Source organism: Vicia villosa, linkage group LG1 (assembly GCF_029867415.1).
Source record: "Vicia villosa cultivar HV-30 ecotype Madison, WI linkage group LG1, Vvil1.0, whole genome shotgun sequence".
NCBI classification, from domain to species: Eukaryota; Viridiplantae; Streptophyta; class Magnoliopsida; order Fabales; family Fabaceae; genus Vicia; species Vicia villosa.
The window spans coordinates 56095458-56167223 of NC_081180.1; the positions used below are offsets into that span (position 1 = coordinate 56095458).

Consider the following 71766-nt stretch of genomic DNA (forward strand, 5'->3'; position numbering starts at 1 on the left):
TTTCTTTCGAATGCCTTGCTAAAGATCATTATTTATGAATTTTGCAACCCTTTAGCCACATTAAAAACGTAACTCCCAAGGCTAGCATATTTTTCCCTTTGAGATACTATAATGTCTCTCATTACCTTATCACGAGTAAAATGATAATCAGAGGTCTTTGTGACCGTGCCCTCACTACTACTAGTATTCATAGTAGAAAACTCTATCTCAAATTGAATTTTCTCCGCCATAGTTTCTAAAAGTTTCATCCCTTGGTTTTTACTCTTCTTCCCTTATAGGAACTCTTTGCCAACCAAGTAGCTTCTTTGATACTACCCTACCCTAGAAACTCAATGGAAACTCAGTGGTCTCATGAATTTTTATCCCTCTTCTTCTACAAAACTCATTATAGTGTTCTGAAACAACCTCCAGCCAATCATCATGCCTTGACCTTAAATCCAATAACTTATTCTTGTCATGAAAGTCTTCACAAGGTGATAATGAATGAACAATAACATTTAAAGCTTCTAAAATATATAGGCCACATATTTTATACCTTTTACCTATGATCACTTTATTATGTACGATCGTCAACACCCTGCATTTAACTCTAGTGCAATAGCCTAGATCATCAAATATGCTTATGGATAACAAATGTGGCTTGAGTTATGGAACATACCTCACGTTGTTAATAATAAACTCACAGTCATCAAACATCTTTAGTCTAACCATATTAATACCATGAACCTTGCAAGCCTTAATGTCACCAAGAAGAACTATTCCACCTTGCTTCAATTTCAAGTTCTCAAAGTATTATTTTCTTAAACATGTGCGATAAGAGCAACCTGAGTCCGTGACCCAACTCTCTTTAGTCTCCAAACTCGGTACCAGTAGTGCACTAGCAGTCTCATAACTATCCTCATGTAAAACAACTGCAACCTGAGCAGAATCACCATTGTCCTTCCTCTCGGGATAATCCCTCTTGAAGTGATCGTTTTTTTGTCAATTATAGCAATTTACCTATGACTTGTCAAACCTCTTTAATTTGGACATTCCTCTACGCTCACTTACTTTTCTTGAGACACTCAAGCCTTCACCACTATCATCAATCTTTAGATATTTCACCTTTGAAAATTGTTTGGATCTCACAGTCGTCCGAAATTCATCTAAAGTAACAGTACCTTCCTTATCATAAAGAAGGGCATCCTTAAAGTGCTCAAAGGATCTGAGTAGGGGTGTGCACGGTTGGTTATTTTCAGAAACCAAACCATAACCATTTTCAAACCATTTAAATGGTTTGGATTTATAACCATAACCATATTTCAATCAAAACTGGTTATAAAACCGGTTATAAATTTTGTTATGATTATATAACCAGTTTTTTTAAAAAAAATCCAGTTAAAATTTTTTTTAATTAAAAAATTTATAATTGAATTAAAATATTTGGATTAGTTTTAGATTTTGGGTAATAATCAAATTATAACCGAATCCAAAAATAATTTAACCGGTAAATAATCATTTAAGTATATTCGGATTATATGGATGCATAACCAACCATTAAGAACTAAACCAATTAATAACCATTTAATTATATCCAGATATTTAAAATGAATTTGGATTTGGTTATGGATTTGAACCTCACTACCGGATATTTAGCACCCCTAAATCTAGGTAATAAGCTCAACAAGAGTAGAACATTGTCCTTATTATCAATCTTGACCTTAATATTCTCAAGATCATCAATATTCTTATGAAATTCTATCAACTGTTCAACTATGGATTTGTTCTCCATCATTGGGAATGATAGAGTTGTTGTTTTAGACACAACCTGTGAGACAAAGACTTGATCATATACAATTATTCAAGTTTTTCTCACAACGAAGTCGAAGTGTGCTCCCTGGAAAATTCCCTTAGAATTTTATCCCCGAGGGACAAGATAATGGCATTATTGGTCTTATCCATCATCTCAGTCTTCTCTACTTTTTTTAGGCGTTTAGGCATCAATGTGTCACCCTTCAGAGCTTCAATACACTTCTCTTGAGTTAAAATTGATTGCATATTCACTTTCCATAACCCAACATTATTGTCTTTGTAAAATTTCTCAATCTCTCATTTAGCCATGGTGCTCGATTGTAAACGATGCCCCTTTGCATCACGGTGGACACCACTTGTTGTGAAATTGATAAAATAATTAAAACCACTTCCAAAGAATTTTTCAAAGTTCAATCATACCAAGAATTTTGATGTGTGGGACAAAGAACAATGACAACCAAAATAAATGGTCTTCATCAAAAATAACTTTCAAAGTAATAAGACAGTGAATTAACTTGGCAAAAGAAGATAAAAAAAGGCAAGAAATTCAAAAGGTTCATTTACCCAATTTGATCAAATGATTTGTGTTTGAGGGAGAGAAAACCTCTCCAATTTACTACACTCCAACATTTGTTATAAGAGATTACAAATGAATTACAAGAAAATAGTCTTCCAAGTTTCCAAGAACAAACCCTATTTTCTACCCAAGTGTTTACCAATCTCTCCACCTCTTAGGGTCTGTTTGGTAAAAATAGCGGTTGACTGATAAGCTAGCTGATAGCTTATAGCTTATGACTGATGGCTGATGACTGATGACTTATAGCTTATAGCGGATGGTTGAGACTGATAGCTTATAAGCTCATTGAAGTGTTTGGTAAAATTAGCGGTTCAATTAACTTATAAATGTAAAATGACATAAAAGATATTTAATATATAATTATTTTAAATAAAATAAATTATAAGGGTTAAAAATGGATTTTAATTGAAATAATAAGGATAAAAAAGGAAGAAAAATTAATAAGCTATAAGACATAAGCTAAAACGCTATTTGAAATAGCGTCTGGAAAATAAGCTATAAATTAGTAAAATAAGCTATAAGCTCGTGATGAAAAGACCGTTACCAAACGGGTCTAAATTATCATATGAGCTTATAAGACATAAGACATAAGCTATAAGCTCGAAAACATGTCTTACCAAACAGAGCCTTAATATAGTAATCACTCAAACCCAAGATGTTTAAAATTATTTTTCAATCCTCTTAAATAACTCTAAAGATTTCCCAAAAACTATAAATCCTTATTTGTCTCTTCAGTCACGAAGTTCTCAAGATTGTCACAATACAATAACAGAAGATATCCATATTTATAATTGCTAGAAACTAACATATCCATAACTTAAACCCAAAAAAATATCTCATTAATTGTTAGAATAAAAGATATTATTAATATCTAATAATATCTCTTAGAATATTATAAATATATATTATAATATCTCTTAGAATATTATAAATATATATCTTATAATATCTTTTAGAATATTATAAACGTCTAATGATATCTATTTATATTAAGTTAGGGTATCTTATATTATTTTTTTAATTAATATAAAACATATATTTAATATTCTGATATTAATGAACATATCTTCGAATCAAATCGATCAAACTCGATATTTGCAAACCACTCAAATCAGACATTCTTGCTGCTTTACGGCTTCATGCTTTTTGGAAATCTCAAAACATGTTGGGTCATCAATTTGGATGGGTCAACATGAGGGAAATTTTTTACATTGGGGCTTTCTTTTATGAGAAACACACCTTGTGAGAGACACATCACATATTCATCTAAAATCTTAAGGTGATAGGTGTGTGAGTTCTCTCACCTATAAATGCTCAAGTTTCCACTTTTCTAATCAATGTGGGACTTTCCCACACTTTTTTCTCAAAATTTCTTAACTCATGCTTACTTTTTTTCTCAACAACCCCATCAAGTATGAGTCTATCGATAATGCTCCCCTTCAAGCGAAAGCTCTTTCATCCACATACACTTGTATTATCGTTGAAAAATTTTCAACGAGACATGCCTCCTATCCACCATCATGCGGGGAGGGATTTTGATACAAGTGAGTCGGCCCTTCACTCGAACCAACAAATTATGATACCATTCTAGCGGCATAAGGAATCGAAGATGTAACAATCGAGAGAAGGGATGATAGACATTCATTGATAAATGATGAGTTGTATATTCCTAGGATCAAATGTAACCTTCTAAGTTTTGGCTGATTGCTTGAGAAGAGTTACAAGATTCATATGGAGAATAAGATGTTACTTGTTATGGATGAAAACAGGGTTTTGGTCCTAAAGGCTCCTATGGCTCCCAATATAATTTTCAAGGTTGAGTTGAAGGTTATAGAGCATAGATGTCTTCCTACAGCCACTAGTATAGAACAGTAGATATGGAATTATAGGCTTGGGCATCTCAATTTTAGAGATCTTAATGCTTTGAAAAACAACGAAATGGTGATGGAGCTGCCATTGATCAACATACCAGTTGAAATTTGTGAAGAATGTTTGCAAGTGAAGCTACATAAAGGAAAATTCAGCAAGGATGTGGGTTGTAAAATCAAGCATCACCTTGAGGTGGTGTACTCAAATGTGTGTGGATCGATGCAAGTTGATTCGATTGGTGGCAATAGATATTTTTTCACATTCACCAATGATCATAATAGAAAGTTATGGACATGCCTAATCAAGATAAAGGATAAGGTATTTGAAGTGTTTAAGAATTTTGAGTCCATGGTTAAAAGGAAAAACGGTCACAAGTTTAAAGTTTTCAAAATGGATGGTGGAGGAGAATATGTCTCAAATAACTTTGGGAGGTTTTGTGATCAAGAGGACATAATACATGAGGCAGTATCACCATATTCACCGCAGCAAAATGGTGTTGTCGAAAGGAAGAATTGATTGATTATGAACATGGGGAGAAGCATGTTGAAAGGGAAAAACTTCCTGAAAGAGTTATGGGGAGAAGCAGTGCACACAACTGCATATTTTTGAATATGTATCCAACAAAGAAACTTGGGAACATAACATCGGAGGAAGCATGGTCCGGGTTTAAACCAAATCTGAATCACTTGAGAGTTTTCGGTTCAGTAGGATATCAAAATGTGATCAATAAGACAAAAAGCTTTACCTTCAAGCCTCCAAGATTTTGAGTGGTTCCAACATAACGAGATCGATGATGATGGTGATTTTGTCCATTTTGCATTTATGGCTGAATCTGAACCCGTTAAAATGTAGGAGACCTTAAGTGATCCAAAGTGGATTTGTGATATGAAGGATGAGGTGGAATTGATTGAGAAGAACAAGAGCTGGGAGTTAGTTAATCTACCAGAAGGAAAGAAGCCAATTGGTGTAAGAGGGGTGTATAGTGTGAAGGCAATTATTAAGGGTGAAATAATCAAGCATAAGACTCGCTTAGTTGCAAAGGGATTTTGCAAAGACAAGGCATAAAATTTGAAGAGGTATTTGCACCGGTAGCTAGAATTGAAACCACTAGGATAGTTGTTGGTATTGAAAATAACAACAATTGATTCATCTACCAAATAGATGTCAAATATGTGTTTTTGAACGAACCGCTTGAAGAGGAAGTTTATGTAGAACAACCCTCTAGTTTTGTTGTGAAAAACTAAGAGTTATAGTTCTACAAATTGAAGAAAGTGTTATACAGTTTGAAATAAGCTCCAAGATCTTAGAACAAGAGGATATATGGCTTCTAATAGGAGATTGGCTTTAAGATGTGTGTATCCGAACATGGTGTGTATGTGAAGAAGGATACAAATGAAGGGGTGATAATCATTTATCTATACATAGACGATTTATTGATTGCAAGCAACGATGAAGAATGCATTTATAAGTTCAAGAGTAATCTTATGAAGGAGTTTGAGATGACCGACCTTGGCCTCATGACATACTTATTTGGTATTGAGTTCCACAAGTCCAAGAAGGGACTGCTTATGCACCCAAAAAAGGTATGCGCTTGATATTTTGAAGAAGTTTGAAATAGAACATTGCAATGCTTCCATTATCGTGGACGAATCGAGGTTGTAGTTGTCGAAGAATGAGGATGTGCAATTTGCTAATCTAAATTAATATAGGAGGATGATTGGATCCTTGTATTACTTGTGCAATATGTGACTGGATTTGGCGTTTAGTGTCGGTATTGTGAGTAGATTGATGGAGATAAAAGGTGTCTCACTTGGCAGCAGTCAAGAGGATTTTAAGATACGTCAAAGGATCTATTGGCTGCGGAATTATTTTTCCTACAATGGAAGCAGGCAGAAAATGCAATTTGTTCGATTTTACGAATTTCAATTGGTACGAAGATAAAGATGATAGAAATTCTACAGCTGGATACATCTTTATGTTGGGTGAAACACCAATATTATGGTCTTTGAATAAGGAATTGGTAGTAGTACTCTCTTCTTGTGAAGCCGAGTATATTTTCGCTTCATTGTATGTGTGTCAAGTCGTGTGGCTAATGAGTCCATTGAAGGAGCTGAGCAGCGAAAAGGGTGACGCTGTAATGCTCATGGTTGAAAATGTTTTTGCTATAAACCTTGATAAGAACCCAATTACACATGGGAGAAGCAAGCATATTGAGATGATGTTTTACTACTTGAGAGAACTTATTAGTGAAGGAAGGTTGAGATTGGGATATTGTTGAAGTGAAAATCAAGTGGCTGATTTGCTGACCAAAGGATTCACAATTGAAGTGTTCAAGAGATTGAAGAAGAACATGTGCATGGGAGACTTGGGGCACTAGAATTAAGGTGGTGTGTTGTAAAAATCATATAATCAAGTGTTGTACCCGGGTACAACTTTTTGGTAATCGTGTTACCACTATATTGATTTGTCTTGTTTAGAACATTTGTACAGGAGTATTGAGTTTTGGTAACCGGATACCACTGTGTTGAAAATTTAATTTTAGAATACCTGTAATCGGGTACTGCACTCAGGTTACAGACAAACATTTCAATTTTCTGTTTTTTCAGTTAGTTGCTTGTATTCCAATTAAATGTATATATATATATATATATATATATATATATATATATATATATATATATATATATATATATATATAATACCTTTGAGGTATCAATGTAATGAGTATGCTAGATGCAAACATTTTCACCCTCAATTATACTCGCTCTCTCTAGTTCTCTCTCTCTCTCTCTCTCTCTCTCTCTCTCTCTCTCTCTCTCTCTCTCTCTCTCTCTCTCTCCCTCTCCATTCTCAATTACTCAATTTTCACCAACCTTATGATTCTAAGTTCTAATACATATTTTCTTTCCCTTCATCACTCAAAGGTTTTTAGGCATACTTCAATAAATTCAGACAAAAATTGTTGATATTGATATGGATAAGGTGATATATGATATGAATAATTTTCAAAGTTGGATATTTTGTGAATTTGAGAGAAAAATATAATTTTTAAAATTAGGATTATGGTGTGGATTTGGAACAAGAAGTCTATTTCAAAAATATGAATTGTTTTGTTGATTTGAGATAGAATGAGGACTATCATCATTTCCAAAAATTAGATATAATCAGTTGAAACTTAAGAGTTTTAGGATCAAATTTATCATCATCATTGTCAAAGTGATACTCCTCATCCATCTGTTCAAGTATATTAGCCGAAAAATCCTTAAGGAAATCAACACATCTCCTTTGATATTTTTGAATGTCTAGTTCATTATTTTGTGGGGCATCTACAAATTATGACTCACAAAATAACACAGAGATACAAGCAACAAAACGAACTCTCTGTGTTGTTGAAGGAACAAAGTTCATTTTCCATGGAAATAACTTCAACACTCCTGGGTCCAAAATCCAAGCATTGATTGAACGAACTCTTCAAACGTCTTCTAGACTTGAGAATACCAATGGAGTTCCATAGAACTGTAAGCTTGGCAGGCAGACTAGAAACCGTGAGAGAGTTTTGTTCCTTTGGACTAGATGATTCTCCCATGAAGGTTATGTCTGCATGCCTCCAAACCTAATTGGTATTCATCTTGTAGAGTAGTGATTGGCAACCTATCTTCTTTAATACAGGGTGTTGGGAGTTGGCTCAGGGAGATTTTACAGACATTAGTGATTATCTCGACAAATGATTTGTTGGAGTTTTGTGGTTTTAAGGTTGTGTTTGAGATGTTTGGTAATTGTTGTTTATCTTTGGTCGATTTTCTAAAAAAAAGAAAGTCATCCATGGTGAATGATGTGTGAGGAAAAAAAAAGGAAAACAAGAACAATCTATTAATATAGGTTTTTTCTTTACCCACCTCACTATGGGGGTCACCCCAGCGAAAACCCCACTTTACCCTGGTTCGGAAATGCATTTCCGAAATATTTTTTTTTCTAAATTATTCCAGACTTCGGAAGTGCATTTCCGAAAAAATCCCAAAAATTGAGATTTGATTAATTCGGAGATGCATCTCCGAAAAAACAAAAAAAAAATCTAAAAATCCCAAAAATTAATTTTAGGATATTAATTAATTCATATATCATAAATTTGATATAATTTATGAGTAATGAATAATAATAATAATTATATATTTTGATATAATTTATGAGTTATGAATAATAAGATTAAAATTTAAAATAATTAAAATAATTTCACTTACAAAATTAGTTATAATTTTTTATTTATATATTTATATATTTATAATAATTATTATATATTTACAAAAAAAATTTAAAAAATTAGTGTTTTAATTTATATATTTATATATTTATATAATAATTATAATAATTATTATATATTTATAAAAATTATTATATATTTATATATTTATATATTTATATATTTATATAATAATTATTATATATTAATTATAAATATATTTATATATTTATATAATAATTAAAAAAATTAAAAAAATGAGTGTTTTAGTTTATAATAATTATTATATATTTATATAATAATTATTATATATTTATATATTATATATTTATATATTTCCCTTACAAAATTAATAATTATTATTATATATTTATATATTTCTATTCTGATTCATAATTAAAAAGAAGTTATAATTTTTTTATTTAGTTTACAAAAATTAAAAAAATATTTTGTCTTCATTTTATTTAATGAATAAATTTTATATTTAATTCTATATAATTCAAAATTTACTTATGAAATTAAAATGTTTTTGATTTATATAAGTTAGTAAAACAATTTTTAACTTTAAAATTGTTTAGGAAATTTTGATTCACCTTGATTTTATTGATTCACCTTCATTTTATTGATTCACCTTGATTTTATACCTATTAATTGTACTGATTCAGCTTGATTTTAATCTTTTAATAATTATTGAATTCTTTCGGAAGTGTATATCCGAAACATTCCAAGACCAATTTGGTCTTGAAATATTTCGGATATGCATCTCCGAAGACACCCCTCTCCCAAAAAAAGTGTTTTCGGAAATTTATCTCCGAAAATCCAAAAAAGGGTGTTTTCGGAAATGCATCTCCGAAAACACCATTTTTTTCGTGTTTTCGGAAGTGCATTTCCGAAATAAGATAAATTTTGAAAAAAAAAACATTTCGGAAATGCATTTCCGAAATAAAGGTTATTTTGGATTTTTCACCAGAGATGACCAAGAAAGTAGGGAGGTGGGTAAAGAAATTTGTTTAATATATTAATTTGCTTTTTCAAAAAATTAAAATGTGACACTTCAAATCAAGTTTGCATAAAAAGGTCATGCATTGGTGACCATAGACTAAAAGTATAGTTGTTGGTGGAGTAATGAGTTTTTCTTTATTTGCTGACGGTCCCGATTGGCTTGTTCTATGAATATCAACGTGGCTCATTGTTTACCATCTAATGTAGAGAGTAAACTCCATTGAGAAAAATGGAGTGTGGCTAACTCACGTGCTTGCATTGCATTGCACTTTGTCCAACACTAATTAAGAGGTTGGGGTTGGGTCCACTTTGTTGGTCCATTTTATTCTTTTTTTTAATGGAATAGGTTATAGGTTGTGATTTCCAACCCATTTGTAGGTCAAAAGTGTTTATTAGAGAAGCATCACTTGAACTATTTCAATTCAATGAAAAGATTTGTAAACTAGGAGTATTTCAATTCAATGAAAAGATTCGAGAACTTGCACTTCTCCATTGTATTTGCAAGCAACAAAAATAGAATTTGTTTTATTTTTTAAAAAAGGAAACAAATTGAACTAGTATTTCACTTCAATGAAAATATATGTGAACTTGCACTACTAGTACATTGCAATTGAAAGGAATAAAAATAAAAATTGTTTTATTTTTTAAAAAGAAAACAAAGAAGGAAGTAGTATATCTACCCACGACTCTTATTAAATACTAACGGATATAAATTTTTATATAAATTAGATGCATTAACTATTCAATTATTTAAAAAAGTTATAATAATATTTATTTGATTAAAAATAGCAATATTTAAAATTCATAATAACAATTATTTGATTTAGAAAAATAGTATTTAAAAATAAAATATTTACTTGAGAGAGAGATATAAATGTCTTGCATGTCTTCTCTATCGTGAATTCTCATTTTAAGAAATAATTTATATTTAATATAAAAAAGAACATAAATTATATTGATTAAATAAAATAAATTTAAAGTTAAATGAATAAACAACTTTTTTTAATTAAAATAAAGAAACAAAATTAAGTTTTAAGATAAAACTTTATATCATATATCAACCGATCATTTTGTTTGAGTGTCGCTATTGTAGTTATTTAACAGAAATATTTAGCGTGTATTTGATTTTATGGTGAAACAATTGATTATGAATTAATTAATTCTATAAAATTGATTTTAACTAAAGTGATTTGAGATTAAGTGATTTATGTTTGTATAATTTTGTGTAAAAGTGAAATAGGATTGAAATAGGATTGGAATGTTATATTATAATTTCGAGAGTGTTATTAACTTGTATTATAAGTATCATTTATTAAAAAAAATACACATCTAAACTTGACTTAGAAAAAAACTAACGATAAAAAGTAAAAGATAAAATAGGAAAAGAAGAAAAAATTCAAATGACCGCTTCCTATCCAAAATTGAGATGAATGAGCAATATCATGACAAATTATTTGTTGAAGCAAGTACATTGGAAGGTATTCAATGACCCCTGTGACTCTAACTTAACTCGAATCTTATCAATCTTGAGCATTAATGGAGTAGATGATTCATGACACCCTTGGATGACCAACATTACTAATCAATTTATTTTGTTTCTTCTAAAACTAATCTAATCAATAGAATGTCATTTTACATTATCTTCTTCAAATCACTATTTTTTCGCCTCCTAAATTTTATACTAACAATCACCACTATATAAAGGGTTATTTTGAGTTACACTCAAATATTCTTCTCATTTAAGCTTTGGATAATTTCATCTCTCTTTGATCACTAATTTAACTGTTGTATATTACCAGAAACATTTTCAACTTTTAGTCATGTTTTCCCTCTCACACATTCTCCATAATAGAATTTAAAAAAAAAAAAAAAAAACTAAAATGAAGGTTAGAAAAAGTTGCGTGTCATTCACTTAGCATATATAGCACCTCTTGAGTCTATTTTTTTCCGGTATCCATCCACTCGTATCCTTTTCCACCATTTTTTCTCTCTCTACCCCCCTTTCTTCACTATACAAACTAAACTACTAGAAAAAGTTGTCACTTTTTGCCATTGGACAATTATATTATAATACTCCCATTATACACAAATAACTTCTTGACAGTGTCTTAAATTCTTCATCCATTCTAGTCTCCATTCCTCCAACTTCATGCATGGTTTTTTATTTCAAAAAGGAGGAAGCTTTTCCTTTGACTTTCACTTTATCTGGTTTCTGATTTGATTTTCTGATACCCTTTTGCTTCCAAGGTTTCATTCTCATTCCACTGATGACAAGTTTCACCAAGTTTATTAATTAATCACTTTCTTCCCCCTCTTGCATGAATCTTTACTTTATCATTTCCTCATTTTTCAGGAGTTGAAAAAAATGGGAGAAAGTGCCTTGTTTTCTTTATAGAATTTGGTAGAGAAAGTTAAATACCTTTGAGTTAGTCTTTTAGAATGCCAGTTCCACTTGCCCCCTACCCAACTCCACCACCAGCTCCATATACACCACCACCAACAAATGGTATCTTACTCTTTTTTTTTTGTGCTTGATTTATTCATTGATGCATGTTCTCTATTTGGTCATGTCTTTGGTTACTTTATGCTGATGAAACTATGGGAGATTTGAAACTCCTCTAAGTGCATGTTTAACAAAAGTTGTTTGGTTTTCAGGTTCACAAAGTCAACTTGTGTGTTCTGGTTGTAGAAACCTTCTGGTGTATCCAGTTGGAGCTACTTCTGTATGCTGTGCTGTTTGCAATGCTGTCACAGCAGTGCCACCTCCTGGTATGATGCAAGATTCTTCCCTTATTGACCCTTTATATAATTCATGCTTTGGAGCTAAATCACAAGCATTTATGTACACTCACAGGTACAGAAATGGCTCAGTTAGTTTGTGGAGGATGCCATACTTTACTCATGTACATCCGCGGAGCGACGAGCGTTCAATGCTCTTGTTGTCACACAGTCAATCTAGCTTTGGAAGGTATTGAGCTGTTTGTTAATAATATATATCATAAGGTTTGAGCAAGCTTCAAAAACATGTTTCTTTTGAAAGGTAAATTGTCGCGATTTTGAGCATCAATTGTGTATTGTTGCAGCAAATCAGGTGGCACATGTCAATTGTGGTAACTGCAGGATGCTTCTTATGTACCAATATGGAGCAAGATCCGTGAAATGTGCAGTTTGCAATTTTGTTACCTCAGTTGGGGTCAGTATAATCTCTTGTTCCTTACTATATATGTTGACTTTTATGTATAATATATGCATCAGATGCACACACAAACCAATTGAGTTACCCCTCCCTCTGATATCGTTTTAAATCTAAAATACTAAGTTTGAAATATGCACCGTTCGATCTTGATAGTGCAGTCACAACTCGTTCTGTGACTGCATACAACCAAGAGAAACTAATAAGATATAGTTTTATTAGTGAATGAATTGGATGAATTAAAAGGGAAACTATGTGATGTAAGAAATGATTTACAATATTGTTGCTAAATAATGATGCAGGCTTCAGCAAGCACCACTGAGCAGAAGTTCAGCACCTAAGAAAAACCATATACTATAATAGCAAGGTCATTAAAGAGTCTACAACCTTGGTTTTTGCTACTTACATATCAATCTTAAGGAATAACAAAGAGTGCAAATCAGATTGAAAACTTTCTTCACATGTATAGAGTTATTTTCTCTTGCGTGACAGTGATTGTATTGAATATTTTTGTTAGAATTGGACAATTGGTGTATGAATAAGTGCATAACTATTTGTTCTAAGATTCTTGATTTTGAGAGTGCTATGAAAAATCCATATCTTTGGATAAGGTAAAATTTATTCTCTACTCAAGTGGTTGAGAAAGTTACTATGTGTGTATGTGGAGCACCCAACACCATTTATTTCTTTCACATAACTTTTTTTGCCTTTTGGAAATAGAAAAAGTCCAAGTATAGCAAAAGGGTAAAGCAGTCAAATGGACTGATTTCAACAAGATAACATCTAGGTCCAAGTCCTAGATATCATTAGATATTTCAGAATGAAATTGAGGTGAGAATTCTTTACCAGCTAGGGAAGCCTTTAGTTATTCTATGGTTTCCCTTTGTTGATTTTGACATGCATGACTAAAACCATGTTAATCAGGAATTGGATATACATTGCAGAATATGACTGTGTTCTTACCTCATCCTTTGTTAGTTTTGACTAAAAGCCGATAGTAACTCCTTCTAGATACTCATTGAGTTTTGGTCATTGATTATGTGATGAATATAAAAAAATAAGTTTTTTCTTATAAATAGAACCAGAGAGAGTATCAAACACCTACACAAACACGATAACATTATCATGTTGACACTTATAACAATTTAAGAAATTAAGAAAATGAAAGTGATTGAACGTAATCAGATGTGTTAATATTGTCGGTATCGAACTCTACCAATTTAGATACTGGACACATATTTGCTTTGAAGTATCGAACTCTACCAAGTTAGATACTGGACACATATTTGCTCTGAAGAGTCGGTGTCAATCAGTTAAATTTTGACATGGGGTGTAAACACAGAACACTTTCTGCCATGCAGTACATAACATGTTAGATTTGCAGAATACAGAGAAGTTCATTGGCGTAGCAGCAGCAACAGCTTTTTATGAATCATTAAACATTAACACCATTTTTGGTAGTGCAATGTTAAATAGCTAATGTCATTTTCAACTTTTACACTACCCAATTTCTGCTTTCAAATATTAATAACCACAAGGTGGTTGCAAATATTAATGTTAAAGTGATCTGGACAACTCTTCATGGTCCTATGATGTTGCCCCTTGTTCCCCAACAGCCTTGTTTATGTCAGCCTGTACCGTTTGAAATTTCCACAGAATATCTTGGTTACAATCATATTACAAGTGTCATGCTCAATTGAAAATCACTGTTTTGTGAGTACTAGGCTGGTGTCATTTCAAGTTAACAAGATACTTTTATTTTATTGTAACTGTCCCTTTAATACTTAGTCCTTTCCATAAGTTGTCTCTGTTGCTAACATATTAAAAAGCAAAAATAATATTATCATTATTTGTGGTTGTCACTGCAAAAGTAAGAAAACATTAAGTGCCTTTTTTTAGCTTTTGAGTGGTCTCAAATAAAGATAAAAGGGCCCAAAAATATAGTTTGGCCTATAATCATGTCTATATTACCCATTTTTGCAAAGTTGGCATTAAAACAAGTTTTGAACTAAGCAGAATGCAGAATTACCAACTTGGTGAGAAGTATGTTATGCTCTGATCCATTGGATTGAGAATCATCCATACAATTGACATCTGCAAATGACCAATATCACAACATTTTGACTAAACTGCCTCCATTCTTAATTAGGATTAGATATTACCAACTTAGTGAGATGCATCCTCGGTTCCATTGGATTGAGAATCATACAATTATGCTTAAAAGTTAGTTTAAATGGTGAGGTTGCCCTCACATATTTATACATTCAATTATCTCAGAATTTAAGTAATGTGAGACTTCAAATAATCTGCAACACAAATACATATTAAACACCCACCTTCACGGGACATGAGTCAAATGCTCACATTGCAATCCTTAACTCAGCTTTATACCATACTATGTTAAGAAATGTGATTGAACCTAACTCATACTTATAAAACTGGTTTGTAAGGTGAGAATTGTTTTCACTTATAAATATATGTTCAGACCATATATTATCTGATGTGAGACTCTTAACACACCCTCTCACGCTCAGGACTGGACATCTGGAGCGTGAAAATAAATAGTGAGTGGTCCGATAACAAAAACATGTTAGCAGATGGTCCACCGGATCTTAAACCAGACTCTAATATCATATTAAATATGTTTGAATCCTAAAAGCTAGCTTAAAGAGTGAAGTTGCCCTCACATCTTTATACATTTAACAATCTGAAAACCTAAACAATGTACGACTTCAAACAAACTTCAACAACACAAATGCATATTCAATAGTTTCTTCATGACATTGCTTCACCAATAAATGATTAAGTTTTAAAAATAATAATAATAATAATAATAATAATAATAATAATAATAATAATAATAATAATAATAATAATAATAATAATAATAATAATGTCTTTTTTGCATAATCCAATAAGTATCAATCTGTCAATTTTTTCATATGTGAGATACCCTATAGAAACAAGGCTCGTGCGAGTAGGGTATAGTGTTGTGTTGTACATTTCACTTCACCATCTTGTTCTGGAGTGACCCTTTATTAATCTACCTTTGGACCACAATGCTATTGGTATATTCTTTTGAATCTGCATTATATCTTAACTTTATGCAATTATTTGTTTCTTCATCTGGCCCAGATCATATATTTGATGCTTCTATTATAGAGCTCAAATCTAAGAGAATAGTTATTCCAAACTTTCTTTGTATTTGAAGTAAGGAAAAAAGTAGGTGCAGTCATGTTGTACAGCATACCCATTAACAAATGTCTAAACAATACAATAAACTATCTTGATTCAATATAACCAGTAAGAAATTTCATTTAATCAAATCATTTTTTTTATTTAGAAATCGATTAAATTACCTTTAGTAATTAATTAACATTTATTCATTTTTTAATTGGTCATTAATTTTTGTCTGATTTTATTGTTAGTTGTTGAGAGGATAACTACTAGATAAAGATGAACTTTTCCTCATTTTAAAGTCAGCCAACCTCTTTATTCTGTCAAATTCACGTGAATTGAGATGCCTTATCCACAAGTGTGTTTGGTTCAGCATTAATTCAGTGTAAAGGTGCATCCTGTCCAAATTAATTGCCGAATTCCTTTCCAATTGAACAACATTGTAACATGATCCAAAAGCATGTCAAATCCTCTATACTATGCAAATGATAATAATGTATATGATAACAAAATGACAGCAGAGAATACAAATAAAAACATAGGGGGAATAAGAGTTTTGAAGCACGGACACACACATAAAGACACAAACAATGAATATGACATTAAGACTAACATGTAGACACTAACCATAACTTACCAAAATGAAAATATAATTTGAGAAAATGAAAATAATAGAATATAATCACATGAGTATATGTTAGTGTAGTGCGAGTGTCGAAAACTAACACATATTGGACACTCGAACATGTCTTTAACTTGAAATTCCAGTGGTACATATGAAAAGAATGAAGGAAAGAAAACTTGCATTCTTTGAATATAGTTTTTTACCCAGGTTACTCGTCACCCATAGCCAACTCCAAGGCATAGTCATCTCTTTCCTGTATATGAATTGTGTGTTAAAAAGGTCACATTTATCAAAGACAACAGTAGGTAACCTTATTCCCACAAAAAATAGTCATATATAACATAACTTACCACTGGTCCTCTTGCAAAATAACGTCCAAACTGAAGCCAATATACCTGAGTGAGTCATGGATAGCATATATTATTCATAAGCAAATGATATAACAGCAACAATGATGGTAATTTAAATTAGCCTCAAAAGCACAAGATAGTTTAAGATATCGTACGTAAATATTCAATGACAGAACAAATATATTATGCAAATATCCTAATTCTTCTCCTCAAGTTGCTCTTTTCAAGCTTCCTATAAACTAAAACTTCGAGTTAGATGATCATCAATCCAAAATAATTGATTATAATAGTTCACTTCAAGAAAGTGGAAAGATGCTCGGAGGAAATTTTCGAGTAAGTTAAAGGATCAGATAATGGGATTCTTTGCCTTTCACAATATTTGGAAGTGTGAAGCACCGTCGAAGTCAGTGAATTTGGGTAGCAAATACATCTAGATCAGGTTCTTACTAGAATCAATTTGCAACTGAGGGGTAATCCGCACACGGAGAGCGTGTCTTGCTTGTTCACTGGTCTAGTGCTGTAAAAATAGGATCGTCTTTTCATACATTGTGATTTTGTCTCTCGTATTTGGTATAATTCGTTCGGTTGGCTGGGATTTATTTTGGTTATTTCACAGGATCCATTCTTCGCCTATGCAGGGTTTGTGGGTCTTGGTAACACTAAGAAAACCAAGGCTTTAATGCTAGTTTGGTTGTGTACCGTCCGGTCAATTTGGTTAGCTAGGAACATAGATTACTTAACAGTTCAGTGGAAACGTGGAGAAAGTAGCAACAAAAAAAAATGAAGTTCTCGTTTGGCAGTGGTTTCTCGGGAGGTTGGCCAAGACATGGTGTATGTATTATGCACGATGTTGGAATCCTGTAAGAGATAACATAGTTGTTATCAGTCGCCACGGCAGTTTTTCTGGCTTTGATCTCTGCCGCCTAGCTTGGTTCTCTTTGGTTTCTAGTTCCATTTTTTCCTTAATCAGCATTTCCTTTCAATTGTATTCTGGTGTGGGACACGGGTCTGGTGTACGGAGTAGGGGGCTATGGTTTCCGCAGCTGTGTTGGTGTCCTGCAGCTGTCCGTGCCTGTTTGGTTTACTTCAGGCTATGATTTTGCTTGGAATTTTTTTATAACTTCCGTTTTATGTTTTGTTATGGTTTAGGAGTTATCTTCCCCTCTGGTGTGTGTTTCTTACTATCTCCTTCTACTGCCTAAATTTGAATAAATCGCATTAACTCTGATCATTTGACCAAAATGAGAAATGATCTTTGCAAGCAACTTCACAAAACTAGGAGAGTTCAAGGATAGCAATTAAAAGTTCCAAACAAGAGGAAAATTTAGAATTTAGGAAAATCAGTAAGTTTGGCAATCAAATCAGGGAACACCGGGAGTCATGGCCAACATCATGCCACCATTGTTATGATTAGTTGTAACTCCTCCTTCATTGCAGTCCGCCCCTAGTCTGCATAGATTGTGGCATTTGGCTTGTCTTCATTGCAGTTACCAACACCTACATTGTGTTGGGTTTGAAGGAGTGGAGTTTAGTCTCACATTGTTTAAAGATATGACATATGTTGTTTTTATATGTGGGGGCAATCCTCACTTTATAAGTCAATTTTGTAAGGTTAAGTTAAGTTCAGCCACAACTTTATTGGTATCAGAGCCCATCTAGATTCATTGTTCGGCTTCCCGCATCATCCATGCTTCGGGCTCATTGAGGCCTGAGCGTGAGGGGGGTGTTGGAAATTCCGCCTTCATTGCGGCCTATTATGATTCATAAATGGAAAATGTGTAAACCCTGAAACTATGTTGATTTGAAAAGCATGTGCAATAAACATCGACCTTTAAGTTGTATAATTAGGTATTCAAGAGACTTAGACTTTCCACAACGATCAATTGATACCTTTTCCTAATCTTATGACTTCCTTATATACACTAACAACAACTACACTTTAATCTTTTAGTGTAGTCAATTACATAGCGTTATATTCCCTATTTCCCTCCAATTTCTTCTTCTGTATACCTTCCCAAATAAAATCTCAGCTAAGCTACCTATCACAAAGAAGCTGAGAACATAGTTTTCTTTAAATAACATCTATGGTTTAAGCCTCGTGAATGGAAAACAAAATAGACACTAGAAAAGCTTTGTTCCCTTAAGTGAATCCATCCGACTTGACTTGGATTCACCGAAGTCCAATATGACTTTCGAACAGCAAGGGTTTCTAAAGCAAAAAGGTACTACTAAAACAAAATAAATATAAAATAAGGACATAGGAGTGACTCCTAAGGATCATGTAAAATATTCTAGAGTATTCAAAGGTACAACAAAGATATTATGAATATTTTGCAGATAAACTAACAAGATAAAAATTAAAAACATCACATTTGTGTTCATTTGATATGGCATCGATTTAAGCAGTTATCATAAAGTTCAAGTTATGATTTGGCATCTTTTGTTGGTATAAACATGCATAAGCTCTTTTGATATTAATAATTAAGTCAAGTTCTAGTGAGTACAAGCTAAAGCCATTAATACTCTTAAGAATACTACAATGTACCAACGCCTATTGTTCTAAGTAGCTAAAAATTTAGTTTTCCTTAAACAAAATCCTCGGATTAAGTCCTGTGATTGGAAGAAGTAATAGGCATTATGAAAGCTTTGTTCTTTTAATTGAGTTCAACTGGCCTGACTTGGACTAGCCAAAATTCAATATGACTTTCAAACAGCACAGGTTTCAAGAGCAAAAAAGACTACTAAAACTAATTAAACAGGGAACAAAACATAAATAAAATGAACAAGGAAATTCCTAAGGTTGCATCATCAATTAGATGACTAATTGTTTCCAGTATATATCCTAAAATCAAGTGAACTATTCAGGAACATTGAAAGGTACAACGAAGATATTATGAGATATTTTGTAGATTGATGTATTAACAAAATTAAAGTTAAAAACATCTCCTTAGAGTTGATTTGATTTGGCATCTATTCAAACATTTAGTTATCATACAGTGCAAGTTATGATCGCAATATTGCTTGTTACCTCATCTTCATCTTGAGTTTCTACTTCAAGGTCAGAGCATGGGAAACTCACACAAAGAAGTGCATAACCCTGAAATGAAACAAAAATCTCACAAACATTTCCAACTGAGAAATAAGAGACATTGGAGTTTGCAACAATAATGATAATGTGATGAATAAAACGTTTTCCCCGCAATTAACTACTATTAGTGGAAAATAAATGTTGCATAGCAAATGGCTTCAAACTATCCATTAGCTAGAAAATATCATTGTTCTGTTGTAGGCAGAGTAGGTAATCCCAGATACTGGTGCGGAGCGAGCGACCTCAAAAATGGAATAGCGGGATGGCCACTATTTGATCATTTTTTGGACAAATTACATAAATAATAATAATTATAAACATATGAAGTGTAGAGGGAAGAACAAAGTGCAGAGAAAGGTGAGGGAGGAACCTTTTTCTTTGGAACAACTGAAGTGCAAAAACGTTGGTGAAGGAAGGTTAGGGTGGAGTATCATATCAAATTTGATTGAAAAATCCAAAATTACCCTTAAAATGTTTTAAACTTGAGGCTAGTTTCAATTTTTCAGAGGGGAAAAAGATAGCGGGATAGAAACCACTCTAGGCCAGGAACCGCTACGCCCCCGCTACCGGCTATTTACCCAATAGCAGACGATATAGTGTTCTGCACTGCTAAGACTCTTCCCATAGCGGTCGGCCTCCGCTCTGCTCTGCTCTGCTATAGCGCTGCTATTGGCTGCTATTGACTTCTCTGGTTGTAGGTATATCTAATCTATTCGTTTGTGCAAGGGCCCTTGAATTGAAACACCAACCAAGAAATCAAAATGCTAATAATACGTACAATCATAAGAGGAATATACAAGAAAAACGAGTCTGACAAGCCAAACTTCTACTTTTAATAAGTAAATCCTTTTCAATTCTCATTCTTATTTTAAAAGCTAAAATGAACCAAAAAAAGCCGTGCTTATGCTTTTGTCTTTTGAAATTTTTTTAGTGCAAGTGATTCAGTGAAGTTAACATTCAAAAAGGATGAACAACATAGGCATTGTAGGCATTGTAGTTCATTTTATGTGATATTAAAGGAAAAAAATAACTACAAGCTCAGTTCAGTGCATTGGCACTGCGATAGGACACAGTTTTCAATGTGCTCTTTCTCGGAAAATGAATAAAGTAAACTTATAGACAGGTTTGACATCATACAGACACATTTAGTATTGGCATGTCAAAACTGAAATGAAGTAAATAGTTCCATACGACTACAACCACAATCCGTCCCTCTCTATAGTAACATGCATAAAGTATATTATTTATCACCCTAAGTGTCTTCCATTCCACATCAAATTTTAAAGGAAAAAAATAGGGCAAAAAAATCTGATTCTCTCTTTTGGCATCGTTGAAGATAATCATGCATTCCAACAAATCATCATGCATTTCTACTTAACAAATCAAAATGACCAATTCAATTAAAAATATGCGTAGACATAGTTGGACATGCCTGCTCTCTCAATTCGGCAGATATCCCAAGTGCCTCTGGCTGTCTAATCTTCCCACTCTTTACCCGAACAGCACAGCTTGTACAACATCCTGCCATAAAAAGTATCAAATAAGCAAACCTCTATCAGGAAACCAGCAATAATATCATAAACCAAAAAGAAACCGATCTAGATGGAAACAGAAGCAGCAGAGAAAACAAGTGTCAGAGATGCATTAGATGACCTACAAAGGAAAATTGTGGAGGACTAAGTTCCCAATTGGAGAGAAATTGAATTTTATACTAGCTTACATTAATCAAAATTCCATTTGTAATTCAACTATACATGGAAAAAAAGGAATCTCTCACTGGTATATCCGTATATAAGGGCCATTATTAACAATTGAAGAAAAAATTGAAACAAATATGATAGGTTCATATCATTCTTCCACTCATGGGTATCAAATCGAGAATCAAATTTTGAATCTCTGAAGACCTACTACTTTTCGAATCATTAACCAAAAGATACAATACCAACACAAATATGAAATTTAAAGTAAAAACAAGTATCATAACAGACATATAAGCTAATATATCACCTACTCAAGATAAGATTCATGTTCATAATAGATACACACTACAATGTGTATCTATTAGTTTTATTTTTGTATCAAATCAAGATATGACATGCATGTATAGTAAGCTTCTGATAACTATGCTTCCGATAAATAACACTTCAAAAAACCTAATTTCGAATAGATAACAGTAGGATAAGAGTAAGAGTAAATACCATGCCTGCAGGCAAATGGAAGGGTAATATCCTGAGACTCAGCAGTATGCAATATATATTGATCCTGCATTTCACAAACATACCCACATTATTATTTTTTCAAACAGAACAAAAATAGCATTAAAGTAGAAAATTGAATTCAAGCAAGTTGTTGAAACAGTGAAGCAACATGCTAGGGTTAAAGCATCGATGTGATCATACCTCAGGAACGAGAAATTCGTGAACAATTCCGCGTTCTCTATCGTGGACTTTGACCTTATGGCTAGGAGCTTCAACATTCGGATACCGGAAATCGGTTCTGCCCAACGCTACCAGCGGTGCTTGAAGCTCCGCTGTTGCCACCGTCGTCTTGCGGAAGCTTCTGGAAGGAGAAGACTGTGGCTTTGTAGTGACAAATGGAATGGAAGAAGTACCAGGAATTCGAAGAAGGGGTAGCGCCATTTTTTTTTCTTGCTGTTTCTTCAAAGTGCTGAAAAGCACATAGTTACGGGATAACGAGAGCGAGTTAACACCCGCGCTCTCAACCAACCGTTAGATTCTATTCCAATTGATAATTAACACGTGTACGATCTTCAAAACTCGCCCTGGGATTCTAGCTGACGTATTTTGTCCTAATTTTTATTTAGCAGTATTTTTTTTAGAGTATGTTTAGTCCGAGGTAGAAGATGGGAGAGTAGAGAATATTTATAATTAAATGTGTTTAATTTAATTTTTAACAGGGATGGAAAGCAAAATCTCTCTAAATGACAATTTTTGCGACTCTCGAATTGAAGGAATTCAGAGATGAGAGGAGGGAAAGTGAGTTTTAATATTTAATAAATTAATATATTTATTAAAATATCCTTAATTTTTAAAATTATTATTTTCTTTCGTGTTCTTGCTTTTCTTTTTTGTGATTTTTTTTCTAATGCTTGCATCAACTTGTTATAATTATTTTTCACCTTCAAATTATTTTTTATTTTTGATTTAATAAAAATTATAATCACTGTAATTTTTTGTTTTTTATTATAATTTATTTTATGTATTCAAAAAGTGTTTTTACCATATAGTTTATTTTGTGTCGAGAGTTATAATACAAATCAAGTGTATTCAATTTTTTAATATTATATAATAACTTATAACTTTTCAATCAGTCAATAATATAAATATTATTTCCAAAAAAAATATATTTATGAAATTTTCACTTTTAAATATCATATCATTTATATAAAATTACAAGGATAGAAATGTAAATTATTATTAAAATATCTCTCCTCCCCTTGTGAACCAAACATATTTTTAAACGAAATATCTCCCCTCCTCTCATGTGAATCAAACACACACACATATATATATATACATATATATATATATATATATATATATATATATATATATATATATATATATATATATATATATATATATATATATATATATATATATATATATATATATATATATATATATATATATATAGGAGCGTATCCGGTGAGAACTGATAACTTTTGTGAGAAATGAGAACTACAAATATCAACCGCAAGATATAATTAACGATTCAGATTTTAAAATTCTAATTCAAGAACACGGTAATCTTTCCTTACCGAAAAATTATTTTATTTTCTAAAATTACACTGTGTAATAAATTGAGTCTCCCTTTAAGCTTAGAGCATCTCCAATGGTGCAACCCATTTTTGGGTTCTTTATGGGTCCCACTAGCCACATCATCTTAAAATAATTTTTATAATTTTTATTTTAATTGTATAATTCTAAAAAGTTATTATTGGGCCCACAACTTTACCTCATAAACTAATTTGATTGGGTAGCACAATTTTTTCATAGTTGCATTGCAATGCAATGGTACTATGATGTGGCATGTCTAGGTAGAGAACTTATTAGAAGGAACTACCATTGGAGATGGTCTTATAGGGTTTTATACTTTGTCTTCAACCTATCATATACTGCCGCCATCTTTTAATAATGAGTACTATCTCAAAGTTTTCTACTATTCATTGACAGAGAAGAAAAGGTATTCACGTGATCTTTTCAACTATTTTTTTATACTTTTCATTCTATTAATGTATTAAATTAATTACTTTTTCTTATTTCTTATGAAGTGTTTGTAATCCGTAATCCGTTGCCGATTTTCTCTCATCGGTACAATGGCTTCTATTTCAATGGAGAGGTAAGAGAGTGTAATGATTTTTAAACCTTTATCTCAATTTTGTTTTGAGTTTTATATTTTATTTTATCTTTAAAGTATTATTTGTTTTATTTTTTATTTAAATTTAAAATTATAATACATGTATTTTATTCTTTTTGAATTAAAGTTTGGGGTCGAGCGAAGATGATGAACCAACACTTAATACTACACAAGGTGTTCATATACTAAAATCGGTGCAGGTAATTATAGTTATTTATATATACATAAATGAGTTATATTTCAATTTCAATTTTAATTTTTTTATTTGTTGTAGACAAATCAAGAGGTTCTAAATTGTGACGAAGAAATCAAACCTAAAGTAGGACAACTTTTTGATTCACTTGAAGATGGTGAAATTTTTTACAAAAAATATGCACACACTGTTGGATTTAGTGTGCGTTGCTCATCAGAAAATAAAAATAAAGATGGTGTTGTACGTTGGAAGTATTTTGTTTGCTCAAAAGAGGGTTACAACCCAAATGTATCAAAAGACAAAGAAGTGACTGAATCAGGAGTTAAACTCAAGAGGAGAAGTCTTACTAGAGAAGGATGTGAGGCAAAAGTTGCTTTCAAACTATTAGAGGGAGGTAAGTATGAGCTAACTCGATTTCAAGAAAGTCATACTCATGTACTTGCCTCTCCTAAAAAGAGACAATTTCTTAGATCGGCAAGAAAAGTGAATCATATTCATAAGAGTATAATGTATGCAAATAGTAGAGCAAATATTGGTCCTTCAAAAACATACCACTTGTTGAAGGAACAACTAGGTGGTTATGAAAATATTGGGTGCACACAGAGAGATCTACAAAATTGTTTTAGAGATTTAAAGACCTTAATTAAAGATTCGGATGCATATGTCTTCATTGATAACTTTAAAAGGAAGCAAGAAATGAATCCATCATTTTATTTTGCATATGAGGTTGATGTTGAAGATCGGTTGAAATATGTTTTCTGGGCAGATGGAATTTGTAGAAAAAATTACTCCTTATTTGGAGATGTGATGTCGTTCGACACTACATATGAAACAAATAAATATTCCATGATATTTGCACCATTTACTGGAGTGAACCATCATAGGCAATCTGTTACTTTTGGAGCTGCCTTCTTAGCAAATGAGAAAGCTGATTCATTCATTTGGTTATTTGAAAAGTTTTTGGAAGCTATGCGAGGAAATAAACCAAATCTTATAATAACAGATCAAGACCCTGCCATGAAAATCGCAATTGAAAAGGTCTTTGATTCTTCTTCACATAGGTTTTGTATGTGGCATATCATGAAAAAAGTTTCTGAAAAGGTGGGTGTTTCCTTGAATTCCAATGATGATTTCAACAATAAATTTAAGTCATGTGTTTGGGGATCAGATACTCCCGACAAATTTGAAGCAACGTGGAAATCCATCATGATTGAGTTTGGATTGGAAAAGAATGAATGGCTTTCACACATGTATAATATTCGAAATATGTGGATCCCAGCTTACTTCAGAGATATATTTTTGGGTGGCATATTGAGAACAACCTCAAGATCAGAAAGTGAAAATTCCTTCTACGGTAACTTTTTAAATCCTACTATTGGTTTGGTTGAATTTTGGATGAGATTTGAGTCTGCTATAGAAGCTCAAAGACATAAAGAGTTACTTGCTGATAATACTTCACTTCACTCTTTACCAATATTAAAATTAAATCGTGGACTAGAGAGGCATGGTAGAGATATTTACACTCGTGAAAACTTTTATATATTTCAAAATGAATTATGGATTGGATGTATAGACTGCGGGGTAGAAAATATAAACCAAAAAGATGGTGTGGATGTATTGCATATAGTTGATAATAGTGAAACAAATGGTAAAGTAAGCGAGTCTTTTATTGGTTTTGATATTCCTAAAGAAGTGAAAATTCATCCACCACAAATTTCAAAGACAAAAGGAAGTGGTAAACGAATTAAAGGAGGAAAAGAAAAGGCTATTGAACAACAACAAAAAAGATCCAGGCTTTGTAAAGCATGTGGCCAATATGCATATCATGATACTCGTAATTGTCCTACGAAATCATCTGCCTAAGATAGAACTCTTAGTCTTGTTTTTGAGTTTGAAAGAATTGCTTTTTCTTTTCTTGCTATCTGTTGGAATTATTTATTTATAAGGATCTATTTTGTTTTATAGATAATTCAATTTAGAACATAAAGCAATTTTATTTAAGTTTAAATTTGTTGTTTTATTTGATTTCTAGTTTGAAAATCATCCTTCTTTTTTAATATGTTAATTTTATAAGCCACATCTTATACGCAAACTCAAGTTCTTGGAATTTTTAAAGAATTTATGGCTCATAGAATGAAAAAGTATATATATTTATGTACATAATAATAATACTGCTTATACAAAAAAAAGAAAAAACTAACTTTGTGCTCAGACTTCATTCATTTGTACAATAAATAAGAATAAGTACATTATACATTGAGATAACTAGTCAAAGTACAATATCTATATGAAGAGAAATTGTCTAGATTGATTTTGTTTCAATGTTTGAACTTGATCCTCTTTTTTTGCTTCAGTGTTTGATTTTGCCACTCATTTTTGCCCCATTGCTTGGTCTTGCTTTGTTATTTCTAGTTTGTTCTCTACCTGTCATTGTAGTAAACTTGTCATTATGTATTAAACAATGCAATTTAATAACACTTGTAATCTGAATTAGTTACAGTAAATGCAATATAAACTAGTTCAATTTTATCCTATAAAATAATCATAGCATAACACTATTTGTAAATCCAGTTACAGTATCCTAATTAATATTTGATCACCTCATTGAGAGGTAAATGAATCATAAACCAACACAAATAAATGGATGCAGCAAACTGAAATTTAAATATCTAGCAAACAAGCAAAGAAAATGATGAAATATCAAGATCATATGAATAAATTAACGGGAAAAAATAAATGCATGAAAAGGTTATAATTAGACACATGAAATCAGTAAACAAAATTCAAATAGGGAGAGACATACTACTAGAAGTTTAAAACTTTAGTATCAATTTAAAAATTAAGAGAAAGATCTACAGAGGCATAATATTTCCACGAGACATCAAGGCACTTGACATTTTAACAAACACTTGGAGGGCATAATTTAGTTCTTCAAATAATTATGGTAAACAAGATGTAGAAACAACTAATTCTCCAAACAATTAACTAGAAAACAAATATTTTACCTATTCGTGAATCTAGAGCTGGTATTTTCGATATGTATGCTGAAATTGTTATTTTGTGAATCGATGAACAACAATCTTTCAAAATAAGCATTGTCGATATTCTTTACCATTGATTTAAGTTGTAAAACTGGATCGGCGATGATTTTATTCATATCTTGAGATTTCTTCTTGACATCATCAAAGAATCAGAAAAATAAAGTCGAATTGGTGAGAAATACGTATTCGGACCGGTTGAGTTTGGGGCGTAGCCATCAAGATGCAATTGAAGATATTCCTATTCGAGTTCTTCTGGTTGTGCCCTTTGCTGCAAGATGTTGAGCCACTTTGTTGAAGAATTGTAAGTTGCTTACGGTGGGTTGCCCCATTGAGATAAAGCTTTAAAAATCATTACACTCTCTTACCTCTCCATTGAAATAGAAGCCATTGTACCGATGAGAGAAAATCGGCAACGGATTACGGATTACAAACACTTCATAAGAAATAAGAAAAAGTAACAAATTTAATACATTAATAGAATGAAAAGTATAAAAAAAATAGTTGAAAAGATCACGTGAATACCTTTTCTTCTCTGTCAATGAATAGTAGAAAACTTTGAGATAGTACTCATTATTAAAAGATGGCGGCAGTATATGATAGGTTGAAGACAAACACAGTGTAATTTTAGAAAATAAAATAATTTTTCGGTAAGGAAAGATTACCGTGTTCTTGAATTAGAATTTTAAAATCTGAATCGTTAATTATATCTTGCGGTTGATATTTGTAGTTCTCATTTCTCACAAAAGTTATCAGTTCTCACCGGATACGCTCCCTATATATAGGAGCGTATCCGGTGAGAACTGATAACTTTTGTGAGAAATGAGAACTACAAATATCAACCGCAAGATATAATTAACGATTCAGATTTTAAAATTCTAATTCAAGAACACGGTAATCTTTCCTTACCGAAAAATTATTTTATTTTCTAAAATTACACTGTGTAATAAATTGAGTCTCCCTTTAAGCTTAGAGCATCTCCAATGGTGCAACCCATTTTTGGGTTCTTTATGGGTCCCACTAGCCACATCATCTTAAAATAATTTTTATAATTTTTATTTTAATTGTATAATTCTAAAAAGTTATTATTGGGCCCACAACTTTACCTCATAAACTAATTTGATTGGGTAGCACAATTTTTTCATAGTTGCATTGCAATGCAATGGTACTATGATGTGGCATGTCTAGGTAGAGAACTTATTAGAAGGAACTACCATTGGAGATGGTCTTATAGGGTTTTATACTTTGTCTTCAACCTATCATATACTGCCGCCATCTTTTAATAATGAGTACTATCTCAAAGTTTTCTACTATTCATTGACAGAGAAGAAAAGGTATTCACGTGATCTTTTCAACTATTTTTTTATACTTTTCATTCTATTAATGTATTAAATTAATTACTTTTTCTTATTTCTTATGAAGTGTTTGTAATCCGTAATCCGTTGCCGATTTTCTCTCATCGGTACAATGGCTTCTATTTCAATGGAGAGGTAAGAGAGTGTAATGATTTTTAAACCTTTATCTCAATTTTGTTTTGAGTTTTATATTTTATTTTATCTTTAAAGTATTATTTGTTTTATTTTTTATTTAAATTTAAAATTATAATACATGTATTTTATTCTTTTTGAATTAAAGTTTGGGGTCGAGCGAAGATGATGAACCAACACTTAATACTACACAAGGTGTTCATATACTAAAATCGGTGCAGGTAATTATAGTTATTTATATATACATAAATGAGTTATATTTCAATTTCAATTTTAATTTTTTTATTTGTTGTAGACAAATCAAGAGGTTCTAAATTGTGACGAAGAAATCAAACCTAAAGTAGGACAACTTTTTGATTCACTTGAAGATGGTGAAATTTTTTACAAAAAATATGCACACACTGTTGGATTTAGTGTGCGTTGCTCATCAGAAAATAAAAATAAAGATGGTGTTGTACGTTGGAAGTATTTTGTTTGCTCAAAAGAGGGTTACAACCCAAATGTATCAAAAGACAAAGAAGTGACTGAATCAGGAGTTAAACTCAAGAGGAGAAGTCTTACTAGAGAAGGATGTGAGGCAAAAGTTGCTTTCAAACTATTAGAGGGAGGTAAGTATGAGCTAACTCGATTTCAAGAAAGTCATACTCATGTACTTGCCTCTCCTAAAAAGAGACAATTTCTTAGATCGGCAAGAAAAGTGAATCATATTCATAAGAGTATAATGTATGCAAATAGTAGAGCAAATATTGGTCCTTCAAAAACATACCACTTGTTGAAGGAACAACTAGGTGGTTATGAAAATATTGGGTGCACACAGAGAGATCTACAAAATTGTTTTAGAGATTTAAAGACCTTAATTAAAGATTCGGATGCATATGTCTTCATTGATAACTTTAAAAGGAAGCAAGAAATGAATCCATCATTTTATTTTGCATATGAGGTTGATGTTGAAGATCGGTTGAAATATGTTTTCTGGGCAGATGGAATTTGTAGAAAAAATTACTCCTTATTTGGAGATGTGATGTCGTTCGACACTACATATGAAACAAATAAATATTCCATGATATTTGCACCATTTACTGGAGTGAACCATCATAGGCAATCTGTTACTTTTGGAGCTGCCTTCTTAGCAAATGAGAAAGCTGATTCATTCATTTGGTTATTTGAAAAGTTTTTGGAAGCTATGCGAGGAAATAAACCAAATCTTATAATAACAGATCAAGACCCTGCCATGAAAATCGCAATTGAAAAGGTCTTTGATTCTTCTTCACATAGGTTTTGTATGTGGCATATCATGAAAAAAGTTTCTGAAAAGGTGGGTGTTTCCTTGAATTCCAATGATGATTTCAACAATAAATTTAAGTCATGTGTTTGGGGATCAGATACTCCCGACAAATTTGAAGCAACGTGGAAATCCATCATGATTGAGTTTGGATTGGAAAAGAATGAATGGCTTTCACACATGTATAATATTCGAAATATGTGGATCCCAGCTTACTTCAGAGATATATTTTTGGGTGGCATATTGAGAACAACCTCAAGATCAGAAAGTGAAAATTCCTTCTACGGTAACTTTTTAAATCCTACTATTGGTTTGGTTGAATTTTGGATGAGATTTGAGTCTGCTATAGAAGCTCAAAGACATAAAGAGTTACTTGCTGATAATACTTCACTTCACTCTTTACCAATATTAAAATTAAATCGTGGACTAGAGAGGCATGGTAGAGATATTTACACTCGTGAAAACTTTTATATATTTCAAAATGAATTATGGATTGGATGTATAGACTGCGGAGTAGAAAATATAAACCAAAAAGATGGTGTGGATGTATTGCATATAGTTGATAATAGTGAAACAAATGGTAAAGTAAGCGAGTCTTTTATTGGTTTTGATATTCCTAAAGAAGTGAAAATTCATCCACCACAAATTTCAAAGACAAAAGGAAGTGGTAAACGAATTAAAGGAGGAAAAGAAAAGGCTATTGAACAACAACAAAAAAGATCCAGGCTTTGTAAAGCATGTGGCCAATATGCATATCATGATACTCGTAATTGTCCTACGAAATCATCTGCCTAAGATAGAACTCTTAGTCTTGTTTTTGAGTTTGAAAGAATTGCTTTTTCTTTTCTTGCTATCTGTTGGAATTATTTATTTATAAGGATCTATTTTGTTTTATAGATAATTCAATTTAGAACATAAAGCAATTTTATTTAAGTTTAAATTTGTTGTTTTATTTGATTTCTAGTTTGAAAATCATCCTTCTTTTTTAATATGTTAATTTTATAAGCCACATCTTATACGCAAACTCAAGTTCTTGGAATTTTTAAAGAATTTATGGCTCATAGAATGAAAAAGTATATATATTTATGTACATAATAATAATACTGCTTATACAAAAAAAAGAAAAAACTAACTTTGTGCTCAGACTTCATTCATTTGTACAATAAATAAGAATAAGTACATTATACATTGAGATAACTAGTCAAAGTACAATATCTATATGAAGAGAAATTGTCTAGATTGATTTTGTTTCAATGTTTGAACTTGATCCTCTTTTTTTGCTTCAGTGTTTGATTTTGCCACTCATTTTTGCCCCATTGCTTGGTCTTGCTTTGTTATTTCTAGTTTGTTCTCTACCTGTCATTGTAGTAAACTTGTCATTATGTATTAAACAATGCAATTTAATAACACTTGTAATCTGAATTAGTTACAGTAAATGCAATATAAACTAGTTCAATTTTATCCTATAAAATAATCATAGCATAACACTATTTGTAAATCCAGTTACAGTATCCTAATTAATATTTGATCACCTCATTGAGAGGTAAATGAATCATAAACCAACACAAATAAATGGATGCAGCAAACTGAAATTTAAATATCTAGCAAACAAGCAAAGAAAATGATGAAATATCAAGATCATATGAATAAATTAACGGGAAAAAATAAATGCATGAAAAGGTTATAATTAGACACATGAAATCAGTAAACAAAATTCAAATAGGGAGAGACATACTACTAGAAGTTTAAAACTTTAGTATCAATTTAAAAATTAAGAGAAAGATCTACAGAGGCATAATATTTCCACGAGACATCAAGGCACTTGACATTTTAACAAACACTTGGAGGGCATAATTTAGTTCTTCAAATAATTATGGTAAACAAGATGTAGAAACAACTAATTCTCCAAACAATTAACTAGAAAACAAATATTTTACCTATTCGTGAATCTAGAGCTGGTATTTTCGATATGTATGCTGAAATTGTTATTTTGTGAATCGATGAACAACAATCTTTCAAAATAAGCATTGTCGATATTCTTTACCATTGATTTAAGTTGTAAAACTGGATCGGCGATGATTTTATTCATATCTTGAGATTTCTTCTTGACATCATCAAAGAATCAGAAAAATAAAGTCGAATTGGTGAGAAATACGTATTCGGACCGGTTGAGTTTGGGGCGTAGCCATCAAGATGCAATTGAAGATATTCCTATTCGAGTTCTTCTGGTTGTGCCCTTTGCTGCAAGATGTTGAGCCACTTTGTTGAAGAATTGTAAGTTGCTTACGGTGGGTTGCCCCATTGAGATAAAGCTTTAAAAATCATTACACTCTCTTACCTCTCCATTGAAATAGAAGCCATTGTACCGATGAGAGAAAATCGGCAACGGATTACGGATTACAAACACTTCATAAGAAATAAGAAAAAGTAACAAATTTAATACATTAATAGAATGAAAAGTATAAAAAAATAGTTGAAAAGATCACGTGAATACCTTTTCTTCTCTGTCAATGAATAGTAGAAAACTTTGAGATAGTACTCATTATTAAAAGATGGCGGCAGTATATGATAGGTTGAAGACAAACACAGTGTAATTTTAGAAAATAAAATAATTTTTCGGTAAGGAAAGATTACCGTGTTCTTGAATTAGAATTTTAAAATCTGAATCGTTAATTATATCTTGCGGTTGATATTTGTAGTTCTCATTTCTCACAAAAGTTATCAGTTCTCACCGGATACGCTCCCTATATATAGGAGCGTATCCGGTGAGAACTGATAACTTTTGTGAGAAATGAGAACTACAAATATCAACCGCAAGATATAATTAACGATTCAGATTTTAAAATTCTAATTCAAGAACACGGTAATCTTTCCTTACCGAAAAATTATTTTATTTTCTAAAATTACACTGTGTAATAAATTGAGTCTCCCTTTAAGCTTAGAGCATCTCCAATGGTGCAACCCATTTTTGGGTTCTTTATGGGTCCCACTAGCCACATCATCTTAAAATAATTTTTATAATTTTTATTTTAATTGTATAATTCTAAAAAGTTATTATTGGGCCCACAACTTTACCTCATAAACTAATTTGATTGGGTAGCACAATTTTTTCATAGTTGCATTGCAATGCAATGGTACTATGATGTGGCATGTCTAGGTAGAGAACTTATTAGAAGGAACTACCATTGGAGATGGTCTTATAGGGTTTTATACTTTGTCTTCAACCTATCATATACTGCCGCCATCTTTTAATAATGAGTACTATCTCAAAGTTTTCTACTATTCATTGACAGAGAAGAAAAGGTATTCACGTGATCTTTTCAACTATTTTTTTATACTTTTCATTCTATTAATGTATTAAATTAATTACTTTTTCTTATTTCTTATGAAGTGTTTGTAATCCGTAATCCGTTGCCGATTTTCTCTCATCGGTACAATGGCTTCTATTTCAATGGAGAGGTAAGAGAGTGTAATGATTTTTAAACCTTTATCTCAATTTTGTTTTGAGTTTTATATTTTATTTTATCTTTAAAGTATTATTTGTTTTATTTTTTATTTAAATTTAAAATTATAATACATGTATTTTATTCTTTTTGAATTAAAGTTTGGGGTCGAGCGAAGATGATGAACCAACACTTAATACTACACAAGGTGTTCATATACTAAAATCGGTGCAGGTAATTATAGTTATTTATATATACATAAATGAGTTATATTTCAATTTCAATTTTAATTTTTTTATTTGTTGTAGACAAATCAAGAGGTTCTAAATTGTGACGAAGAAATCAAACCTAAAGTAGGACAACTTTTTGATTCACTTGAAGATGGTGAAATTTTTTACAAAAAATATGCACACACTGTTGGATTTAGTGTGCGTTGCTCATCAGAAAATAAAAATAAAGATGGTGTTGTACGTTGGAAGTATTTTGTTTGCTCAAAAGAGGGTTACAACCCAAATGTATCAAAAGACAAAGAAGTGACTGAATCAGGAGTTAAACTCAAGAGGAGAAGTCTTACTAGAGAAGGATGTGAGGCAAAAGTTGCTTTCAAACTATTAGAGGGAGGTAAGTATGAGCTAACTCGATTTCAAGAAAGTCATACTCATGTACTTGCCTCTCCTAAAAAGAGACAATTTCTTAGATCGGCAAGAAAAGTGAATCATATTCATAAGAGTATAATGTATGCAAATAGTAGAGCAAATATTGGTCCTTCAAAAACATACCACTTGTTGAAGGAACAACTAGGTGGTTATGAAAATATTGGGTGCACACAGAGAGATCTACAAAATTGTTTTAGAGATTTAAAGACCTTAATTAAAGATTCGGATGCATATGTCTTCATTGATAACTTTAAAAGGAAGCAAGAAATGAATCCATCATTTTATTTTGCATATGAGGTTGATGTTGAAGATCGGTTGAAATATGTTTTCTGGGCAGATGGAATTTGTAGAAAAAATTACTCCTTATTTGGAGATGTGATGTCGTTCGACACTACATATGAAACAAATAAATATTCCATGATATTTGCACCATTTACTGGAGTGAACCATCATAGGCAATCTGTTACTTTTGGAGCTGCCTTCTTAGCAAATGAGAAAGCTGATTCATTCATTTGGTTATTTGAAAAGTTTTTGGAAGCTATGCGAGGAAATAAACCAAATCTTATAATAACAGATCAAGACCCTGCCATGAAAATCGCAATTGAAAAGGTCTTTGATTCTTCTTCACATAGGTTTTGTATGTGGCATATCATGAAAAAAGTTTCTGAAAAGGTGGGTGTTTCCTTGAATTCCAATGATGATTTCAACAATAAATTTAAGTCATGTGTTTGGGGATCAGATACTCCCGACAAATTTGAAGCAACGTGGAAATCCATCATGATTGAGTTTGGATTGGAAAAGAATGAATGGCTTTCACACATGTATAATATTCGAAATATGTGGATCCCAGCTTACTTCAGAGATATATTTTTGGGTGGCATATTGAGAACAACCTCAAGATCAGAAAGTGAAAATTCCTTCTACGGTAACTTTTTAAATCCTACTATTGGTTTGGTTGAATTTTGGATGAGATTTGAGTCTGCTATAGAAGCTCAAAGACATAAAGAGTTACTTGCTGATAATACTTCACTTCACTCTTTACCAATATTAAAATTAAATCGTGGACTAGAGAGGCATGGTAGAGATATTTACACTCGTGAAAACTTTTATATATTTCAAAATGAATTATGGATTGGATGTATAGACTGCGGAGTAGAAAATATAAACCAAAAAGATGGTGTGGATGTATTGCATATAGTTGATAATAGTGAAACAAATGGTAAAGTAAGCGAGTCTTTTATTGGTTTTGATATTCCTAAAGAAGTGAAAATTCATCCACCACAAATTTCAAAGACAAAAGGAAGTGGTAAACGAATTAAAGGAGGAAAAGAAAAGGCTATTGAACAACAACAAAAAAGATCCAGGCTTTGTAAAGCATGTGGCCAATATGCATATCATGATACTCGTAATTGTCCTACGAAATCATCTGCCTAAGATAGAACTCTTAGTCTTGTTTTTGAGTTTGAAAGAATTGCTTTTTCTTTTCTTGCTATCTGTTGGAATTATTTATTTATAAGGATCTATTTTGTTTTATAGATAATTCAATTTAGAACATAAAGCAATTTTATTTAAGTTTAAATTTGTTGTTTTATTTGATTTCTAGTTTGAAAATCATCCTTCTTTTTTAATATGTTAATTTTATAAGCCACATCTTATACGCAAACTCAAGTTCTTGGAATTTTTAAAGAATTTATGGCTCATAGAATGAAAAAGTATATATATTTATGTACATAATAATAATACTGCTTATACAAAAAAAAGAAAAAACTAACTTTGTGCTCAGACTTCATTCATTTGTACAATAAATAAGAATAAGTACATTATACATTGAGATAACTAGTCAAAGTACAATATCTATATGAAGAGAAATTGTCTAGATTGATTTTGTTTCAATGTTTGAACTTGATCCTCTTTTTTTGCTTCAGTGTTTGATTTTGCCACTCATTTTTGCCCCATTGCTTGGTCTTGCTTTGTTATTTCTAGTTTGTTCTCTACCTGTCATTGTAGTAAACTTGTCATTATGTATTAAACAATGCAATTTAATAACACTTGTAATCTGAATTAGTTACAGTAAATGCAATATAAACTAGTTCAATTTTATCCTATAAAATAATCATAGCATAACACTATTTGTAAATCCAGTTACAGTATCCTAATTAATATTTGATCACCTCATTGAGAGGTAAATGAATCATAAACCAACACAAATAAATGGATGCAGCAAACTGAAATTTAAATATCTAGCAAACAAGCAAAGAAAATGATGAAATATCAAGATCATATGAATAAATTAACGGGAAAAAATAAATGCATGAAAAGGTTATAATTAGACACATGAAATCAGTAAACAAAATTCAAATAGGGAGAGACATACTACTAGAAGTTTAAAACTTTAGTATCAATTTAAAAATTAAGAGAAAGATCTACAGAGGCATAATATTTCCACGAGACATCAAGGCACTTGACATTTTAACAAACACTTGGAGGGCATAATTTAGTTCTTCAAATAATTATGGTAAACAAGATGTAGAAACAACTAATTCTCCAAACAATTAACTAGAAAACAAATATTTTACCTATTCGTGAATCTAGAGCTGGTATTTTCGATATGTATGCTGAAATTGTTATTTTGTGAATCGATGAACAACAATCTTTCAAAATAAGCATTGTCGATATTCTTTACCATTGATTTAAGTTGTAAAACTGGATCGGCGATGATTTTATTCATATCTTGAGATTTCTTCTTGACATCATCAAAGAATCAGAAAAATAAAGTCGAATTGGTGAGAAATACGTATTCGGACCGGTTGAGTTTGGGGCGTAGCCATCAAGATGCAATTGAAGATATTCCTATTCGAGTTCTTCTGGTTGTGCCCTTTGCTGCAAGATGTTGAGCCACTTTGTTGAAGAATTGTAAGTTGCTTACGGTGGGTTGCCCCATTGAGATAAAGCTTTAAAAATCATTACACTCTCTTACCTCTCCATTGAAATAGAAGCCATTGTACCGATGAGAGAAAATCGGCAACGGATTACGGATTACAAACACTTCATAAGAAATAAGAAAAAGTAACAAATTTAATACATTAATAGAATGAAAAGTATAAAAAAATAGTTGAAAAGATCACGTGAATACCTTTTCTTCTCTGTCAATGAATAGTAGAAAACTTTGAGATAGTACTCATTATTAAAAGATGGCGGCAGTATATGATAGGTTGAAGACAAACACAGTGTAATTTTAGAAAATAAAATAATTTTTCGGTAAGGAAAGATTACCGTGTTCTTGAATTAGAATTTTAAAATCTGAATCGTTAATTATATCTTGCGGTTGATATTTGTAGTTCTCATTTCTCACAAAAGTTATCAGTTCTCACCGGATACGCTCCCTATATATATATATATATATATATATATATATATATATATATATATATATATATATATATAGTTAAAAAAAAATTCCCCCCTCTCCTCCCTTCATTTGAACCAAACATATATATAATTAAAAAAAATCATCAAATGCCCTCCCCTTCTCTTCCCTCCATTAAAATCACTCTCCTCCCCTCCCCTCCCCTCGTTTGATCCAAACTGACCCTTAAAAATATACTACGTTGTCTTTCTACGCCCAATATTTTTTATACGGAATAGATACATATCTTTTAGTGATGCACAGTTGTAAGAAAAAAAACTATTAAAAAAAGATGAATATAAATATACAGTGTAGGTGTATAAGTGCATGTGCATGGATCCTGAGTCCAAGTGTATAATCAAGTGTCAAAATAGCTTTTTTTTTTTTATATAAAAGAATCAAGATTTTAGTAAAAGTGGTTGTTAATTATAACCGTTGTCATTTTTACTCACTCAACGAAAGTTTAAAATGTCATTAAAATTTGAATTTTAAAATTTAGAGCATTAAATATATAATATATTTTCTATGAAACACATTAAAATAAATGTTAAAAAAAATTAAATTTTAAAATATAGATTGATATGTTACAGGGATTGAACTTCGGACGCGCCTTAATATTAACACACATATGCCCAATTTTAGAACCACGCAAACTTGAAAAGAAAAAAAAAATCAATGTACGAAATTATTAGGATGTGTTTGTTTGATGGATTAAATTTACAATTTCTAGAATGTTATTCTTAGGAATGTTATTACTCTGAATATAATTTCTATCAAATTATTTGGCAAGTTTTTTAGGTTCTTAAGAATATTTTAAAATTTTAAAAATAATATAAATCTGAGTAGTTATAATTGGTTACTTTTTATTCTTATGGGAATGTAAGATTTCCACCCTTTGACATAAGAGTAAATCTTTAAAATTTTATGAGTAAATTATATTCCAAGGAATAAAATGTACTTAGGAATAATTTGTTAAAATTTAAAACAAACATGAGAATATGAGATTTCTAACCTCACATTTCTGAGAATCCTATTCGAATCCATCAAACAAACACCCCTTTATGGAGATTGGAATCTGAATGATTATGTTTAAATATTCAAGCCCAACCATTTCCTTCTCCCTTCCCTTTTTTATTTCAGAGCAAACAAAGCTCATGAGCATACTCTTGTCTCAACATTTTTCAAGTTTTTTCAAAACTTTTACTCAATTGCATTCAAGTTTAGCACATCTCTCGAGTTCTACTCCACTAGATTCCATCTAAGATCATCAATCTCCCATATTTAGTAAGTTTCTCATTTCCTTACCTTTTTTTATTTAAGAAGCATGCATTACCTAAATAGATTATATGTATGATACATTAGGTTAAATGCAATAGACATGTCATATTTATTTTATCCTAAATTGTTTTGCTTTGAAATTTTGAATCTTTGTTGTTTAAGGTTCATATGCTTTATTTCTACTTCATCTGAACCCTTAGTCCGGATAACAAAAATCCAGATTTACCTATTTTATGTTTTTTGGTTTGGTTTTCCAATAGCTTATTTGATTATGACATTTTTTTCTTGTTTGATTATAGGAAAAATGGCTGACAACCAATAAAGAATGAGACATGATAGAGTGACTCAACATGCTTCCGTTCATAGGGAGAAAGTTAGACTCTTACGACCCACAATTAGGGAAACTTCATTTAATGTTGAACCATCAGCTTCCTAGGTTCATCTTTCTCTAACATCGTCTTCCTAGATTCATGTGTCTCCAACTCATCATGAAGCCCTTGTTGGCCTAGAAGCCCATGTTGCACCTGACGTGCACAATAATTTTTGGGAGACCCCTTAGATATTTTACTACTACCTATGTATACAAACCATTTAGCTAGGCATGTGTGGCATGTAAAGGTAGCATAAATCTTTAATTACTCTTTTAAACACTTGTGTTATAATAATTGAACTGTCTAAAGAGGATGTATTTAATTTTTGCAGTATCGTGATAAGTTGAAATGTATTGACCACAGTAGGAAGGTTGTAAAGTTGTCGCAGCCTAAGGAACCATGGTTTCACGATGTCTTGCAAACTGAAGGATTTATGTAGGACTGGATATGGTTATATCAACCACGATTTATTGTTTGCGTTTATGGAGCGATGACACGCAAAGTCCTCTTCATTTTATCTTATGATTAGTGAGATGACTATCATACTTGATGATGTCTCATGCCTCCTACATCTTCCAATAACGAGAAGATTATTATATTACTCCAAAATCAATAAACCTTATTTGTTGGACAAAATAGTAATATATTTAGGAGTTAGCTAGTTATTCCAAATACTAGGAAAGACCAAATCCACTAACAAGACCTGACGATCATTAAGAAAATCGTGGGTGCGAAGAATAGAATACACTGAGGCCACTGAGTAAAAACCGTCTTTAGAGTGGCGCCACCACCACTTATCAGACTAGGAAGAATGAGTAAACTTCCTAACAACTAAGAGAAGATCATTTATCCACGCATACTCACGCTAAAACATATGAACTTTACTCCACTTGAAATCCCAAACCTAAGATTGCCACTTCCACCTACCGACATCCCCCACAAAACACTTCTTCTACTCGAAGATAGAAAAAAGTCGTGGTAACCTACCTTTGAGAGGAATCACACCCACCCAAGAATCACTCTAGAACTTAGTGAAAAGATTATAACAAATTTCTTAACAACATTATTCTAAAACCAGTATGGGGCTCCTCCCATTTCTACCTAGGAGATACACGCCTCTCCATCAACGAGATGCAGTGAGAAGAGATGCAACTCTTCCTCTTGGGACAGAAGCAATCGCAATAACTCCATATCTAATAGAGAGGATATCCTGCCATAAATTTGAAACACCCAAAATTGTTTGCCACCTCCATTTACCCAACAAAGCCAGATTAATTAGCTGGAGGTCACAAACACCTAAGCCACCAAACCTCTTGGGCTTATAAACATCAGACCACCTAACTCAAACAATCTTAGAGCCCCCTCTAACACCACCCCACAAAAACATTCTTTAAAAGCTCGCAATATTCTTCCAAACCTTAACAGACATCTTCAAAAAAGATAAAGGGAAAATGAGAATATCATTAAGAATAAAATAGAGAAGAATCACCCACCCTCCTAGAGATATATACCTATGCCTCAAAGAGTGAATCCGCCTAATGATAAGGCTAACTAAAGGTTCACATGTAGAAGACAGTCGAGGAATCATCCTACTGGAAGATTCGAATACTTGAACGGGAGAGTCTCTCTTTGACAGTGAAGAAAATCTCAAGCAAGGCCAAGGAAAGTGGGATCAAAATTTAATCCAATGAGACTGATCTTGGAAAAATTCACCTGAATACCTAAGGCTTGCTCAAAAAAACCAAAAATAGTCTTGATGGACCAGAGGTTTTCATAGGAGTACTACGCTGTAATAATCGTATCATCCGCATACTGAAGAAGAAAGACAATCAAGTCTGAGTAACCCACGTGAAGACTTTAGAAAGAATGTTGATCCACAACCCTAGACAACAATGCACAAATGCCTTCAACTACCAATAGAAAGAGGAAAAGAGTCAGAGGTCCGCCTTGATTCAATTCCCTTTGGATACTTATTTCTTGAGTTGGACAACGATTAACCAAGATTGCAAGATTAATAGAAAAAAATAGGAAAATTCAACTTAGCATTAAAATCAAATATAGAGAGAATATAATCCTAAAAAGATCCACTAACCTAGTCATAAGGTTTCTCAAAAATAACTTTAAAAATGAAGCAAGAATTTTTACTCATTCACGATTACAACCTCATTTACTATGAATCTACCTTTTAGGAAGGATGACTGGTTAGAAGAAATAAGCTTATCCATAACACCTGCGAGCCTACCCATTAAACTTTAGCCAGGAGTGTACAAAGCGACCCTACCAAGGAGATAAACCAAAAGTCTCTCATTTGAGATGAAGAATCTACCTTAGGAATCGAGGTCACAAAAATAGGATAAACCACGAGGAAGAGAAAAAAACGGGTGGAACTGCTCGAACATAGTCCCAATCTCATTCCTAAAAAGAGGCCAAAACCTCCTTAAAAAGGAGAAATTGAATCCATCTGGTCCAAGACTCTTGTTACCATCACAAAAAGAAATTTCCCAATCGATCTCAGAAAAGGGAAAGGGGGTTTTGAGACTAGCACAATCATCCTCTGAGAGAGATCGAAAAGGGACCTCATCGAACCTGGGTCGATCCATGATAGGTTCACTAAAGTGATTAGAGAAGTAATTAACCACCTTTGGACAGATCTCCAAAACCTCTTCCACCCAAGCATCTCCTACCCTAAAAGCTAAAATTGCATTCCTTTTAGATCGACTATTGATGCAAGCATGAAAGTAACAATTATTTGCAATACCCTCCTGAAGCCACTTAACTTTAGCCCTCTAAAAAAGCTAGGCATCTTTAATTAATCCGAAGAAGATACTACAGATATGACACCACCTTCTTCCTATAGTCAATCTCCCCCACAAAAATCCCCTACTTAACTTTAGCATTTAGAGTATTTACCTATTTGCTCAAGGAAGCAATTTGAAACAAGATCACCAAAAACTTGATGATTCCAAGATTTTAAAGCACCTTTAAGTAGGGGTGTTCTAAACCGAACATGACAAATAGAAAACTGCTAACCAAACCAAACCAAACTGAAACTGCTAACCAAATCAAACCAAAGCACCTTTTGGTCATTTTTTTAATAAAACCGTGTGATTCAGTTCGGTTTACGGTTTGTATTTTATAAACTGAACTAAAGCAAACCAAACCGCATTATGTTATAATCCAAACTTCACTTAACCCACTTTCAACTCAAACTCAAACCTATTATGCCTTAGCCTTACGGTTACGTTTTTAATGCACCTATTTTTCTCTAATCTCTCATCTCTTTTGCTATTTCTTTTTCATCTTCTCTAATCTTTATTCTCATCTGTTCTTTCTATTTCATTATAATGTTTTTCATATTTGTTTATTCTATTATTTTGTATCTTTATTTCACTTTTCTTTAATCTTATTTTTGTATATCAAATGGAAAGTTATTGCCAAATATGATGAATTTTGTTGTAATTTGATAATACATAAATGATTAAATACAAAACTATCTTGTCATTTATATGTGTATGTATGACTCAATAAGTTTTTTGTAAAAAATCGAACCAACCGAACCAACCCAAACTGCATTGGTTTGATTTGATTTGGCTCAGTTTTATTTTTAAAACTCAATTGAATCAAATCAAACCAAACCGTACACTCTTTTCTCTTGTAGTTCAAATGATTTTTTATGTCAAAATGGCTCAAACCGCACCGCAAACACTCATACTGGATATTTCTTTTTTAAGACAAAAACTTTACAACCAAAGAATTGAGAGTTATTCCAACTACTCAACATTAACTTGGAGAAAAAAAGGACGAGAAAGCCAATAATTATTGAAACGGGGAGGCTTAAGACCCCTCAACTTATTTGAATATGAGAGAATAATAGGACAATGACCCATCTCTAAACATTAAAACTATTAAGAGTAACACAAAGTACTATGTATATCTATTTGAGTAATTCAGAATGATAATTAAAATTAGCGAGTGAGAATTTATGAACACATCATTTATTTATATTTAAAAATAATTAAATACATAAATTCATAAACATTTAAAAATATATAATTGTCTTCTATTTTAAGAGAGAAAGAGACATGAGTACTCTACATAGACTAAACCGTAAAATTTTATTTGTTGAACTGAACTATCCTCACCGCTAATGACCAAATACTCACATTTAATGTTTTATTACACATTCAGATATGGTGAACATTCGTGGCAGACAGTGGCTGGAACATCTCTGCATGTTTAACAAATGGTGCCAAGATTGCATTGCCTTCTATGTAGAACATTTAGGATTTTATTGTGTTGTCTAATTTCGTTTATATCCAATCTTCAATGGCCAAGAATGCATATAAATAGTCCATCCCTTTCACATATACATCCAATATTACCACCTTCTATGTTCATTGAAGACCATGCAGTCTACAATGGAGAAACTGAAAAACAAGGCTAGTGCTGCCAAGAAACAAGTCGACATATATAAAGCTAAAATAGACGAGAAGGTCACTTTCTTTTTTTAATCAAATGCATTAATGTTTATATAGTATTAGAATATGATATTTATTTATGACAATAATGATGATAATAATACAGACAGAGAAAGCAAGGGCAAGAACTAAGGAAGAGGAAGTGGTAGCACATGAACGTGCAAAAGCTAAGGAAGCAAAAGCAAAGATGGAGCTACATGAAGCTAAAGGCAAGCATGCTGCAGAGAAGCTAAGCACCAAACAAGCACATTATTATGGTACTCAGCAGCCACATGGGGACTACTACGAAGGAAACCAGCCATTTGGGTCAATTCCCAAACCTGGAACCACTGCTCCTACTTATCCACTAGGAGGAAAAAACATTCTAAGGAATAATAACCACATATAGCATATATATGTCTCTCTTTTTTCTCTCGTTATTTAGTCATATATATGTACTTAGGATCGTTTGCAGTTTCAAGTTAACTATAATAGTGCTTTTTGCTATTGTACCATACGAGAAAATTAAAGCTTGAAAAGAAATTTAAACTTAAGGTTTCAAATAGTTTATGCCCTTTAAATAGAATTTGGATGTTAAAAAATCTAAAGCATAACAAGTACTAGCTTTAACATAGTAGTATTTTAAAAAAATTTCCTGACTTGGGGATTAGCTTGTATTCGAGTAGAATACACTCAAAACCGCATGGTAAATTTACTTGTTTACCACATGGTAAATTTACTTGTTTCAACTATCTTTGATGGTGTCAATTTAAGGGGCCAATAAATTTAGGCTTTAGCTCTATAATAAAAGGGTTTAAAATAATTTTAAAAAAATAAGGCTTCAAATACATAGGAAGGCCCCAAAATTTGAAAAAGTGCTATAAGGCCCCAAATAAAATAAAAAAATTTAATTTTAAAAATAGAATAAAATCAAAAAATTGTTAAATTAGTTTTTTTTAAAATTAACAAAAAATAAATTAAAAATTCTGTTAAAAAATTTCAGCCCGTGATACATATGCTTGAAGGTACTTTCCACCATACCCCTCTCCTGTTAGTATTCAATATTCTCTAATTTAATAACTTGGTAAACAAGGTTGGCAGTAGGTGCTAAATGTTAACATTGTTGTGTTGTTTTAATTGATTTGAATTTGGATTTAGCTTTATGTATCAAGCTGTGGTTTTATTTTATGTTTCTTCAAAATTAGTTTTTCTTTGATATGAATAAAGATTACACAATTGTTTTGTTTTGTTTTGGATAAAGTTTGTTTGAGAATAGTAATCAAATTTTATGTACAAAAATGCATGAGTATGATAGACTTCGTGCGTGTATGATTACAAGAGTGTTTATGGTCTAATTATGTGAGATTATGAATGAATCTCCAATTCTTGGGCTGGAATATTTATAATATTAATAGGTGGCTTCACGGTGCAGGCAAAGCTTTGCTGAACGGAAAAAGATAGAGTGTGCTACAGGAAATGAAGTTTCTATGAGTTTTTGAAATAAAATAAGGCCCCTTCAATGGGGAAAAAATGCATTATGCAAAGGGCCTAAAATTTTAGGGCCCAATATAAATCTCAATAATTGGGGGCTCAATATAATAGGGCTTTAATGGGGCCAAATAATTAGGGTTTTTAATTATAGGGCTTGTTTGACAGCTCTATCTTTAATTGGCTTGATTTTGATTTGATATTTCAATAGGAGCAGATAAAGGTTAAGAAAGATGGCATTCTATCTGTGCCTTTTGAAAAAGCACACGGAATAGATTCGACTTCACTTAGGGTGTGTTTGTTTCAAGGTTAAAAGAATTATTCATTCACTTAGGGTGTGTTTGTTTCAAGATTAAAAAAATCATTCATTGGAATGATATTTTCAACTTATGTATTTGGTAAAATTTAGTTTCTTAAAAATAATGATAAAATTTACTTAATTTAAAAATAGATAAAAATAAAAAATATTAATTAATAAACGTGAGTGATAAAGGGAAGTTAGAGTTGGTTGAACTTATTTTTATGGGAATGTTATATTTCCATCCTTAAAACTTTGAAATAAGAATAGAAAAATCATGTGCAAATAAGAATTTTGAGAATAAAAAATATTTTGGAATAATTTTAAAAAAAATATCCATTACAATATTTTTTCCAACCTTCAAACAAACACAAATAGCATTCTATTTATGCCTTTTGAAAAAGCACACGGAATAGATTAGACTTCACCTCAGTTGAAGATACATAATCATAATTTTTAGCATACGCTAACTATTAGATCTGATCGGACAGTGATTTTATGAAGAGAGTTTCAACCGTATATCATATATAAAATCCATTAGACATTATTTATGTTATTCTTTCATTCACATATTCAAATTATTTTTTCAATCGCTGAAATGGCTGAAATGCTAACCTTATTAATCTACCTTCGTTCCGTCATATCAGAAGCTCATTCGACTGTATTAGAGCTAAGTTCATTCGTTTTCCTCTATTTTTGGTTCTTGTACGAACCAATGGCATAGTTTGTGGAAATCGACATCTCATTATCACAAAGTTTCACTAAAAATCAGTGTCTCTTCACTACAACTCGAGAAGGATCATTCTTGTATTCTCTCTCTCATATTGCAAATTGAATTCCCCAAACAATGGTGTCATACCCCAAAATTTTCCTTCCACATTTCAATGTTCAAACTCAGCTAATTGTCAAGAGCTCAAAACAACTCAAGGATTGGTTATACACACTTTCTCCTAATCAAGGGTCCTCAAACTAGGGTTTTGGATTTCTCTTAAGGGAAGAGGATGTATAAAGGTCTCAAGTGAATTTTATATGGTCTATTATGATTCAAATTACCTCCATGACAAATTTCAAGTCTTAGTTCACAAGTTTGCCCAGTCAAATGTTCAAATAGTCAACAATCGACTAGTTTGACCTAAAAGTCAACTGGGGTTAACATACAATCAAAACTCCTGATTTTTGGTCAACATCAATATTTTGAAGTAATATTCATCATTTTATCAAGGGTTGATCGTGATTCATCAAGAAAAGTTCAGAAATCAACAAAACTCAAAGTTTCTAAATTAGGGTTTTTTGACTAAAAGTCAACTAAACTTTGACCACCCATAACTTTCACATGGTTCATCAGAAATTTCCCAACCAAAACTCATTTTGAAGTAAATTAAATTTTCTACAACTTTGTCTCTCAAAAGCCAAGGCAAAAAATGCTTCATTTGAGAGATATGAATCAAAACATTACAGGTCTTTTTGAAAGTCAACCAAAAGCTGTTTTTTTGTCAAAGGCAATATAATTAAGATAAAATATCCAAATGCAAAAAAGGTTCCAAAGTGGCTTGTAGAAGACATATTGGGCTTTTCAAAAAGTCCTAGAACACTTCCATGCCTTAAATATTGAGGGAGATATGCTTTGTCAAAGTTGGTCAATTTTTGGTAAAATACATGAAGCAAATAAGGGCCAAATTGGATTTTCTCGCAAATGGGCCCAATCTTTTATGATCCAATATTGTTCCTCAAGTCATCAAAGAGATCCAATCCAAAGGCCACGAATTTGTGATGATTATTTGATTTTATATTGAATTTTATTCATTTAAAATACAATTTAAATCAAATAATTAAGAAAAAATACAAAGAGATTTGATTTGTTTTGATTCTAATCAAATTCAATCATCCAAATATTCCATATTTGATGCAAATTTCGTGACAAAGGAGATTGGAAAGAGATGGAATGATTTTGGTCCAAAATTGGAAACATTTACAAATCAATTTCAATCAAATTGCCAATCATTGATTCAAGAGGATTCAACTCAATTTTCTTAACCTAAATCTATCTCATATATATGCAATCTATTCAGACTACAAGGACACGTTTGGACTGCCTCCAAGAACCCTAATAACTTGTGAAAAAATTCAAAGAAAGTCAAATTCGTTTTTGGAGTTAGAGCCCGATCCAAGGTGTTTTGAGGATTCAATTACGTTCCTGGGACTTCACTGGAGCTATTCCATTCATTCCCCAAGGTCCCTGCACTCAGAATTGCTCCCAATACCCCACGGTTTGTTCATTTTTTACCAAGTTCGATTCAAATAATTCATGCATCTTTAATGTGTTTTGAGGATATATATGTGTTCATCATCATGTGTGCAAGCTTTCTGGATATTTTTATTGAGTTTTAGATGCAGGTTTGGTGTTACGCCATTGTTAGGTTTCCAAGCTCTAAATTAGGGCTTTGTGTTTAAGGAAAAATTAGACAAAACCATGGCCACCATCGTGCTCAGGGGATCAAAACGAGTTGATTCGTGGTTTCACTTTGAATTTCTATTGCATATTTTGCTATTTGTGTTTGGCAGGGGCTATAGCGACGAACCAAAACCGTAGGTAAAAGTCGTTTCACCTAAAACTACGGTTCTGAAGAAGTAGACGAGGCGTGGCGTCACGTGGTTGGTTGGATTCAAAACCTGGCGCGCGTTTTGGCCCCCTTGGATCCAGTGCGTTTCGCTCAAAGCGCATACGATGTAACTTCGCTCCATCAGCCATTAGATCTGCTTCCAGATTGATCCAACGTTCCTGGGCATGCGTCCTCACCATGGACTTTCAGAGTTTCACCCCACTGGATCGCTCGCTAGGTTTTTGTTAATTTTTATTTTATTACTTTTATTTAGTTTTAATTGTTTTCTTTATTTTTTTTAACTAAAAGACTTTTTTTTAATTAATTCTTGTTAAAGCTTAACCTTTTTTCTTATAAAAATAATAAAATTATTTTAATTAATAAAATTAAGTTTTATTTAATAATTAATAAAATTAGGTTTTTATTTTCAGATTAGATAATTAATTAGGTTTAATAATGTAAATTAGGTTAATAATTTTAATTAGGTTTAATAATTTAAATTAAGTTAATAATTTTAGTCTAATTAATTAATTTTAGGTTTACATTTAGGTTTAGTCTTAAACTTCAAAAACCATAGATAACTCTAAAAACCCTAAAAACGTAGGATAGGTAGGTATTGCCCATTAACCTTGAGTCTAGTTTTTTTTTACCCATTTGGTTTACCCTCTTAAAGTTTTTTACCTTAAAACCTTTTCTTTTTTATTATCCTCCTTTATCTTAATTTCTTGTTCGCCTGATTTTATTATATTTTTGTATCTGCTCTGGGTTTGTAATAATAAGTGGTTAATTTTATTTTCTGCTACTTTTTATTGTAACTGCCTCAAAGCCTTGTAATAATCTTTAGGTTTTTATTTTCGCACTCAATTCTTCACTATTATGTAACTGCCCCAAAGCCATGTAATAGTTGTAGGTTTTATTTTTTGTCTTTATTTTCTGCATTCCCTGGTTTTTGGTTTTGTAATTCCCCCTCCCCGAAGCCTTGTAATAGCGTAGGTTTATTTTCTGCTTTTTATTTCCTGCATTATATAACTGTTAGAAATTGAATGGGATTGTATGACAAGACTAAAAGTAACATAGAATAACCCTAATTTTCAGGATTAAAATAAATCAATCACTTTTGTTTCACACACTCACCTTTAGGGTAATCCCTCTTATGCTGCCTTTTCGATTAAATAGTCAAGTCCCTCAGATGTAGGGATACCTTAGCCTGCTGCCTACGAATAAAGTCATCATAAAAAGATCATGGTCCCTTCGAGTTGCCTACAATAAATGATCTTGTCCCTTGGTTAAATGATGATATCCCCTTTCGATTGCTAAGGTATCCTTACTTGTTGCCTTAATGACTATTCTCATCAATTCATAAGACTTTATACCCTCCTTAGTCCTTATGGTATGGATAGTCTTATGGCAAAATGATGACCCGCACATCCAATGCATAGGACTACCTACCCTCAAATGGTATGGATAGTACTAACACCTAAGTAAAGACTTAAAGAACAAGTTAGACCTTCTAACTTTAGGGTTTGTTACTCTTAATTTCTTGCTCAAATTCAAAACTCAAAATTCAAAATACTTTACACACCTCCTTTTCAAAATGATTTCAAAGGCTACACTTATTTACATAAAGTCCTTTTTCAAAATCTTTTCTATACACACACTACACTCTTTCAAACATTTCAAACAAATAAGTGAGCTAAGCAATTAAGAGCCCATGAATAACCATGGATACAAAGGGTGCTTACACATTCCCTTTGTATAACCTACCCCCGAACTCAAAATCTTTTAAAAGGTCTTTCCTGTTCTTTTTGCCTTTCCTAATTAGATAAAATAAAAGTCGGTGGCGACTCTTGCTCACTGCAACATTGTTTGCGAAATAAAATATAAAGTCAGTTCTCCCATTGTATTACAAATGGCAACCTCGAGAGACACTCGATCAACCATTCAATTCAATATTGCTGCTACAACCACTACCATTGTCAACATTTTCAGTCTTGTTAGGGAATTTCCATCTCCTCGTATGATTGAAGACTATTTTGTCATGATGACTTCTCCTCTCGTTCATACATGGTCAAATTCTTCTGCCAAATTAGACAAGGCACCTTCCAACCTTTATAAGATGGTGTATTTCACACTCAAGTTGGTGGCTACAGAAATACCTTTTCAAGGCTAGTCTTCACGAACATTATGCTATAATCTTCAAAGAAGAATGTCAATAGTTCCACAACCAAGATACCCATTTATGGTTATAGGATAGAAAGTAAAACAATGTTTTCTAATATGGACCTTCATATAATCTCTATAGTCTCTACTCTCAACTTTGGATACATGGGTTCAACCTTCATTACATTCTTCATCAGCTGAGCATCATCAAGGAGCTCCATAATTTCATTTCTTTTCTATGTATGGATTGAGGGTTCTCTTTTGTGTGCCAATCTCCTATAATAAACAAAATTTCATTTGGCTACACGTTCCTTAGAATTGAATGGAACATTATCAAGGAAAATTGAAGGAATGTTCTTCGAAAGCTTATCCCCTATAATATACATTTTCACAATTTTAACACAATTTACAGCCTGCTCATCATTATCCTCGTCGTCTTCAATGTAATTGTAACTCGATGAACTGACTTTCATTTTTAAGCAAGCAATGTTGCGGTAAGCATGAGTCGCCACCGACTTTTAATTTATCCAAATAACTCGGAAGGGCAAAAAGAACAGAAAAAGACCCTTTTTAAAAGAAACGGGCTCGGGGGTAGATTATGAAAAGGGAAGGTGTAAGCACCCTTTTCATCCGTAGTTTTCTACGGGCTCTTAATTTGCTTAGCTCATGTTTGTTTGTTTTGAAAGAGGTGTAAGGACTTTAGCTTAAAAGCGTAGCCTTAGTTTTTGAAAAGAGAGGTGCGAAAAGATATTTTATTTGAGCTAAGCATATTAAGAACACTACCCTAAGTTAGTCTTTTTCTATGCTTTTTACTCTTCTAAGGGAGATAGGGTTATCCTTACCATTTAGGGTAGGTAGTCCTATTGATTGGATGTGCGGGACTATTGAAGGATCATCAGAGGTCATTGAAGGCAACAAGTAGAGGTACCTTTAGCAAATTCTAAGGGACAATCATCGTTTCATAGGCAACCATTCGAGGGACTAGATCATATACTCATAGGCAACATCGAGGGTCATCGAGGAACTTATGATCTTTGCGATGATTTTTAATCGTCAGGACTTTGCTAATGGGTACCTCTATATTCGAGGGACACGACCATATAATCGAAGGCAACCAAGAGGGGCGTACCCTAAGGGTGAGTGTGTGCAGCAATCACGTGTTTTGTTTCGAAATATTTTATCTTTTAATTAGTGATCTAGATTGAGGTTAATTTCTTTTCACGCCCTAAATTACTAACACACGCAAGTATACAATATTGTACGGGAAAATAAAGGTAGAAAGTAAAGAGTCCTAGCTATTACAGGGCTTCGGGAGGGGGTTACAATAAAATCGGGAGTGCAGGAATTAAAACCCTAGCTTAAACTATTACATCCTTTAGCAGATACATAAATTGTAAAAAATAAAAAAATATGCGAGAAGTAAAATATAAACGATTTATAAATGCTCATAGGAAATAGCCCAATTGCTCAAGATGGTAGTTCCTCACAAATCACAATCAACAAACAAAATGTTAGTAACACAAAATAATGTGAGAAAAAAAAAGGTAGAAACATGAACAAATATTAATCGAAAACAAAAGAAGCTGAAGTTAATGCAAGAAACAAATATTTTTGGTATTTTCAGTATATTAAAAGAAAAAAATGAAATATTAGAATAAAAACATATTTTTATATTTTTTGAATTAATGGACCAATGAGAAATAAAATAAAACAAAAGATATATTAGAAAAAGAAGCACAAAATACCTATTTATTTATCTATTGAATTTATTTTTAAGAAATTAATAAAATAAAAATAAAAATATCATGACATAGTGGACTCACTTCTGATCATTGTCCATTTTTTTTGGGAATTTTTTAATTAACAAAACTATTTAAAATAAAATCATGAAACAAGCTAATAATAAAACAAATGGATCCGAACGGGGGTGTGATTCTGTTAACAAACCAAAGACGGGCTCAGTCAGGAGGTGTGGATAGCGCTTCATAAAGGCCCATCACGTTTTGATCCATTTCTTTCATTAAAAAAAATAGAAATTAAATATAACAAAAGTTATGTAACATAACATCAATTAGTCACCTTTTAAATTCAAGTAGCTAAAAGACAAAATTAAATGGGCCAACCACACGACGACACGCAGTCGTCTTCTTCATGGAAACAACAAAACAAATCGTGAAAGACCATATACAAACCCTATCATAAACTTGAATTTTCAGTAACTTCCAAGCCATGTAGCTCCTTCGATTTTCAACAAAACACAAAAATTCCAAGAGCAAAAATGAAGCTTATCGCATGCAGAACACAAACATGCCAAATTAGGAACAAAAATATGCATGTATCATAGAGAAATAAGAACAGCAAGGCACGGGTTCAGCCTTTGTATCTACAAAAATAACTATGTAATAGCTATGAATTTGCTGCGAGAATTTTGTAGCGAAACCTGCAATAACACACTTTTAAAAAATACGAAACAAACACGAAAACCACCAACCCAGATCGACTTAAAAACATGCTATGAATTCAATGGTGATGTTGTCTTGGCTTGAAACGTTCTGTATGCATGAAAATGAAACTTTGCAAGCTTAAAACCCCAACAATGGCAGGCTACGATTCAGGGCTTAAAGCTCACATGTGATGCGTTGGACCTGCTCTAATTCATCTCAGGAACACATTAGAAACATCAGTTTATGTTAAAACACAATAAAAATAAAAATACGAAAGCTTCAAATATGGATGACGATGATGATCATGGTGTGTTTATTCCGAGTGTTTTAAAACGTGTCTAATGATCAGTAATTACCCTTTGATATCTCAGGAAGAGATTGGAGTGATTAGTTTTGATGGGAAGTGGCTGCAACTTGAGATCTCGTGTCCCCTAGTTTTCTCGAAATTTTGGAAGTTTGGAGAGTGTTTTTGAGGCAAGCAATTCGTGTCCTGGAGGCTGCACTTGTTAGACATATATATGAGGTGAAGTAGGGTTAGAATATTTGGAAATAATCAATGTTTGATTGAAGAAAATATTTGATTTTATTCCTGCATAAAAACTTTCTTTTCTTGATCAAAATCTATTTTCATGCTATTTCTCATGGTTTGCTGGCCCTTGGATGGAGATTTGATTTGATTAGATGAGAGAATATTCCATAACATCTTTTATCTATTCAAAAATATGATTTTATTTGATTTATTTTGAATTTAAATAAATAAACTCAAAAATAAATGAAATAATATCATAAAATAAATAATTGTTGGTCCATGGGCCTTCTATACGTTTGATATTTTGTGGGCATTGCAATACCAAAGGCCCATTACTTAAAAGTTTGCATTTTGCCATTTGGGGTTTCATGCATTTTCCATATTTCGCTCAACTTCTGTCAATCATAACTTATTCAATTTTTATCCTATGAAGGTGCTTTAGGACTTTTTGGAAAGCTCATGATGTCCTCTACAAGCCACTTTGGAAGCTTTTTTGCATTTGAGGATTTTATCTTGAAGATATGGCTCCTGATGAAAAATTGCTTTTTGCGAGCTTCTAGAAGGACCTGTAATGTCTTGGCTAATATCTCTTATGCTGAAGCATTTCTTGACCTCGAGACCTACATAAAGGTTGTAGAGAATTGAATTTCCTTGAGAATGAGCTTTGTTTGGGAAATTTCTGATGAACCATGTGGGAGATATGATCAATCAAAGTTCAGTTTACTTTCTCTCACATAACTCTAATTTAGCAACTATGAGCTTTGTTGATTTCTGAGCTTTTATTGACGAATCATGATCAACCCTTGATCAAATGATGAATATGACTTCAAAATATTGATGTTGACCAAAAAATCAAGAGGTTTGACTGTAGTTGACTTTTGACCTAGCATAGTCGACTGTTGATTTTCTGAGCAACTGATTGAGCAATCTTATGAATCAAGGCTTGGACATTAGTATGGGGATTCTTTGAAACATATAAGAAGCTATGAAATTCACTTAAGGTCTTAGAACCTGATTTTTCTTTGAAAGAAGCAAAACACTAGTTGTGGGTTGATTGCTTATGAGAATGATGAGCATGCCTAGTTCTTGTGTAACCTTGAGCATCTGATGATAAGAAGTATCTGAGTAAATTGCTTGAGCCAAAAACCTCGGAATATGATGGGCAAATTTTGGGGTATGACAGTAATTCAAGTTGTTAGAGACATCTTTCTCAACATTATTCTGTGTGATGCTAGGACCGATCTTCTTTATTCTTACAAACTTATTTTTATTAGACTTGCTATTCTCCTTGTCAGCAATTTTATTTTTCTTCTTCTAAACCAAAACCTTTTTTTAATCAACACTAAAAGATAAATGGACTTCTACTTTATACTTCTTTGTTTTTCTAGGGAATTTTCTAACAATAGGAACTTCATCAGCAATGTCATTATTGACAACCTCAATGTCATCATTATTAAAATTTTCATTTACAAACTCATCCTCATTAAGATATTCATTGACATTATCATTTACATCTTCATTGACATTATTGCTGACTTCTTCAATAATATCTTCAATGGCATAATTACATACATTTTCGTTAATATTTTCACCAACCTTTTTTACGTTCAGAGTGAGTCGGAGAATCATTCTTTGGGTTATCAAGACCAATTTCGATGGTTGGAACTTCAACATTTTAAATGACATCAATCAAATTCTCACTAAGAGAATTATCAGAATCATTAAATTCCTTCGTCGTCTCAACCAATATATCACACTCATCTACAACAACATTTCTAACTCTATTATATTAGCTACAACCTGGTTCTTATCAATAGAAAAAATAGTCTAACTAATAATAACAATTTTCGAGGGTTTTCCTTGAAAATACTTAGGCTCTGGCGTCATGGCGCAAAGTTACTTATTGTTTTAACATGGCCTTGTGGAGAGCAGCCCCTTAATGAATCTCTTCGACTAGGTTGATCTCCTCTTTCATAGCCTCGTCGTTTATCTCTTTGTCGAGAGGGGATTCAGTCTGTCTAAACGATTCTCTGATTTCCATGGGGATTACCGCTTCGGTTCCGTAGGTGATCAGTGGTTTTCACACATATATTTACCATTGTTTTTAAGCATTTTTAAATTATGTTATTTAGTGTTTTATTTCATTATTCGTCATTTTATGCTTTGGTTGTATGTTTTAATGTTTTCAGACTCATATGGATAAATCGGAATAAATCAGTGCAAAACTCAAAGTTTCAAGGAAGTTGATCAGTGCATTTTAATGCACGTTCTTCCATGTTTGTACTCAAGCATTTCTTCGGTTTGTTTTATTTATTTTTATGTTTTAATATGTTTTTATATTTTATTTTATTTTTGCACTTATTTGTTTTTCGTATTAATTTTTCAGCATTAACAGCCTGCACGAATAAATTCATAACTGGAGCTTGGAGTATCGGATTAAAGCGTTCTACCAGTCGTTGGAAAGCTAAGAAAAAGATCTACGATTTTTTTTCAGAAGTCAGAAGCAAATTTGGACTCCAACAAGGCCAGAAAACTCGTACAAGCTGCTGCATTATTTTTTGTATTTTGTTTGGGTTAGTTGTATTGGGCCTGGATCACACATTTGACCCAGTTAAGTTGTGAAACGGGTCGTGCTAATTGCTCCTAGGGTAGCAGCCGAAAAAAAACAATAGTTTTAGTCACCATTCACGATTTTTCACGATCATCCATCACTATTCACGGAATTTTCGAAGCTTTTGTACGATCCCATGGCGAACTAATCCTATTGAGTTGATCTGCTGTAATTCGGATTCCAAGACTTGAGGTTAATATTATTTTGCAATATAATTACTATTCATATCAATCTTATTTTGTGTCATTCGTTTGCTTAATCCGAATTATCATAGAATAACATTGTTCATTCGATTGATTTATGTTTCCTGAATTTATATGCGTTATATCGTCTGCTTAATTCGTTATTCCGCTAATTGTTGAACCGTTTGCTTAATCCGGTGAAAGAGGATCATAATTCTTATAATTCCATTCTCGCTTGTTGAATGTTTTTGTGCTTCGAATGTGAATAAAATCCGCAGAATTATATTTATCGATGATAGTAGGAACCGAAACAGCAGATTAGCTTAACTCTATAATCACTTATTTTCAAAACAGCTTATTTTATAATCACTTTTTATAATCCTTTTTTTTTCCAACCAAACCAACCCCCCCCCTTAATCGATTTAGCTTTTAGTTAATAAAAATCAAGAATCCTTGCGATACGACTCGAGCCATTGTCGCTATACTACGTTTTGAAAACTACTCGTTTTGACCCGCGAGCGACAGTGGATCAGAAGTTCAGAAAGCATGTTGCAGGAGGCCTGACACGGGTGGCCGTGTTGCTCAACATGGGCCGTGTCAGGAAGGGAGAAGGGCGTGAAGTTCCCAAAGAAAGGAAAATAGTGAAGCAACACGGGTTCCTGTGTTGCACAACACGGCCCGTGTTGCACGTCTTGTGACTAAACAATAAAAAGGAAAATAACAGGGGACCAACACGGGTGCCCGTGTTGCACAATACGGCCCGTGTTGGGTGATGACGCTGATTTCAGTGATTTTTCCTATTTTGTTCAGTGGATGACCTGCAAGGGTGTTTTTGGGATTTCCAACCATCTTAAGTGAGACTGCACTATTTAGGAGGGTTTTCAAGATGAATTAGGGATCTTTTTGCCACACGAAGAATTGGAGGATTGAGAGAAGAAGCCTATGCAATTGGAGAAGAACAGAGAACTCTCATGAGCGGAAGCCATTGAAGATCAAAGTTCATCATCTCTATTGTAATGTCTTTATTTGATATCTTTGTAATTTCTTTGGATGATATGAGTAGCTAAACCCCCCAATGCTAGGGGGATGTCCCTGATTAACATTTGTGATGATTTTGAATTCCGAATTTTAATAACATATTTCTCTTTCACGTTCAATTTAATGGTATAAGGTTTTTAACGCTTTCCTCTTCGGACCAACTGGATTGATTTATGACTGACAATTAGGATTGACCTCCATTGTTAGGATTTTTATACCATTATAATATAGTAGATATTACCTAGGACTAGGGATACCCTATAGTAACCGGAACATTCTTGATAATAATAATGCTTGAATTCATCACTAATATCAAAGGACTTTGGGATTAGGATTGAATGTTCAAAGGTTCGGCCACTAAGGACTTAGGAGCAAACACCCTAGAGAACTGGTAATTGATAAGTTGAATTTTGTTATGAAACAAGGGTTCAGAATTGTTACATGTTAATGCACACACCTACCCTGGCAGATTACTCATATTTGGCCAAATACATCTTTTACTTTTATTTGCAAAAGCAATTTAATTCGTAATTATCAAAACCAAAAACCCCAAGGCTTTTTGTTTAATTGAGTTCCTACTAACTCTATAATATCACGCAGTCCTTGAGATCGATATTCGGGGAAATTTCCCTTTATTACTACAGAGGCAAAATAGTACACTTGTTATTTTACCGATCAAGTTTTTGGTGCCGTTGTCGGGGACTGCCGAAGATTATAGAGTTTTTAGATTTATTTCAATTAGAATTTTGTTGCTTTGCGACTAAAATTTTATTTTCTGCAAAAAAAAAATTATTTTATTTTTGTTCCTCATTTTAATAATTGTCTAATCTGTTTATGCGAGGTAAGGCCTCAACAGAATTTCTTTTTGACGCAGAAATTGAAAGGACTTTGCACGCAAGGTACAGACAAGCTCGTCAAGCTAAACTGGTATCCGAGGAAGAAGTGATTACAGTTCATTCTGGTTCAGACACCGAAAGTGAAGAAGAGATCATGGGCGAGGTACCACCACCAGAGAGACTTCTCGGAGACTATGGTGTTAGAAACACACCGGGAGGAAGACTAACTATTGTCAACCAACCGGTGAACGCTGCTAACTTTCAACTGCATCCTAGCACGATCAATCAACTGGAAAGAAAACCTTTCACCGGAAAGGTTAATGAAGATGCAAACAAGCACCTACAGAGGTTTCTGACCATGAGTACAACTTTAAAAATTGAAGGTCATACAAAAGAGGCAAAGAAGTTTAGAATGTTCCCATTCATCTTGGCAGAAGATGCAGAAGAGTGGTTCTATTCTCTTCCAGCGGGCAGCATTACATCATGGGAAGAGATGGAAAAAGCTTTCTTGAATGAGTATTTTCCTGCATCTGTATTTATAAGGAAGAGGTATGACATCCTGAACTTCAAGCAGAAGGAGGGTGAGCCCTTAGGAGATGCCTACAAAAGATTCAAAAGAATTCTAGTAGCATGTCCCACTCACAATATGGACAAGATTGAACAGATGCAAGTATTTGTCAATGGGCTCAGAATGAAAACAAAAAAAGTTGATTGATACAGCAGCTGGAGGCTCGAAAAATTTCACAACAGCCTCAGACATCATCAAAATCATTGAAGCAATAGTTGCAAATGAGCATTTGGAGTTATATGACAGGTGTGCTGGCAAACCAGAAGGAATCATTAATCTTAAGTTGGAAACTTTGAAAATTCGGGTTGAATATGCTATAGCTGCAGAAGTTGAAAAGAAACTGAAGGCTATGAACATAGGTACACAGCAAGTGGCTCAAGTTCAACAAGCTCAACCTGTAAGTTGTGAAATTTGCCATGGGCCACACCAAACTGTATACTATGTTGCTACTTGTTGAAAGTATTTGTGGGTAAATATTTTCTGTAATATATCGTATCCACAGGGATTGGTTAATATCACTGCCGTTCTATAGTTGTTTATTTTGAGTTAAGAAATTTGGTTTGGTTTGTTTTATACTAATAATAATATCAAAAGCAAATAATAAAATAAAAGCAAGTAAAGGACTTTGTGTTAACAAATAAAGAAAGATGTTGAGTCTTTAGGGTTCATCAACCTAATCCTATACAATTATCAATTAATTCACAATAGAACAATCCTTTGAATCATTATCTTCACTTATCCTCAAATAAGATTCCATGTCTGCAAATCAAATTAGATAACTTTTACCGGTATGAGATTCGATCTCTCCAAATCACAATAACGATAATAGTAATTAAGAACGATAATTATGAAAACCCAATTACAATTCCATCTCTGCAAATTGCAATTGAATCAATATAGTAACCTAGGGCAAAAGTTAAATCCTTTCTTTCGATCAAAGATTCAACAATGATGTAAATTAAAAGCAAGGTTTCTTATTGATAATAAATTCAAACAATTGTTCACAGGAATTAATCAATGGTAATGTATATTCATAGGTTAACTACTACCTTAGACTCAACAAGAGGGATTTAGCTCTCCATAGACATGAAGAACATACAAGAATCAATGGAGGAATTCATCTTCATCAATAGAATGTCTTCGATTGGTAAAGAATCCACCTTCAATTGTTGTTCTCAGCTTCAGAATCAGATAGCTCTCCTAATTTCGCTCCTACAAAAGTATCCCTCACCACTTGGAAAACTAGGGCTTTAAAACAGAACTTTTGGGCTTTTAACGCCGAGGCCGCGGCGCGGCAACGGGCTGGCGCGGCGCGCCCCTCAAACAGAAGTATTTTCGCGGCGCGCCTAGGAACTCTCGCGGCGCGCCCTTTGTACTTTCCATCTTTTTCTTCAGCCTTTGAGACTTCCAGCTTTCTTTCCTCCTCATGTTCTTCTTAAGTTCTTATTCAGCTCAAAACCTGCAACAATAACACCCACAAGTGATTCGATTTGCTTTACGCACGAACTAAACTTATTCAGTTCAATTCTTAATAAAAACCTATGGATTCATCACATTTTTGCATTGGTTTAGAGAAGAAATCACTTATATTAACACATGAATTTACCATTAATTTACTCCTAACAAACTCTCCCCAACTTAGAGTTTTGTTTGTCCCTAAACAAAATTACTTACCTCCAGCAAAGTTTACCGACAATCAAGCAACAAGTTTTTCAAAAAGTTTTTCTCAAGTGGTTCAATCCAGTAACTAAGTCAAATACTCCTCTTCTACCTGCAAACTCAGAATATACACATGAAACAAACGTTGAAAGCAAATTACCTCCAGAAGTTCAAAACACTACACAATTGTAATTGAATCAGCACTAATCACTCTCATCAAAAAGTATGATGAATAAAAGAGGGGTTAAACACTCATCCAAACAATTAAATCAACAAAGATCCATATCATACGTTCACCAAATTGCTCGCATCAAGTCTTGTGGAATCTGAGAATCAGAAGGTCTTTCTATGGTTGTAATGTGGTTTAGATTCAAAGAAAAGAAGATAATCAAGGGTTGTTCCTAATATAGGGAAGCATCCAATTCATAACTTATTTCTTTTTCTCTAAAACTCTACTTCCTTTACCTGTCCATCTTTTTTCATTCGTAGCTTGGTTTTTCTTTTTCACTTTTTTTCAGCAACCGTTATATTCTAACGTTGTTACTTCTCTTTTTTTCTCAAGCTACGACTTCTTTTATCTTTCACCGATTACCATAAGTACTTACTCTTCTTTTGAATGTGACTCTCCCCAACTTGGAGATCAACCTGTATTCAGATTATATGAATGCTCCCCTACTTTCTAAAAAGGTCAAAGAGAAAACACATCACCAAATTTTATGGTTGATGGTCCAAAACAAAACTTTTTATTGAGATCAAACTCACCAGGTATTTCCTTGGTGCATATTATGATACTTACCTTGACCTCAGGCTCAAAGAATGGTTAGCAAAGGATCACACTCTCACAGAAGCAAATAAGTTTTTTCATTGGAATAGGCTAAAAGAACTCTCAGATTCAAACAAGTGCCTCAATCACTTTCACAGATTTCCACAAACGATGCAACAAACGGTTTAGCATGATACAAACACGTCAAAATAATTGATGGTCTCCTGCATATAGTAAACAATGGAAAGCTTTCCTCACAATGGTTAAAGCTAAGCCGATCCAACAAACAATGTACCATAAAGAACTTCTGACAGTATTTACTAACACCTTAAGTTTCATTGCACACATTAAGAGTTTGAGTTCAAAAATTCATACCTGCTTTGTTACTTATTGAAAAAGAAAGTGAAAGTGAAACATTTTTGAACATTCACTTCCTACCACTTTTCATACATGTTGCTTCCTTGTTGATACTTTGCTTGAGATTCTCGTTTTGTTATGGGACTACTTACTCTAAAGAGAGTAACGCAATATCAATTGCTGCCTCCTAGCTTTCACCAGACGGGTTCCCTGATTATTTCCTGAAATAAAGGCTAAACAAAACAAAACATTAGAAGTGTGGGTTACCTCCCACAAAGTGCTTCGTTTAACGTCGCATGGCTCGACGGTCAGGCTTTCAAGGAACTAAAAATGGTGCATGTTGCTCCACTCCCCCGAAGAAATCTTTTAACCGTTTTCCATTAACGGTTCTCCTCTCTTTTGTCAGTGGATTCTCTACCATAATGGCACCGTGGTCGCATATATCTTTTACTATCAGTGGTCCAGACCATTTTGTTGTTGCTTTACCCGAGAGACATCTTAGTTTTGAGTTGCACAGGAGTACCTCTTGTCCAACTTGGAAGTAGCTCGGAGGTTGATTTTTGTCTTCCTTGGTTGCTCCTTTAGTTGTATCGATTTGGAAGATATCACTCTTGTTCTTAAGATGCTTCTTGGCCTTGAACAGAGTAAACTTTACCTCTTCATCTTGCACCCTTATTTTCATGATCCCTTCATCCAGATCAATCATCATCCGAGCGGTTTTCATGAATGGCCTTCCTAGAATCACAGGTACCTCATGATCTTCTTCCATGTCAACAACCACAAAGTCTACCGGGAAAAAGAATTTGTCTACTTTAATTAGCAGATCTTGAATCACTCCATAGGGTGAAGTGATAGACTTGTCGGCCAATTGTAAAGTCATACTAGTGGGCTTCATCACAATATTCCCTAGCTTCTTGACAATGGATAAAGGGATTAGGTTGATGCTCGACCCCAGATCAATTAACCCATCGCCAGTGAAATTACCTCCAATATTTAATGGTAAGGTTACTTGCCCCGGATCGGATTCCTTTCTTGGAGTAGTTCTTTGGATTATAGCACTACATTGAGCATCAAGCACCACAGTTTCTTCATCTGTGCATCCCTTTTTCTTTGTGAGCATGTTCTTCATAAATTTAGCATATTTGGGCATTTGCTCTAATGCTTCGGCAAATGGTATGTTTATGTGGAGTTGTTTGAAGATGCTCATAAACCTGGTATATTGCCTGGCATTGTCCTTCTTTGACGGAGCGTGGGGGTATGGTAGATGTTGGCTTGGTATCACAGGGTCTACCTTCTTTTTCTTAGAACTTTTTCTTTTCTCTGTCATCCCTCTTTCTTTCTTGGTCTCATCTATTTCTCTTTCAGCATCTTTGCTCATGGTGCTCACTATGATTTCATTCTCCTCATCTTCCGCAGCCTGATTATTATCCTCTTTCTCGGTATCATTGATTTCAACTTCTTTCTCAGCACCTTTCTGACCGGTTCTAGTCGTCACTGCTTTACAATGCTCTTTAGGATTATCTTGAGTGTTGGCGGAGAATGTTGCATTTGACTGAGTAGCTGCAATTTGCTTAGCAAGTTGGCCCACTTGAGTTTCTAAACTCTTTATAGCCGCTTCTTGATTCTTCTGATTTATTACTGATGTTTGAATGAACTGATTCACTGTCTCCTCTAACTTGGATTGTCCTCCTTGCTGTTGTTGTGGTGGTTGAGTGTATGGTTGGAATGCTTGTTGTTGATACCCTTGATTCGGTGGTCTTTGTTGGTACCCTTGGTTGTTGTATCTTGGGGGATAACCTTGTTGGTATGGCTGATTCTGATATTGATTCTGCCTTTGTCCTTGGTTATTATTCATGTAATTCACTTCTTCTTCTTGCACTGGTGGACAGAATCCTGTTTGATGATCTCCCTTGCACAATTCGCACTTAGCAACTTGATATGAATTAGATACCCAGTTCAGCTCCTTGATCTGTTGTGGTAATTTAGACATTTGTTGTGTCAAAAGTTCCACTTGTGAAGTTAGCAATTTGTTCTGAGCAAGTAGAGCATCACTGTTGTTCAACTCTAACATTCCGGGTTTCTTATCTCTTACTGTTCGATCATGATTGCCTTGACGATCATTTAGAGCCATTCGCTCTATTATCTGAGTAGCTTCTTCAGGTGTTTTGGACATGAGAGAACCACCAGCTGTGGCGTCCAAAAGTGTCTTGTTTGTAGCTGTGAGACCGTTACGGAACATATGGATTTGGTCAACGTCTGAAAAACCGTGTCCTTTGCACTTTCTCAACATAGCTTTATACCTTTCCCATGCTTCATTCAAAGATTCATTACTACCTTGAGAAAATACTGCTATTGCTGTTTTTGCTTCGAAGAATCGGTTTTGAGAGTAAAACCTTTCCAAAAATTTTTCTTCCAATGTGTTCCAATTTGTCATCACTACCTCGGGTTGATCCAGATACCAATCCTTTGCCTTAGATAGCAAAGAGTGTGGGAACAACCTCTTAAATAATGCTTCCTCATCAGCTTGAGCGACACCCGTAGTACCCGCTAACTCATAGAATCGAGTAAGATGCGTGTACGGGTCTTCATGGTCCAATCCGGCGAAAGGACTTGCACAAATCAATTGTATGATACCGGTCTTCAGTTCTGTCGGTCGCCCGTTGGCGGCAGTTCTCGCGAACTGAGGCTTGAGTCTTGGACTATTAGCACATGGACCATTAGCAGCCATGTTGCCAACAGTAGGTTGTATAAAAACTTCCGGTTCTTCCTCCGTGAATAGTTCGTGAAAGAAGAATCCTTCTTGCGACTCGTCAATGGTTTCAAGTTGTTGTGACGATGTCGCGGTTGCGTTGTCTCTTGCTTTTGCTATGTTCGCTCTTTTTCGTGCTTTGCTATTTAACCTCCTAGCGGTCCTTTCGATCTCGGGATCAAAAAGAAGTTGATCGCTAGAAACTTTGCTGCGCATACACAATCTTCTGCAAAACTAGCAAACACGTGAAACAACCAAATAGAGAAAATAAAAATTAAAACTCAAAATAAGAACTATTGCAATGCATGCAATATTGACACCAATCCCCGGCAACGGCGCCAATTTGTTGAAAGTATTTGTGGGTAAATATTTTCTGTAATATATCGTATCCACAGGGATTGGTTAATATCACTGCCGTTCTATAGTTGTTTATTTTGAGTTAAGAAATTTGGTTTGGTTTGTTTTATACTAATAATAATATCAAAAGCAAATAATAAAATAAAAGCAAGTAAAGGACTTTGTGTTAACAAATAAAGAAAGATGTTGAGTCTTTAGGGTTCATCAACCTAATCCTATACAATTATCAATTAATTCACAATAGAACAATCCTTTGAATCATTATCTTCACTTATCCTCAAATAAGATTCCATGTCTGCAAATCAAATTAGATAACTTTTACCGGTATGAGATTCGATCTCTCCAAATCACAATAACGATAATAGTAATTAAGAACGATAATTATGAAAACCCAATTACAATTCCATCTCTGCAAATTGCAATTGAATCAATATAGTAACCTAGGGCAAAAGTTAAATCCTTTCTTTCGATCAAAGATTCAACAATGATGTAAATTAAAAGCAAGGTTTCTTATTGATAATAAATTCAAACAATTGTTCACAGGAATTAATCAATGGTAATGTATATTCATAGGTTAACTACTACCTTAGACTCAACAAGAGGGATTTAGCTCTCCATAGACATGAAGAACATACAAGAATCAATGGAGGAATTCATCTTCATCAATAGAATGTCTTCGATTGGTAAAGAATCCACCTTCAATTGTTGTTCTCAGCTTCAGAATCAGATAGCTCTCCTAATTTCGCTCCTACAAAAGTATCCCTCACCACTTGGAAAACTAGGGCTTTAAAACAGAACTTTTGGGCTTTTAACGCCGAGGCCGCGGCGCGGCAACGGGCTGGCGCGGCGCGCCCCTCAAACAGAAGTATTTTCGCGGCGCGCCTAGGAACTCTCGCGGCGCGCCCTTTGTACTTTCCATCTTTTTCTTCAGCCTTTGAGACTTCCAGCTTTCTTTCCTCCTCATGTTCTTCTTAAGTTCTTATTCAGCTCAAAACCTGCAACAATAACACCCACAAGTGATTCGATTTGCTTTACGCACGAACTAAACTTATTCAGTTCAATTCTTAATAAAAACCTATGGATTCATCACATTTTTGCATTGGTTTAGAGAAGAAATCACTTATATTAACACATGAATTTACCATTAATTTACTCCTAACAAACTCTCCCCAACTTAGAGTTTTGTTTGTCCCTAAACAAAATTACTTACCTCCAGCAAAGTTTACCGACAATCAAGCAACAAGTTTTTCAAAAAGTTTTTCTCAAGTGGTTCAATCCAGTAACTAAGTCAAATACTCCTCTTCTACCTGCAAACTCAGAATATACACATGAAACAAACGTTGAAAGCAAATTACCTCCAGAAGTTCAAAACACTACACAATTGTAATTGAATCAGCACTAATCACTCTCATCAAAAAGTATGATGAATAAAAGAGGGGTTAAACACTCATCCAAACAATTAAATCAACAAAGATCCATATCATACGTTCACCAAATTGCTCGCATCAAGTCTTGTGGAATCTGAGAATCAGAAGGTCTTTCTATGGTTGTAATGTGGTTTAGATTCAAAGAAAAGAAGATAATCAAGGGTTGTTCCTAATATAGGGAAGCATCCAATTCATAACTTATTTCTTTTTCTCTAAAACTCTACTTCCTTTACCTGTCCATCTTTTTTCATTCGTAGCTTGGTTTTTCTTTTTCACTTTTTTTCAGCAACCGTTATATTCTAACGTTGTTACTTCTCTTTTTTTCTCAAGCTACGACTTCTTTTATCTTTCACCGATTACCATAAGTACTTACTCTTCTTTTGAATGTGACTCTCCCCAACTTGGAGATCAACCTGTATTCAGATTATATGAATGCTCCCCTACTTTCTAAAAAGGTCAAAGAGAAAACACATCACCAAATTTTATGGTTGATGGTCCAAAACAAAACTTTTTATTGAGATCAAACTCACCAGGTATTTCCTTGGTGCATATTATGATACTTACCTTGACCTCAGGCTCAAAGAATGGTTAGCAAAGGATCACACTCTCACAGAAGCAAATAAGTTTTTTCATTGGAATAGGCTAAAAGAACTCTCAGATTCAAACAAGTGCCTCAATCACTTTCACAGATTTCCACAAACGATGCAACAAACGGTTTAGCATGATACAAACACGTCAAAATAATTGATGGTCTCCTGCATATAGTAAACAATGGAAAGCTTTCCTCACAATGGTTAAAGCTAAGCCGATCCAACAAACAATGTACCATAAAGAACTTCTGACAGTATTTACTAACACCTTAAGTTTCATTGCACACATTAAGAGTTTGAGTTCAAAAATTCATACCTGCTTTGTTACTTATTGAAAAAGAAAGTGAAAGTGAAACATTTTTGAACATTCACTTCCTACCACTTTTCATACATGTTGCTTCCTTGTTGATACTTTGCTTGAGATTCTCGTTTTGTTATGGGACTACTTACTCTAAAGAGAGTAACGCAATATCAATTGCTGCCTCCTAGCTTTCACCAGACGGGTTCCCTGATTATTTCCTGAAATAAAGGCTAAACAAAACAAAACATTAGAAGTGTGGGTTACCTCCCACAAAGTGCTTCGTTTAACGTCGCATGGCTCGACGGTCAGGCTTTCAAGGAACTAAAAATGGTGCATGTTGCTCCACTCCCCCGAAGAAATCTTTTAACCGTTTTCCATTAACGGTTCTCCTCTCTTTTGTCAGTGGATTCTCTACCATAATGGCACCGTGGTCGCATATATCTTTTACTATCAGTGGTCCAGACCATTTTGTTGTTGCTTTACCCGAGAGACATCTTAGTTTTGAGTTGCACAGGAGTACCTCTTGTCCAACTTGGAAGTAGCTCGGAGGTTGATTTTTGTCTTCCTTGGTTGCTCCTTTAGTTGTATCGATTTGGAAGATATCACTCTTGTTCTTAAGATGCTTCTTGGCCTTGAACAGAGTAAACTTTACCTCTTCATCTTGCACCCTTATTTTCATGATCCCTTCATCCAGATCAATCATCATCCGAGCGGTTTTCATGAATGGCCTTCCTAGAATCACAGGTACCTCATGATCTTCTTCCATGTCAACAACCACAAAGTCTACCGGGAAAAAGAATTTGTCTACTTTAATTAGCAGATCTTGAATCACTCCATAGGGTGAAGTGATAGACTTGTCGGCCAATTGTAAAGTCATACTAGTGGGCTTCATCACAATATTCCCTAGCTTCTTGACAATGGATAAAGGGATTAGGTTGATGCTCGACCCCAGATCAATTAACCCATCGCCAGTGAAATTACCTCCAATATTTAATGGTAAGGTTACTTGCCCCGGATCGGATTCCTTTCTTGGAGTAGTTCTTTGGATTATAGCACTACATTGAGCATCAAGCACCACAGTTTCTTCATCTGTGCATCCCTTTTTCTTTGTGAGCATGTTCTTCATAAATTTAGCATATTTGGGCATTTGCTCTAATGCTTCGGCAAATGGTATGTTTATGTGGAGTTGTTTGAAGATGCTCATAAACCTGGTATATTGCCTGGCATTGTCCTTCTTTGACGGAGCGTGGGGGTATGGTAGATGTTGGCTTGGTATCACAGGGTCTACCTTCTTTTTCTTAGAACTTTTTCTTTTCTCTGTCATCCCTCTTTCTTTCTTGGTCTCATCTATTTCTCTTTCAGCATCTTTGCTCATGGTGCTCACTATGATTTCATTCTCCTCATCTTCCGCAGCCTGATTATTATCCTCTTTCTCGGTATCATTGATTTCAACTTCTTTCTCAGCACCTTTCTGACCGGTTCTAGTCGTCACTGCTTTACAATGCTCTTTAGGATTATCTTGAGTGTTGGCGGAGAATGTTGCATTTGACTGAGTAGCTGCAATTTGCTTAGCAAGTTGGCCCACTTGAGTTTCTAAACTCTTTATAGCCGCTTCTTGATTCTTCTGATTTATTACTGATGTTTGAATGAACTGATTCACTGTCTCCTCTAACTTGGATTGTCCTCCTTGCTGTTGTTGTGGTGGTTGAGTGTATGGTTGGAATGCTTGTTGTTGATACCCTTGATTCGGTGGTCTTTGTTGGTACCCTTGGTTGTTGTATCTTGGGGGATAACCTTGTTGGTATGGCTGATTCTGATATTGATTCTGCCTTTGTCCTTGGTTATTATTCATGTAATTCACTTCTTCTTCTTGCACTGGTGGACAGAATCCTGTTTGATGATCTCCCTTGCACAATTCGCACTTAGCAACTTGATATGAATTAGATACCCAGTTCAGCTCCTTGATCTGTTGTGGTAATTTAGACATTTGTTGTGTCAAAAGTTCCACTTGTGAAGTTAGCAATTTGTTCTGAGCAAGTAGAGCATCACTGTTGTTCAACTCTAACATTCCGGGTTTCTTATCTCTTACTGTTCGATCATGATTGCCTTGACGATCATTTAGAGCCATTCGCTCTATTATCTGAGTAGCTTCTTCAGGTGTTTTGGACATGAGAGAACCACCAGCTGTGGCGTCCAAAAGTGTCTTGTTTGTAGCTGTGAGACCGTTACGGAACATATGGATTTGGTCAACGTCTGAAAAACCGTGTCCTTTGCACTTTCTCAACATAGCTTTATACCTTTCCCATGCTTCATTCAAAGATTCATTACTACCTTGAGAAAATACTGCTATTGCTGTTTTTGCTTCGAAGAATCGGTTTTGAGAGTAAAACCTTTCCAGAAATTTTTCTTCCAATGTGTTCCAATTTGTCATCACTACCTCGGGTTGATCCAGATACCAATCCTTTGCCTTAGATAGCAAAGAGTGTGGGAACAACCTCTTAAATAATGCTTCCTCATCAGCTTGAGCGACACCCGTAGTACCCGCTAACTCATAGAATCGAGTAAGATGCGTGTACGGGTCTTCATGGTCCAATCCGGCGAAAGGACTTGCACAAATCAATTGTATGATACCGGTCTTCAGTTCTGTCGGTCGCCCGTTGGCGGCAGTTCTCGCGAACTGAGGCTTGAGTCTTGGACTATTAGCACATGGACCATTAGCAGCCATGTTGCCAACAGTAGGTTGTATAAAAACTTCCGGTTCTTCCTCCGTGAATAGTTCGTGAAAGAAGAATCCTTCTTGCGACTCGTCAATGGTTTCAAGTTGTTGTGACGATGTCGCGGTTGCGTTGTCTCTTGCTTTTGCTATGTTCGCTCTTTTTCGTGCTTTGCTATTTAACCTCCTAGCGGTCCTTTCGATCTCGGGATCAAAAAGAAGTTGATCGCTAGAAACTTTGCTGCGCATACACAATCTTCTGCAAAACTAGCAAACACGTGAAACAACCAAATAGAGAAAATAAAAATTAAAACTCAAAATAAGAACTATTGCAATGCATGCAATATTGACACCAATCCCCGGCAACGGCGCCAATTTGTTGAAAGTATTTGTGGGTAAATATTTTCTGTAATATATCGTATCCACAGGGATTGGTTAATATCACTGCCGTTCTATAGTTGTTTATTTTGAGTTAAGAAATTTGGTTTGGTTTGTTTTATACTAATAATAATATCAAAAGCAAATAATAAAATAAAAGCAAGTAAAGGACTTTGTGTTAACAAATAAAGAAAGATGTTGAGTCTTTAGGGTTCATCAACCTAATCCTATACAATTATCAATTAATTCACAATAGAACAATCCTTTGAATCATTATCTTCACTTATCCTCAAATAAGATTCCATGTCTGCAAATCAAATTAGATAACTTTTACCGGTATGAGATTCGATCTCTCCAAATCACAATAACGATAATAGTAATTAAGAACGATAATTATGAAAACCCAATTACAATTCCATCTCTGCAAATTGCAATTGAATCAATATAGTAACCTAGGGCAAAAGTTAAATCCTTTCTTTCGATCAAAGATTCAACAATGATGTAAATTAAAAGCAAGGTTTCTTATTGATAATAAATTCAAACAATTGTTCACAGGAATTAATCAATGGTAATGTATATTCATAGGTTAACTACTACCTTAGACTCAACAAGAGGGATTTAGCTCTCCATAGACATGAAGAACATACAAGAATCAATGGAGGAATTCATCTTCATCAATAGAATGTCTTCGATTGGTAAAGAATCCACCTTCAATTGTTGTTCTCAGCTTCAGAATCAGATAGCTCTCCTAATTTCGCTCCTACAAAAGTATCCCTCACCACTTGGAAAACTAGGGCTTTAAAACAGAACTTTTGGGCTTTTAACGCCGAGGCCGCGGCGCGGCAACGGGCTGGCGCGGCGCGCCCCTCAAACAGAAGTATTTTCGCGGCGCGCCTAGGAACTCTCGCGGCGCGCCCTTTGTACTTTCCATCTTTTTCTTCAGCCTTTGAGACTTCCAGCTTTCTTTCCTCCTCATGTTCTTCTTAAGTTCTTATTCAGCTCAAAACCTGCAACAATAACACCCACAAGTGATTCGATTTGCTTTACGCACGAACTAAACTTATTCAGTTCAATTCTTAATAAAAACCTATGGATTCATCACATTTTTGCATTGGTTTAGAGAAGAAATCACTTATATTAACACATGAATTTACCATTAATTTACTCCTAACAAACTCTCCCCAACTTAGAGTTTTGTTTGTCCCTAAACAAAATTACTTACCTCCAGCAAAGTTTACCGACAATCAAGCAACAAGTTTTTCAAAAAGTTTTTCTCAAGTGGTTCAATCCAGTAACTAAGTCAAATACTCCTCTTCTACCTGCAAACTCAGAATATACACATGAAACAAACGTTGAAAGCAAATTACCTCCAGAAGTTCAAAACACTACACAATTGTAATTGAATCAGCACTAATCACTCTCATCAAAAAGTATGATGAATAAAAGAGGGGTTAAACACTCATCCAAACAATTAAATCAACAAAGATCCATATCATACGTTCACCAAATTGCTCGCATCAAGTCTTGTGGAATCTGAGAATCAGAAGGTCTTTCTATGGTTGTAATGTGGTTTAGATTCAAAGAAAAGAAGATAATCAAGGGTTGTTCCTAATATAGGGAAGCATCCAATTCATAACTTATTTCTTTTTCTCTAAAACTCTACTTCCTTTACCTGTCCATCTTTTTTCATTCGTAGCTTGGTTTTTCTTTTTCACTTTTTTTCAGCAACCGTTATATTCTAACGTTGTTACTTCTCTTTTTTTCTCAAGCTACGACTTCTTTTATCTTTCACCGATTACCATAAGTACTTACTCTTCT

General features: G+C 33.4%; 6 protein-coding genes and 3 long non-coding RNA genes across 9 annotated transcripts; 5 read left to right on the top strand and 4 right to left on the bottom strand.

Annotated features, from left to right (window-relative positions):
• Positions 1-11414: 11414 nt before the first annotated feature.
• LOC131638578 (protein LOL1) lies at positions 11415-15016 on the top strand. The gene is made up of 6 exons (XM_058909145.1): positions 11415-11723; positions 11830-11982; positions 12132-12245; positions 12331-12444; positions 12560-12669; positions 12972-15016. Exons 2-6 carry the CDS (start codon positions 11916-11918, stop codon positions 13008-13010), a joined length of 444 nt encoding a protein of 147 aa, XP_058765128.1. The 5' UTR covers positions 11415-11723; positions 11830-11915; the 3' UTR covers positions 13011-15016.
• A 1463-nt stretch (positions 15017-16479) lies between these two features.
• On the bottom strand, positions 16480-22607 carry LOC131638568 (ferredoxin C 2, chloroplastic). Its single transcript, XM_058909135.1, has 6 exons — positions 22309-22607; positions 22108-22171; positions 21342-21430; positions 19850-19918; positions 16822-16866; positions 16480-16724 (listed from the first exon to the last, which is right to left on the bottom strand). Exons 1-6 carry the CDS (start codon positions 22546-22548, stop codon positions 16680-16682), a joined length of 552 nt encoding a protein of 183 aa, XP_058765118.1. The 5' UTR covers positions 22549-22607; the 3' UTR covers positions 16480-16679.
• A 1401-nt stretch (positions 22608-24008) lies between these two features.
• Positions 24009-26345, top strand: LOC131642960 (protein FAR1-RELATED SEQUENCE 5-like). The gene is made up of 5 exons (XM_058913135.1): positions 24009-24115; positions 24204-24271; positions 24417-24489; positions 24564-25317; positions 25540-26345. Exons 2-5 carry the CDS (start codon positions 24249-24251, stop codon positions 26343-26345), a joined length of 1656 nt encoding a protein of 551 aa, XP_058769118.1. The 5' UTR covers positions 24009-24115; positions 24204-24248.
• A 328-nt stretch (positions 26346-26673) lies between these two features.
• Positions 26674-27926, bottom strand: LOC131606719 (uncharacterized). The gene is made up of 2 exons (XR_009284993.1): positions 27488-27926; positions 26674-26906 (listed from the first exon to the last, which is right to left on the bottom strand). It is a non-coding gene; the product is annotated as an uncharacterized LOC131606719 (long non-coding RNA).
• Positions 27927-28747: 821 nt separating this feature from the next.
• Positions 28748-31084, top strand: LOC131643048 (protein FAR1-RELATED SEQUENCE 5-like). Its single transcript, XM_058913222.1, has 5 exons — positions 28748-28854; positions 28943-29010; positions 29156-29228; positions 29303-30056; positions 30279-31084. The coding sequence occupies exons 2-5, from the start codon at positions 28988-28990 to the stop codon at positions 31082-31084; spliced, it is 1656 nt and encodes a 551-aa protein (XP_058769205.1). The 5' UTR covers positions 28748-28854; positions 28943-28987.
• Positions 31085-31412: 328 nt separating this feature from the next.
• LOC131606726 (uncharacterized) lies at positions 31413-32665 on the bottom strand. The gene is made up of 2 exons (XR_009285004.1): positions 32227-32665; positions 31413-31645 (listed from the first exon to the last, which is right to left on the bottom strand). It is a non-coding gene; the product is annotated as an uncharacterized LOC131606726 (long non-coding RNA).
• Positions 32666-33485: 820 nt separating this feature from the next.
• On the top strand, positions 33486-35822 carry LOC131643131 (protein FAR1-RELATED SEQUENCE 5-like). The gene is made up of 5 exons (XM_058913314.1): positions 33486-33592; positions 33681-33748; positions 33894-33966; positions 34041-34794; positions 35017-35822. Exons 2-5 carry the CDS (start codon positions 33726-33728, stop codon positions 35820-35822), a joined length of 1656 nt encoding a protein of 551 aa, XP_058769297.1. The 5' UTR covers positions 33486-33592; positions 33681-33725.
• A 328-nt stretch (positions 35823-36150) lies between these two features.
• Positions 36151-37403, bottom strand: LOC131606730 (uncharacterized). The gene is made up of 2 exons (XR_009285005.1): positions 36965-37403; positions 36151-36383 (listed from the first exon to the last, which is right to left on the bottom strand). It is a non-coding gene; the product is annotated as an uncharacterized LOC131606730 (long non-coding RNA).
• Positions 37404-43777: 6374 nt separating this feature from the next.
• On the top strand, positions 43778-44463 carry LOC131606737 (late embryogenesis abundant protein 6). Its single transcript, XM_058878886.1, has 2 exons — positions 43778-43936; positions 44028-44463. Exons 1-2 carry the CDS (start codon positions 43850-43852, stop codon positions 44307-44309), a joined length of 369 nt encoding a protein of 122 aa, XP_058734869.1. The 5' UTR covers positions 43778-43849; the 3' UTR covers positions 44310-44463.
• Positions 44464-71766: the final 27303 nt, after the last annotated feature.

Bases quoted from the DNA above. Each gene is read 5' to 3' on its own strand.
- LOC131642960 (XM_058913135.1), top strand. From the start codon at position 24,249: ATGGCTTCTATTTCAATGGAGAG. The intron at 24,490-24,563 runs GTAATTATAGTT...TATTTGTTGTAG, and splicing joins ATATACTAAAATCGGTGCAG to ACAAATCAAGAGGTTCTAAA. The intron at 25,318-25,539 runs ATAAATATTCCA...ATTCTTCTTCAC, and splicing joins CGACACTACATATGAAACAA to ATAGGTTTTGTATGTGGCAT.
- LOC131606737 (XM_058878886.1), top strand. From the start codon at position 43,850: ATGCAGTCTACAATGGAGAAACTGAAAAACAAGGCTAGTGCTGCCAAG. The intron at 43,937-44,027 runs GTCACTTTCTTT...ATAATAATACAG, and splicing joins AAGCTAAAATAGACGAGAAG to ACAGAGAAAGCAAGGGCAAG.
- LOC131643048 (XM_058913222.1), top strand. From the start codon at position 28,988: ATGGCTTCTATTTCAATGGAGAG. The intron at 29,011-29,155 runs GTAAGAGAGTGT...TTTGAATTAAAG, and splicing joins GCTTCTATTTCAATGGAGAG to TTTGGGGTCGAGCGAAGATG. The intron at 30,057-30,278 runs ATAAATATTCCA...ATTCTTCTTCAC, and splicing joins CGACACTACATATGAAACAA to ATAGGTTTTGTATGTGGCAT.
- LOC131643131 (XM_058913314.1), top strand. From the start codon at position 33,726: ATGGCTTCTATTTCAATGGAGAG. The intron at 33,967-34,040 runs GTAATTATAGTT...TATTTGTTGTAG, and splicing joins ATATACTAAAATCGGTGCAG to ACAAATCAAGAGGTTCTAAA. The intron at 34,795-35,016 runs ATAAATATTCCA...ATTCTTCTTCAC, and splicing joins CGACACTACATATGAAACAA to ATAGGTTTTGTATGTGGCAT.
- LOC131638578 (XM_058909145.1), top strand. From the start codon at position 11,916: ATGCCAGTTCCACTTGCCCCCTACCCAACTCCACCACCAGCTCCATAT. The intron at 11,983-12,131 runs GTATCTTACTCT...TTTGGTTTTCAG, and splicing joins TACACCACCACCAACAAATG to GTTCACAAAGTCAACTTGTG. The intron at 12,246-12,330 runs GTATGATGCAAG...GTACACTCACAG, and splicing joins CACAGCAGTGCCACCTCCTG to GTACAGAAATGGCTCAGTTA.
- LOC131638568 (XM_058909135.1), bottom strand. From the start codon at position 22,548: ATGGCGCTACCCCTTCTTCGAATTCCTGGTACTTCTTCCATTCCATTT. The intron at 19,919-21,341 runs GCATGTCCAACT...GTTTCATTTCAG, and splicing joins CTGCCGAATTGAGAGAGCAG to GGTTATGCACTTCTTTGTGT. The intron at 16,725-16,821 runs GTAAGTTATGTT...ATTCATATACAG, and splicing joins ATTTTGCAAGAGGACCAGTG to GAAAGAGATGACTATGCCTT.